General features: G+C 38.4%; 3 protein-coding genes across 3 annotated transcripts; 1 reads left to right on the forward strand and 2 right to left on the reverse strand.

The window, feature by feature from the left end:
* Positions 1 to 11,322: 11,322 nt before the first annotated feature.
* Positions 11,323 to 12,258, reverse strand: LOC128068543 (olfactory receptor 8B12-like). The gene has a single exon (XM_052661670.1). It carries the CDS (start codon positions 12,256 to 12,258, stop codon positions 11,323 to 11,325), a length of 936 nt encoding a protein of 311 aa, XP_052517630.1.
* A 22,312-nt stretch (positions 12,259 to 34,570) lies between these two features.
* LOC128068800 (olfactory receptor 145-like) lies at positions 34,571 to 35,506 on the reverse strand. The gene has a single exon (XM_052662014.1). The coding sequence runs from the start codon at positions 35,504 to 35,506 to the stop codon at positions 34,571 to 34,573; it is 936 nt and encodes a 311-aa protein (XP_052517974.1).
* Positions 35,507 to 56,135: 20,629 nt separating this feature from the next.
* On the forward strand, positions 56,136 to 57,098 carry LOC128069133 (olfactory receptor 151-like). The gene has a single exon (XM_052662407.1). It carries the CDS (start codon positions 56,139 to 56,141, stop codon positions 57,096 to 57,098), a length of 960 nt encoding a protein of 319 aa, XP_052518367.1. The 5' UTR covers positions 56,136 to 56,138.
* The last annotated feature ends 14,991 nt before the right edge of the window (positions 57,099 to 72,089 follow it).

A 72,089-nucleotide genomic window follows, 5' to 3' on the forward strand; every position in this document is an offset into this window, starting at 1 on the left:
GGTCAAACCTCTCTGCTGACAGACTAGCTTGTGTGACAGGATTATCCATACTCCTGCCACTACACACATGATTGTTTACTACCTCTCAACCATAAACAGCACAGAGAGTTTTGGAGTATTTTGAGAGTCTTAATTAGCATAGGGCTTTTCTCATTGTTGAGTCAATGATTGCCGCCAGGCCTCCATATCCTTAGGCACCTGGGAATATATTAATCAATGTATTTGGAATATAGAAAAGGAAATAAAGTAGTTTTTAAGATTAGCAATAGTAGACTTTTTGAGTTAATGAATTTTCTATTTTGTAATAGATCACTGTACTTTGTTATAAATCACTGTGTCCTTGCTACGTAAAAAATGTAACTTTATCACTATCTTAAGACTAAATAGATCTTAAGGGGAACATTGGTGAAAGGATTTGCATTTGTTGGGTTGGGGTTTGCTGCTAAATCTCTATGTTCCCTGCCCTTATAATGAATATAACTAGCATATAGGAGAAATAAGTATTAACCTTTAAGATTAATCATGTTAACCTTGGGTTAAATAAATTCCTTCCTTTATTGTAACTCACTACACCCTTACCCTATAGGAATGTAACTTTATTTGGAGGGTGGTGCCTGGTTTAAGAAAAAACACCCTTGGAAGAAATAAGTTTTGTTTATCAGAAAGAAAGGATCATAAAATGTCAGCAGATCTCACTCATGGCCAGATGATGTAAAATCCCTAAGACCTTTTTATGTAAAGCACCTGATTTTGATAAAGGTCAGGGCTGCTGACCCCTGCGTGACTCTGTATTCATCCCTATATGTAACAAAAGGTATATAAGCAAACCCCAAAATAAAGAAATCGGATCAGTTTCTGGAAAGACTGATACCCCCATGTCGCTTCTTTCTTGCTCCCCGTTTCTCTGGCTGAATTCCAAGTTATTCAGCCTCTTTTTCTCCACTAATTTTCCTACTACACTATCCGTTTCTAATCTTTCTATCTCTGTAATTAAATATGTATTTTTCCAAGGACGCCGACGCTGTCCCCACCCTTGAATTCCCTGGATCCACCGGGGCTGGACCCCGGCAGTCATGTATGGACATGAGAGTTGGACCATAAAGAAAGTCGAGCGCTGAAGAATTGATGCTTTCGAACTGTGGTGTTGGAGAAGACTTGAGAGTCCCTTGGACAGCAAGGAAATCCAGCCAGTCCATTCTAAAGGAAATCAGTCTTGAATATCCATTGGAAGGACTGATGCTGAAGCTGATACTCCAATATTTTGGCCACCTGATGCAAAGAACTTACTCATTTGAAAAAACCCTGATGCTGGGAAAGATTGAAGGCAGGAGGAGAAGGGGATGACAGAAGATGAGATAGTTGGATAGCATCACCAACTCAAAGGACATGAGTTTGAGTAAGCTCCAGGAGTTGGTGACAGACAGGGAAGCCTGATGTGCTGCAGTGCATGAGGCCACAAAGAGTCGGACACAACTGAGCAACTATACTGAACTGAACTGAACCTACAAGTTGAGAGTTATGTTTTATTCAGTAGACATACTGAGGACCTCAAACCTGGAAGGCAGCATCTCAAGTACCCCTGAGAGTACTGCTCCATGGAGGTGATGGGGGGAGCCAGGATATATAGGAATTTCACAACAAGGGGCGGGCAGTAGTACTAAAACTGTTAATAAAAGAAAACTAGATGGCTTCCTTGGTGGCTCAGATGGTAAAGAATCTGTCTGCAATGCTGGAGACCTGGGTTCGATCCCTGAGTTGGGGAGACCCCCTGGAGGAGCGTCTGACAATTCACTCCAATATTCTTGCCTGGAGAATCCCTATGGACAGAGGAGATTGGAAGGCTACAGTCCATGGAGCTGCAAAGAGTCGGAAACGACTGAGTGACTAACGATGTTAGGCAGATGTCTGCAAGTTGAGGAATTTAGTTCTTTTCTATGTGTGGGAAGATGCTAGAGTCTGGGCTCACTGAAATATTCCTATGATGTGCAATTCTGCCATCTGGGGCCAGTATCCTGTGTTTTCACACAGTCAGTTCCTTCAGGGTTCACCATAGGGAGTGGCTGCCATCTGATGGCTGCTAGATGGCAGATATGCTTTCCTTCCTGAGTTCTCTCAGGGCTCACCAGGTCACCCGTGATGGTGACTGCAATTGCTGATAACTGTGTCATCCTTTGTTTACTGATATGGCAGACAATACTCTACTTCTCAGCAGCAAGTTACTTAAAGGCTCTAAATTCCAGTTACCTTATCTAGTAAATGGGGTAAGAGAACCTACCTCTCACTGTTGCTCCGCTCAAAAAGTAGGTCCCTTATTTATCCTTGTGTGTGTGTGCTATGTGTGCTAAGTCACTTCAGTAGTGTCCGACTCGTTGCAACCCTATGGACTGTTGCCCGCCAGGATCCTCTGTCCATGGGGTTCTCCAGCCAAGAATACTGGAGTGGGTTGCCAAGCCCTCCTTCAGGGGAATCTTCCCAACCCAGGGATCAAATCTATGTCTCTTATGTCTCCTGCATTGGCAGGAGGGTTCTTTACCACCAGCGCCACCTGTTTATCCTTAATGCAGTGTATAGTTTTTCAGGAACAAATTTCATTGAATTGTATGTAGAATATGAAACTTCATGCTTCCTTTAGAAAGGAAGAAAACTGGTGGGGGCTGGGGGGAGGTTTCTAGCACTATGCAAAATACTTTCCATACATTATGTACACTAACATTAGTAGCAGACTTGTGAAACTAGAATTACTTCTATTTTACAGGTAACTAAACTGGGTTCAATGAAGGGAAATAATAGATTCAGATACACTTGGTTGGTAGAAGAGCAGAGCTGCAAACCCATGCCTGTCATGCTTCAGGTTATGCTGTCACCAGGGCACTGTGCTACAGTACCCCAAATGTTTCCATTATAGCTCTGATTAGAAATTCGTAGTTACAAATTAGGTGGGCTCCAGGTAAGAATCAGTTCTTTCATCCTCAGAAAAATTGAAACCATACACCAATATCATTCAATGCAAAGTAAGTATATAGGGTACATGGCTGTTAGCGCAAGGACCACAGAGGATGAGATGGTTGGATGGCATCACTGATTCAGTGGACATAAGTTTGAGCAAACTCCAGGAGATAGTGAAGGACAGGGAAGCCTGGCATGCTGCAGTCCATGGGGTCACAGAGCTGGACATGATTTAGCAACTGAACAACAACAAAGCACAAGTTCATATCTAAAAGTATCTTTTAAAAAGGGTGAAAACACAGTGAGTGAGGTTGGAATTTGGAGCAGGAAAAGGTTTATTGCAAGGCCATGCATGACTTCACCTTCTAATACAGGGGGTGTGGGCTCAATGCCTGGTCAGGAAGCCAAGATCCCACATGACACGTAGCCAAAACAACGAAAAAGAAAACAGAAACAATATTGTAGTGAATTCAATAAAGACTTTAAAAATAGTCCACATTAACAAAAAAAAAGAAGTTTCTGGGAGGGCAGAAAAGCTAAGAAGATAGGAACCAAATGAGGTAGGTGAGGGTTGGAGCTTGCATCTGCCCTGGGGAAGCTGGCCTTCCCTACAGGGGAGAAGGGGAGAAGCACATCATATGCTCAGCTTGGTGTCCAGAAGTCAGGACCATAACCCCCTCTTGAGGAAGAATGAGGAAGGAAATTCCTCCCGTCCTTCATCCTTCTGGGGCATGGAAAAAGGCAGGTGTCCAGTCAGGCCAGAAAAGATCAGCCCATTCACAGGAATTATTTGCATGAAGCCATATTTGCTTTCATGAGTAAGCATATACAATAAATCATGTACTACATATGTGCATGATCACTTGCTAAATATGGTGCTTCCAAAGTTCCATAAATATAAATCAAATATCTTTAATACAAAACTTTTTTAAAGTCAAATGAGTATCTTTTTAAAAAGGGTAAAAACACAGATTCTCATGCATTATTTCCCCCTCATATCTTCCATCTTCCTGTATTAATACTGTGCCATGATCTGGGAGCTCAGGATATTTAGATATAATTTCTTTATAAAGAAACAACATATTTATAAACAATTATAATAACTGTGCAAGAGTAATTCAGAGATACCTTAGTTCTGTCTGGGGGCTGTTATTCAAGGAGCCTGCTCCCACAGCATAAATAACTTCAGGAAGAGAAAGGGTAGACCCTGCTCTGAAGAGATTCACCAGCACTTCCTACTTAGAATGACATTCCTAATTGAGAGTGTGTACAAGACCCTCTGCTATTCTTTGTGTGGATAAGTAGGGGAAAGCAATATGCAACTGTCTTACAGTCCGGTGGAGTAGGTAAGTATACCAGCACTGGCCAGACGAGGGCTTAGAAAACTTTTAATCAATCAGTTTGCCAGCTACATGCTTAAGGCCCACATTGTTGTTTAGTTGCTGAGTTGTTTCTGACTCTTTGCGACCCCATGGACAGTAGCCCACCAGGCTCCTCTGTCCAAGAATACTAGAATGTGTTGCCATTTCCTTCTCCAGGTAATCTTCCTGACCCAGGGATCAAACCTGCGTCTCCCGCATTACAGGTGGGTTCTTTACCATGAGCCACCTGGGAAGCCCTGCTGAAGGCCCATCAGCCAGAGCAAAGTCATACAGTTTACAAGCCTTTAGGTAGAACACAGGAAAACCATAGGGATAGTGCAGAAACTCGTACCAGCTATAGGCCTAAAGTGACAAGGAGAGCAAGCTGTGGGGGGAGGGCAAGTGAGAACACCTGGGGCTGGTCATTTGCTGCTAGGGTGTTTCCCTGAAGTCTGAATGTGAAAATGGCTAATAGGCAGATGAAGTAGAGATGCTGAAATTGCTTTGGCAAAGTATTATGGAAGATATCAGGTGGCTCACAGAGATGAGAATGTTAGAGTAGTTTTGTTATGTGTTTGGAGAAGGCAATGGCACCCCACTCCAGTACTCTTGCCTGGAAAATCCCACAGATGGAGGAGCCTGGTAGGCTGCAGTCCATGGGGTTGCTAGGAGTCAGACATGACTGAGCGACTTCACTTTCACTTTTCACTTTCATGCATTGGAGAAGGAAATGGCAACCCACTCCAGTGTTCTTGCCTGGAGAATCCCAGGGGCGGGGGAGCCTGGTGGGCTGCCGTCTCTGGGGTCACACAGAGTCGGACACGACTGAAGTGACTTAGCAGCTTAGCAGCAGAGCCTAGCATCTGACTTTGCTCCATAGGAGGACTCATAGAACATTCCCTTCAGTAAGGCAAGAAGAAATTCATTGGTGTAAAAGGACTTGGTGATTTCTGTCCTCCACAGGTCAGATTTTTTAAACAGGAGATGCTTCTATGGAACTATTCTCCCCCGTATCAGTGGGGTTATGAGATTTCTCAGTGGCAGTAGCACAAAACTATCAAAGGCCTGCTCAGAAGAAACAGAAGTTCTTGAGAATGTATGTTCATTTGAAGGCAACTCTGAATGAATGATTGATTAATGTGAAAGCATAAATGCTGAAGCTCCCTGAGCATTACTGAACACAATTCCAAGATGTAAAATAAATCAGAAGATCATGATGGTGAGCACCAGCAAAAACTTTAAGTAGAATCTGTGATTCTTACAAAACACCATTCTAAATGAGGCTAATTTCAGAGTGTGCGTTGTACCTTATACATTATACTTAGACTTGAGTCACCTGAGCTAGGAAAAGACCCTTCTCATCCAAAGTTAAAGGAGGCTGAAGGACAGTCTATAACCCAGAGAAACCAGCAAGGAAGAGAGCAATGGCTGTGGGGAAAGTGCACCGTGCACCTCTGTTTTGAAATGCTGTTTGTTCTCTGCAAGTGTGTCTTAAAGCATAGGTCTAGAAATCAGATGTGGCCTTTTTAAAATAATCTTCTCAGTCTCCTGGAATCCTTTTCTCTCTCTGCTAGCTAGTTATTAAACATCTACGGTACACCAGTTACTCTCCTAGCAACATCGGCATAACCAGACAGACACCACAGGCACTGCCCTCAGTGAACTTATATTCTGTGTGAGGACCAGCCACGCATAAATAGGCAGCTGCATTATGTGCAGTAAATGTTCTAACAGGTTAAGTGAAGGATGCTGTGGGTGCACACACAGAGGATGAGGGGGTGAAGTTGCTCAGTCATGTGCATCCCATGCAAATGCACATGCATTTGCGATCCCATGGACTGTAGTCTACCAGGCTTCTCTGTCCATGGGGTTTTCCAGGCAAGAGTACTAGAGTGGGTTGCCATTTCCTCCTCCAGAGAATCTTCCTGACCCAAGGATCGAACCCAGGTCTCCTGTATTGCAGGCAGACGCCTTACCCTCTGAGCCACCAGGGAAGCCCACACACATAGAGGTACCTATCTAATCTTCATAGGAAAAAAAATTTTTTTAACTTTCTTTTTCTTTTTCTTTTTTTAATTTTTATTTTTACTTTATTTTACTTTACAATACTGTATTGGTTTTGCCATACATTTACATGAATCCACCACAGGTGTACATGAGTTCCCAATCCTGAACCCCCCTCCCACCTCCCACCCCATATCATCTCTCTGGAATCATCCTCACACACCAGCCCCAAGCATCCTGTATCCTGCATCGAACCTAGACTAACGATTCGTTTCTTACATGATAGTATACATGATAGAATGCCATTCTCCCAAATCATCCCACCCTCTCCCTCTCCCTCAGAGTCCAAAAGTCCATTCTATACATCTGTGTCTCTTTTGCTGTCTCACATACAGGGTTATCATTACCATCTTTCTAAATTCCATATATATGTGTTAGTATACTGTATTGGTGTTTTTCTTTCTGGCTTACTTCACTCTGCATAATCGTCTCCAGTTTCATCCATCTCATTAGAACTGATTCACATGTATTCTTTTTAATGGCTGGGTAATACTCCATTGTGTATATGTACCACAGCTTTCTTATCCATTCATATGTGGCCAGTCTCTGAAGAATCATTCTAAGTCACAACGCCTCTCATAAACTTTGCAAAACCCAGTATTTCCATACTCCAAGTTTAAAGATGTTGAAACTGTGGTACAATTAATGAGACCGAGTCTTAGTGGGCTTATGAATCCAGGGAGAAAAACAGGAAGAAAAGATAGATATACAATGGCTTTTCACTGTCAACTCTCTAAGGGAAGTGAGTGAAGAGAATAATTTAAGCTATGTTTAAATAATCAGGATGATTGCTTTTTTAATTAAACAATTATTTATTTATTTTTGGTACCACTGCAGGCTTTCTCTGGTTGTGGCCAGTGTGGGCTCCTCTCTACCTACAGTGCTTGGGATTCTTATTGCGGTGGCTCCTCTTGTTCCAGAACACGGACTACAGCATGCTCAGGCTTCATCTGCTGTGGGTCACAGGCTCTAGATCGCAGGCTCATGTACATGAACTTAGTTGCCCCACGGCATATGGAATCTTCCTGGACCAGGGCCTGAACCCATGCGCCCTGTGTTAGCATGCCGATTCTTAACCGCTGGAACACCAGGGAAGTCCAAGATGACTGCCTTTTATGAGTTATGTATAGCCTTACTAGTACAGTTGTCTGGCAGAGAGTAGACATTTCATAAAGGTATTAATCTTCTGTTGGGAGTTCAAATTGGAATGAATCCACGGGTAAAGAAATATCATTTTATTCTATAATCTTCTGTGGAGAATCTATCCTGAGGAAATTGCCATAAATCTAGTCAAAGGTTTTTACACAATGGAGTTAGTCACAGTATTAGCTATACTAATAAAACATTGGAGGATTTGAAACAAGACAAAAATGTTATAAACTATGATACAAAATTTCTATATACAGTCATAGGATGAAATAATTTGTAGCAAAGCTATAATTTAAAGAATAATAATAAAGAAAATTCATGTTACATTAATAAGTGGAAACATTTTGTAACATAAAATATAAAGTATAATTCTACTGAAAGAAAATGCTTCAGTAGAATTATGCTTTTCCTTATGGAGATCCTATATGTATTTTATTAGATTTATTCTTAGGCACTTTTTTGTTTTGATGCTAATGTAAATGATATTATGTTTTTAATTTTAATAGTTTTGAATTTGAAATTGTTCATTACTGACATATATGAAATCAATTTACATTTGTGTCTAACCTTGTATCTTGCAACCTTGTTATAATTGCTATCTAGCTCCAAGAGTTTTTACATCAGTACATTGGGATTTTCTACATAGACAATTTTGTCAGCTGTAAACAGAGAGTTTTATTTCTTCCTTACCAATCTGTGTACCTTTTTTCCCTCTCTTATTGCACTAGCTAGGACTTCCAGTATGATGTTAAATAGAATTGGTGAGAAGAGACAACTTTGCCTTGTTCAAATCTTAAGGGTTTTCTCTGTATCTGATTTTCTGGGAGAGAATATAGAAAATCAGTATTATTTCTTTCTTGAACATTTGATAGAATTCACTAGTGAAACCCTTTGGGCCTGATAATTATTTTTGTTTCTTAGCAAGATTCTCTCCATCTGGTCCCATAAGAGCATTGCCACATGATCATCAAATAGGTCCATATAAAGCCAATACAATTTAAAGAGGAGATATGACCTTTTCCATAAATGACCTAGAAGCAATTTAATGTCTTGAAAAGATACATGTATTCTTAATGTATGTGTGTGTGTCAGTTGCTCAGTTGTGTCTGACTCTGCGACCCCACGGACTATAGCTCGCCAGGCTCCTCTGTCCAAGGGATTCTCCAGGCAAGAGTACTGGAGTGGGTTGTCATTTCCTTCTCCATCTTAATGTATAATATCATGAAAAAATAAACTTACTCCCTCACATCATACATGATAAATAATATATAAATATTAAAGGGAAAACAATAAACCTTTCAAAGGAAAATAGAAGACTATATTTGTAATTTTGTAATAAGCAATGATTAAGCAGGGTACTCCACTAATAGTATGAGAAATGGAACTTTATTAAAATTAAAAGTTCTGTTACCATAAAACATCAGTAAGAATAGCCATTGAATGGCTAAGTCACAGGCTGAGCAAAAATAACAGCAATCTATATGTCTGAACAAGAACCCATATCTAGAATATGCTTTCTTGAAGTTCAAATTAGTAAGGAAATGACTAACAAACTTTTTTTATGTGGGCAAAAGACTTGAACAGGCACTTAACAAAGGTGATATCTAAATTCTAAAGAATGTATTAAGAAGTGCTCAACACAATTATCTGTTGGAGAAATGGCAAAAGAAGGCTCAAGCGACAGTGCACTACACACCCAAAAGAGTGGCGAAGAGGGAAAAAACTGAAAATAGCAAATGCTCAGAAGAAAGAGGAACATCCTTACCTGGAAACCATTGGTATGCAAATCAGTTTAAATATTTTGGAAGACAACTTATTAGTACTTAAGAAGCATAAAGTATGCCCATCCTGTGACCCAGTAACCTGCATCAAGCTATAGAACCAAGATAAATCAGAGTAAATTTCAAAGAAACTACGTGCTCAAGGATGTTCATAGCAGTTGTATTAATAATATGCAGAGACTGAAAATATGCTAAATGTCCATGAAGTGGATAATTGAAAAAGAAATTGCTCTATATCGATACAATGAAATACTAAACAGCAGTAACCAAGAACAAACAATACCTACACAGACATTATAGATGAATTTCACACTACACTTTGTATTGTGAGAAAACTAGAATTTTTTTTATAAAAGTAAATGCAGTATTGACATTTATATGATGCTCAAGAACAAGCAAAATGTAATGATAAAGGTAAGAATAGTAGATATTTCCAGAAAGAGAATGGATAGCAATATTCACTAGGAGGGGGCAGGCAAGAATATTCTTAAGCGATAGAAATCTTCTCTATTCTATCTTGGTATAGGTATTGGTTACATACCCTTATATATGTGAAAAAATTGAGCATGTAAAATTTGTGCACTTTGCAGTATATAACTTATACTTTAAAAGGAGGTGGTGTTATTTTTTTACTTAACAATATTGTACTGATCCTCTATCACCCCCACTGCACCATCAATCCATAAATATCCTGAATTCAGCTGGCAAAGGGCAAAACTAAAGGTGTGTTTATCCAAATTTTCACTTTTTTCTAATGGAAGAGAACTTTTACAAGAAAAGTTAAAATGTCAGAATATCTTGCAAACAGGTCACATACCTCGTAATGTGCTCTGGCCAAAGCAAATATTCTTCTGCGTCTTTGCTTAAAGCTGTACCTCCATTTGCCCAATGCTATGAATATATTAATATGACCTGTCTTAAGACCACCATCTGTTTCCCTTTTGTCCTACTATTAATAGATCATAGCTATATGCCTTGCCTCAAAATACAATGGCATCTACCTTCTTAATAACTGGTTGTTTAGTTTGTTGCATGAGCGCATGTACGCTTAGTCGTGTCAGACTCTTTATGACCCCGTCTACTGCAGCCAACCAGGCTCTTCTGCCTATCACATTTTCCAGGCAAGAATACTGGAGTGGGTTGCCATTTCCTCCTCCAGGTTTGTTGGTTGTTACTGCTCTAATGACTCACTTCCGCCCAAAGCTATTACTCATTTGCACCATTCAGACCCTTGAAGTGAGGCTCCAAGTTCTGTCATATTAGTCAGGAAATAATGAGTGAAGCTTGTAGCCAATATTTTTAACTCTCTTAAATCTGTATATCCCTCCATTAGAAGGTCTAATAAGTTGATATGTCTATAGAACTCTATATACCACCTCAGCAGTCACTATGCTTGATTCTATATGGAACTTTATTTCCTACCCCCAAAATATTAAAACTTTTTTTATTATTTTGTCAAGACAAAATCGCCACATTTTTCACTTCCAACATTCTTACAAAAATGATGTTCCAAAAATTAACCATTGAAAAGTTGCATGACATCACTGTAAATAGAATTAGGTTTCTTTAAATGCAAAAATAAAAATCTTTGAAATGCAAATCTGCCAGAGAAAAGGTGGATCAACAAAGCATGACTAAAGGAAAGCAGAGCATAGTACATTCAAACTGAACGACCTAGATTCCAATCCCAGCTCTATCACTAGGTACATAAATGTCCATGGGCCACCTCAAAATATTTACGTGAGTCTCAGGTGTGTAATGTGTCACATGAGAGGCTGGATTAAATCATTCTTTAGACCTGTTAAAGAGTAACCCTCTATGACTATGGAAACTGTTTTCATAAAACAAAGACTGATTGAATAGATAGGCTAGAGTAAGGAGTAGAGAAATACAATGCTTACAGGCAAGTTAAAATTTTTCTCTAAATATAGAAGAGAAAGCACCAGCTGACATTTGTTTTCTTCACTGAAAAACATTTTTTTTTAACTGATAAGCAAAGCTTTGGAGTTTCTTTGTCATTTTCAAGAGAAGGTTTTTATGCTCAAGGTTTTCTTCAGGGCAACTTTAACATCTTTATTCCTCAGACTATAGATTAATGGGTTAAGCATGGGCACCACAGCAGTATAGAATACAGAGGACACTTTCCCCTGATCAAGGGGTAAAATAGAAGGTGGTTTGAGGTACATAAAAGCTCCTGACCCAAAGAAAAGAGAAACCACAATTATATGGGAGCTGCATGTACTAAAGGCTTTGGATCGGCCCTCAGTGGAGCTGATGTGGAGAATGCTAGAAAGAATGAAACCATAAGAGATAAAAATGGTCACAATGGGCACACCAATGCCAATGGTCACAACAATAAAGACCACCAGCAAATTTATGTAAGAACTGTTACAGGAGAGCTCAAGGAGGGGAATGATGTCACACATATAGTGATTGACAAGGTTGTCACCACAGAAGGTCATAAACATTATGTTTCCCATATGAGCCACTGCTCCAAACACTCCCATCCCATAGACCCCCAACAAAAGGAGTAAACACACTTGAGGAGACATGGTGACCGTGTACACCAGTGGCTTACAGATGGCGACATAGCGGTCGTATGCCATCGCCGACAGGATGTAGGATTCAGAAAAGACAAAGAAACAGAAGAAAAAGAACTGAGTCATACACCCTGCATAGGAAATGATGTTCTTCTCTAAGACAAAACCCATCAGCATTTTAGGGGTGAGGGTAGTGGAATAACTAAAATCTATGAAGGACAGGTTGAAGAGGAAAAAGTACATGGGAATATGAAGGTGAGAATTCAGTCCAATCAGCGTTATCAAACCCAGGTTCCCCACTACGGTGACCACATAGAAACACAGAAACAGGAAGAAGAGGGGGAGCTGGAGTTCTGGCTGATCTGTTAAGCCTGTGAGGATGAACTCGATCACAGAGGAGGTGTTACCTGCAGCCATTCTCCTCTAGGAGAATCTGTGAGGGAAAAAAGAAAGAGTCACTAAACAAAACAGAGGCAACATATTTTGAAAGTTACTGGAAGTTATGGAGGTGAGATGAAGAAGAAAAGAAAAGGAACACTTACTGAGCTCTAACTGGAAGCTTTTGAACTCTGGCGCTGATGAAGACTCTTGAGAGTCCCTTGGACAGTAAGGAAATCAAGCCAGTCAATCCTAAAGGAAATCAACCTCGCATAGTCATTGGAAAGACTGATGTTGAAGCTGAAGCTCTAATAGTTGGGACACCTGGTGTGAAGAGCCGACTCATTGGAAAAAGACCAATGATGCTGGTAAAGATTGAAGGCAGGAGGAGAAAGGGACGACAGAAGATGAGATGTTTGGATGGCATCACTGATTCAATGGAAATGAGTTTGAGCAAACTCTGGGAGATAGTGAAGTACAGGGAAGCCTGGCATGCTGCAGTTCATGGGGTCGCAAAGAGCTGGACATGACAATGATTCAAAAACAACAACTGTGAGATAGGTATGGTTCTACATGCTGTGTGGCATTATCAGTTCAGTTCAGTTGCTCCGTCATGTCCAACTCTTTGCAACCCCATGGACTGCAGCATGCCACGCTTCCCTGTTCATCACCAACTCCCAGAGCTTGATCAAACTCATGCCCATCAAGTCAGTGATTCCATTCAACCATCTCAGCCTCTGTTATGTGTGGCATTATGGTTATCCCCATACGACAGTTGAAGACACTGGGCTTAAGTAATTTGCACAAGTCCCAGTATTCCTAAGTTGTGACAAAAGGTGAACTCAGGTGGTTTGGCTCAGAGTGTGAGCTTGAAACCTCTCTGCGACAGGACAGACCAGGTCGGGCAAGCACTCACCCTCCTTCTGCTTGAAGTCACAGAGCTGTGTTCTGGCTGGCTCTCATCCACCTCTTTCATGGAGACTCAAATGCCCTGTGAAAAGAAGGTGAAAACGGGGCTCAGATGCCTCTGCTTCTCCACTTTAATGATCGAAATCTCTAGTTTATCTTGCTTCTCTTGCTGAGTAGAAGGACAGGTCTCTGACTGTGGCTTTGCCCCAAGCCTCCTGTCCAGCCTCCAAAGATGAAGCAGCATCCTTTCCTTATATCCATGGATAACAGCAGACTGAATACTTTTATTCCGGATCAGGTATCTCAGTTGACTTCATTACAAGAGACTCCCTCGGGATCACAGTTCCAGAGACCACCTCCCCAGGGAAGAAGAAATGTTTACTTACATCTCTGACAGTGCTTGACAAGGCTTTTAATGACCTTTTATTCAAGTTACATCCTTTTAAACACAATCAAGAGCAAAGGCAGGTGGCACTGGTGATCAAGAATCCACCTGCCAATGTCGGAAACATAAGAAATTCAGGTTCAATCCCTGGGTCCGGAAGATCCCCTGGAGGAGGAAATAGCAACCCACTCCAGTATTCTTGCCTGGAGAATTCCATGGACAGAGGAGCCTGGCAGGCTACAGTCCATGGGCTTGCACAGAGTCAGAAACAACTGAAGCGACTTAGCATGCAAGAACAAAGCAGTGTGGAAAAATAATTCTTGCTACCTGGTATTGAACACTCACCATGTACCAGACACTATCTGACCCAGAACCCTGCTACAGATACCAAGTATCTAAAGCAATATACAAATAACTTTAACTTGTTTATTCCTCACAACTTTATATATTAGACCTATTAATCTCTACTTTAAACGTGAGGAGTGCACACTGCTAGAAGGTTCCAGAATCTTGAGTCAAAACCAACCCTGTCCAATTCCAGATTTCTTATTCTTAACCACTGGGCTACACTACCTCCCTGTAAGTGACAACAAAACCTCTGAAGCAGCATTTTTACTTTCTGGGTTCGCATAAGATTCTTTATAGATAAAACAAGTACTTAACATAATTTCAGTGGGGAATGTAGAAAGTGTTAGAGCCAAGAAGGGTAAAATTAGGTGTTTTGGACTTCAGAGAAGGATAGTCTTATTTCAGTCACCTCTAAAATGTAGGAAGAATTATTTGCACTATCTCCAAGCTGAAACCTAAAGACACTTTCTCTGATTTCTCTCCACTACTTGATCATGCAGTTTAAGCTTGATTATTAAAAGCAAATATTTGTGAAATAACTAATAGCAACTTTTGTCAAGACCTAAAATCAGAGAACAGCCTCTGCAGCCAATCTGTCAGATAAAGGGGAGTTGAAAGACTTTGAACAAAACCAGCATTCATTCAGCAAGTACTTACTGTGTGTGTGTATATATATATGTATACTGTCTCTGAAGCCCTCTAAGACCTGGTGATTCTTCAGTGAAAAGGCAAAAACAAAAAAGGATTCCTGCCCTCTTGGAGCTTTCATTCAAATTGCAGCAGATAAAAAATACAGGAAAGAAAGAGGTAAAAAGTAACATGAGAATTGTGATGAAGAAAAGGAAAGTAAGGGAATGGAAAAGAAAAGAAAAAAGCTACAGATTTCAACATTAAATAGATAAATCTGACATTTGAGTGATAACTTGAAAGACACTTAAAAAGCTTCTCTTGATGAGAACAGTTACTCTAATGAAACATGACGTGTTCATGGTTTAACGTAGCACCTTTCCAACCAAGGCATCATGCTTATGACCTGAACTTTAAATGCAATATTTTAACCCAGATTGCCGGCTGTGAGGGAAAAATCCTGATCATAGTAACAGGAGAGAGGGGCTAGAGACCTTGCTGCAGTTTCAGACAACGACAATCACACAATGTAGGTTTTTAACTGAAACTAATATAAAGCCTAATAACGTTTTGTGTACCAATTTGCATTCTATATGCTTTGCCAAGGACTTTTAAATATTAAAAATAGTAGATTTTCTATCCAAAAAAATAAATTTCTACTGAGGAAGTTTGCAGATGAGTTATATTTGGGGTCTAAGTTAAAGGCTAGAATCCTATTAGGGAAGTTATGAAATCAAAACATAAAAACAGAAGTCCACTTTTCTCCAAGCAAGTCCAGCTAAAACCACTGTGAGTATTGATATGTGCACATATATCAATGAAGACTTGTTGAGACAGCAGTGATGGGGTCTTGTCCATTTTATTTACACTGAGAATTGTCCACAGCCCAGAGTGACTCAAAAGAGCCCTACTCCTTATTCTCAATCCCACTTCACTTGTTTAAGAAATAGAGAAAATAATCGATTATCAAGAAGTAAAAATAAGCACCATAAATAAACTCTTCTTGACTCAAAGGCTAAAAAGAATACATTTGCATCAGTTCTAATGAGGTGGATGAAACTGGAACCTATTATACAGAGTGAAGTAAGCCAGAAAGAAAAACACCAATACAGTATACTAACGCATATATATGGAATTTAGAAAGATAGTAACGATAACCCTATATGCAAGACAGCAAAAGAGACACAGATGTATAGAACAGTCTTTTGGACTCTGGGGGAGAGGGAGGGTGGGATGATTTGGGAGAATGGCATTGAAACATGTGTAATATTATATGTGAAACGAGTTGCCAGCCCAGGTTCGATGCATGATGCTGGATGCTTGGGGCTGGTGCACTGAGACGACCCAGAGGGATGGTACAGGGAGGGAGGAGGGAGGGGGGTTCAGGATAGGGAACACGTGTGGCAGATACATGTTGATGTATGGCAAAACCAATAAAATATTGTAAAGTAATTAACCTCCAATTAAAATAAATAAATTTATATTTTAAAAAATAAACAAATAAACAAGAACCTTAAAATATGTATACATATATATATATCTTCCTGAGATTAACAACTGATTTAACTCCATCATTGTCAGAGAATATATAGTATTGAGATTAAATTTTCTAAAATATATTGAGATGTATTTTACGATCCAAAGTACAATTGAACTTAATAAATATTAAATGTGTGTTTGCCAAAAAAAAAAAAAAAGACTCAAAGGCAAAGATGACTTTAGGGGTTCATTAAATGTTCACTTTCCTCCAGGAATTTTAGAGAGTTCTTGCAGGCATGATGCAATACTGGGAAAATTTCTTCTGAGGTTTTTGTAACTTCAGAGACAGTTTCCATGGGAATTTTATTTTAAATGCATCAAGGTTTTATTTCAAGTGAATCAGGACTTCTCTAAAGTCATTTTCACCATTCACTTGCGCCAGTACAAGCAGAGAGAAACATAGAAATAAATATTCTTGATTAAGTTACTTTTGTCACAGTACTTCTTTCCACAACTTGAATCTCTGTATAATACATTCCTTGTCAATCTGCTGCTAATACTAAAATATTATATAAGACATGGATTATAACATACTCACTTGGAGAATATCTGTACAATACACACATTCATTAATCCTCAAATGTAAAGAAATATTGTGAAAGTTAGAGGAACTGGAATATTCTTTAAAAGATACAAACTAGTAAAACTTAGAAAAGAAGAAACAGAAGTCTGAATAGTATTAAATCTATTAAAGAATTTACTTTGTTATGAAAATCCTTCCTACAAAGGAAATTCCAGACTTTGATACTGGATTCTTCCAAACACTTAAGGACAATGTATAGATTAACAGTTATACAGAAAAGTAAATTGGAATTCAAGGGCTCAATATATTTAAATTCATTTTCATTTCTCCTTCTTCCCCTTGGATGCACAGAAACAGTCATTAATTCTCACATTAATTCTCACACATTCAGTTCAGTTCAGTTTAGTTGGTCAGTCATGTCTGACTCTTTGCAATCCCATGAACTGCAGCGCGCCAGGACTCCCTGCCCATCACCAACTCCCAGAGTCCCCCCAAACCCATGTCCATCGAGTCGGTGATGCCATCCAACCATCTCATCCCCTGTCGTTGCCTTCTCCTCCTGCCCTCAATCTTTCCCAGCATCAGGGCCTTTTCCAATGAGTCAGCTCTTCGCATCAGGTGGCCAAAGTATTGGAGTTCCAGCTTCAACACCAGTCCTTCCAATGAACGCCCAGGACTGATCTCCTTTAGAATGGACTGGTTGGATCTCCTTGCAGTCCAAGGGACTCTCAAAAGTCTTCTCCAACACCACGCTTCAAAAGCATTTGTTCTTCTGCACTTAGCTTTCTTTGTAGTCCAACTCTCACATCCATACATGACCACTGGAAAAACCATAGCTTTGACTAGACGGACCTTTGTTGGCAAAGTAATATCTCTGCTTTTGAATATGCTGTCTAGGTTGGTCATAACTTTTCTTCCAAGGAGTAAGCATCTTTTAATTTCATGGCTGCAATCACCATCTGCAGTGATTTTGGAGCCCAGAAAAATTAAGTCAGCCACTGTTTCCACTGTTTCCCCAACTATTCTCAACAAAGAGAGAGAAATTCCCTCTCTCTCTTTTTTTCTTTTATTTTTTGGCTTCTGTGAATTCATGAATTGAAGAAATATTTACTCAGCCTTTGACTATTCTGTCTTTAAATATTTCTGCTTGGAACAATTCACCATTCCTCTGTGATCAGAGTATCCTAATTTGTATTTTGACCCTTTTCTCACAAGCTGCTTTTCCATTGCCAATTTTTTTTCTTACTTACCATTTCCTTTTGAAGATTTTTGCCAACATTTTATCATCTAGTCTAAAATCTAGCTCCTTATCCTCTCCACTCCTTATTTCTCCATTTCTACTATCCTGCTCATAGTTCCCGGGTTCAAATTTTTAGTCAGTTTTAATCAGTGCTTCTTTCTTCTCTTTCCTTTTCTTCCAAACCAAAGAGATAGTAAATCCTATTCTTCCATGATCTTATCTCTTAACACAATTTTTGCAGTGATCTGTTCTTAGTTTCTAAAATTTAATTACACAGTAGTCAGAGAATATACTCTGTATACTTTCAGTTCTTCCAAACTTGTAAGCTAGTTTAATGTCCCAGGATATGGTTGATCTTAGTGAGTTGTCCATTGACACTTGAAAAAAATTCTGTATTCTGTTGTTGAGTAAAATGATGCATAAATGTCATTTTGTTCCTGTCATTTGGTAGTTCATATGTCCTCTTGTCTATAATGATTTTCTCTCTGCTTGGTTTATCAATTACTGAAAGGGGACTGTTGAACCTCCAACTTTAACTGTGACTTTTTCTCTATCTCCTTTCCATTCTGTCAGCATTTGCTTTATGTATTTGAAGGTCTGTTATTAGGTGGTGTTAAATGTGTTCTGTAAAATACATTTAGAATTATGTGCTTTTATTGCTTTATACTTGAAATACTGTGAAATATACTCATGATGTTTGTTGATATTTCAAGTCGAAAAGTATACTATGTCAGAAATGGATAGCTGTTTCAGACTTCTTATCATTAATTCTTACACAGCATATCTTTGTCCATCCTCTGCTTTAAGAAAATATCTCATTTTCATTTGAAATGTGATTTATTTAAACTGCATATAATGGAATTTTAAATTTTTCTTTATCCAGTGTAACTTTTCCAGTCTTCTAATTGGCAGGTTTAGATTATTTATATTCAGTGTATTTATTGAATTAAACCCACAGTCTTGCTGTTTGTTTTCTTCTCATCCCATCTGATCCTTTACTCTCATCTTTTCCTGCCTTCTTCAAATTATTTGACTGTGCAAAAATTATTTGTATTTGTGTACTCACTCAACCATGTCAAACTCTGCAGCACTTATGGACTGTAGCCTGCTAGGCTCCTCTATCCATAGGATTCTCCAGGTAAGAATACCAAAGTAGGTTGTCATTTCCTCCTCCAGGGGATCTTCCTGACCCATGGATTGAACCTGAGTCTCCTGCATTGGCAAGCGGGTTCTATACCACTGTGCTGCCTGGGAAGCCCTGAGAACTTTCTAGTATTCTCCTGTATCTCCTCTGTTGGCTTATTAACTGTATCACATTTTAATAGTGGTTTCTAATAATGATGACAATATGTAACTTTACCTTATTAAAATCTATCTAAAAATAAAAGCTTATAACTCTGTAAATATTAAAAACCTTATAGAGGACTTTTGGACTCAGAGGGAGAGGGAGAGGGTGGGATGATTTGGGAGAATGGCATTGAAACATGTATACTATCATGTAAGAATCGAATCACCAGTCTATGTCCGATGCAGGATACAGCATGCTTGGGGCTGGTGCACGGGGATGACCCAGAGGGATGTTGTGGGGAGGGAGGTGGGAGGGGGGTTCATGTTTGGGATCGCATGTACACCCGTGGTGGATTCATGTCAATGTATGCCAAAACCAATACAGTATTGTAAAGTAAAATAAAGTAAAAATAAAAATTCCCAAAAAAAGTATACTTTACTTTTCCTTTCCATCCTTTTGTGATCACTGTCATATTTTTTATTTCATCATATGTAATAAAGACCATAGCACATTTTTCTCATTTTTTTGCTCTAAATATTTTTGTTTTTAAAATAATTTTTAATGAAGTAAACATTTTTTAAACATTACGTATTTATTTGGCTTTGCCAGGTCTTAATTGCAGCACATGGGATCTTTATTTGCAGCGTAATAGACTTAATTCCTTGTCCAGAGATCAAACCCGGGCCCCCTGCTTTGGGAGCTTAGAGTCTTAGCTATTGGGACACCAGGGAAGTCCCAAAGCATCATATTTTATAGTTGAGTTCCTTGTGGTGATATGAACATGCACATCTCAGATCTACTACTTCAGGAAGTGTGAATGGCTGATCAGCCCTGTCTCTGCACTCTGAAATCGATCATCACTACACTAGTACCAAGGCCATGTTCCCACTGGCTGCTCCCAGCTAAAATGACTGAAAAGAACAGGGATTTTTTTTAAGCAGGCATGTTCTTGCTAGATATGGGACTCCTCCCATGGGATTTGGCTCAAGAATTCTCTGTGCCTTACCATCAGCCTCACCAGTCTAATATCTCCCCCAGCTTCCTCTAGCTCCTGCCTCATTTGCCCTGACAGATGTTACACGTTTAACCTTATCTTGGCATCTTGCTTCACAAAGGACCTGGACTAATGCAGGAGGTAACAAGTTTGGTCCAATCAAAAATACAGTGAGATAGGGGCTAGATACTGACTTAACTCACTGTCAGGTGGGTGAAGAGATCACTATCCTGGTTCATGGACAATGCCTAGCAGACAGTGACTGCTCAGTGACTAAAGATTTCACTGTGGCTGCTTAAGAATATGCCCCTGTACAGGGACATACTGTTATAGGAGAAAATGTATAAAATAATGCAGGCTATCAATTTATCTCCAAGTTCTTTTTAATGTGTATTAAAAATGATGACTTTACTCTTACTTGAATGCGTATTTAGCATGTAGCAAGCATAGCACTTATGTTTTAAGTGGTCAATATTAAGAATTGCATTTTATTTTTTATGAGAAGAAATTTTCTATTTTATTATCCATTAATCTCTTTCTAAAAATTTTATTGAACTGCAGTTGATTGACAATATTGTATTTCATTTCTGCTATACAGGGAAGTGACTTAGTTAAATATTTCAGTTCAGTTCAGTTCAGTCGCTGAGTTGTGTCTGACTCTTTGGAACCCTATGGATTGCAGCACACCAGGCATCCTGTCCATCACCAACTCCAGGAGTTTACTCAAACTCATGTCCATTGAGTTGGTGATGCCATCTAACCATTTCATCCTCTGTTGTCCCCTTATCCCCCTGCCTTCAATCTTTCCCAGCGTCAGGGTCTTTTCAAATGAGTCAGCTCTTTGCATCAGGGGGCCAAAGTGTTGGGAGTTTCAGCTTCAACATCAATCATTCCAATGAATATTCAGGACTGACTATTCCATCTCCTTTAGGATGGACTGGCTGGACCTCCTTGCAGGCCAAGGGACTCTCAAGAGTCTTCTCCAACACCACAGTTTATTTTTTTATAAATTTATTTATTTTAATTGGAGGCTAATTGCTTTACATTATTGTATTGGTTTTGTCATACATTAATATGAATCTGCTGCAGGTGTACATGTGTTCCCCATCCTGAACCCCCTTCCCACCTCCCTTCCCATTCCATCCCTCTGGGTCATCCCAATGCACCAGCCCTGAGCATTCTGTATCATGCATCAAACCTGGACTGGTGATACATTTCACATATGATAATATACATGCTTCAGTGCCATTCTCCCAAATCATCCCACCATCTCCCTCTCCCACAGAGTCCAAAAGACTGTTCTATACATCTGTGTCTCTTTTGCTGTCTCGCATACAGGGTTATCGTTACCATCATTCTAAATTCCATATATATGCGTTAGTATACTGTATTGGTGTTTTTCTTTCTGGCTTATTTCACTCTGTATAATAGGCTCCAGTTTCATCCACCTCATTAGAACTGATTCAAATGTAATCTTTTTAATTGCTGAGAAATATCAATAACCTCAGATATGCAGATGACACCACCCTTATGGGAAAGTGAAGAGGAGCTAAAAAGCTTCTTGATGAAAGTGAAAGAGGAGAGCGAAAAAGTTGGCTTAAAGCTCAACATTCAGAAAACAAAGATCATGGCATCCGGTCCCATCACTTCATGGGAAATAGATGGGGAAACAGTGGAAACAGTGTCAGACTTTATTTTGGGGGGGGGCTCCAAAATCACTGCAGATGGTGATTGCAGCCATGAAATTAAAAGACGCTTACTCCTTGGAAGAAAAGTTATGACCAACCTAGATAGCATGTTGAAAAGCAGAGACATTACTTTGCCAACTAAAGTCCGTCTAGTCAAGACTATGGTTTTTCCTGTGGTCATGTATGGATGTGGGAGTTGGACTGTGAAGAAGGCTGAGCACCGAAGAATTGATGCTTTTGAATTGTGGTGTTGGAGAAGACTCTTGAGAGTCCGTTGGACTTCAAGGAGATCCAACCAGTCCATTCTGAAGGAGATCAACCCTGGGATTTCTTTGGAAGGAATGATGCTAAAGCTGAAACTCCAGTATTTGGGCCACCTCATGCAAAGAGTTGACTCATTGGAAAAGACTCTGATGCTGGGAGGGATTGGGGGCAGGAGGAGAAAGGGACGACCGAGGATGAGATGGCTGGATGGCATCACTGACTCGATGGACGTGAGTCTGAGTGAACTCCGGGAGATGGTGATGGACAGGAAGGCCTGGCGTGCTGTGATTCATGGGGTCGCAATGAGTCGGACACGACTGAGCAACTGAACTGAACTAAACTGAATACTCCATTGTGTATATGTACCACAGCTTTCTTATCCATTCATCTGCTTATGGATATCTAGGTTGCTTCCATGTTCTGGCTATTATAAACAGTGCTGCGATGAACATTGGGATACACATGTCTCTTTCAATTCTGGTTTCCTTAGTGTGTATGCCCAGCAGTGGGATTGCTGGGTCATATGGCAGTTCTATTTCATTTTTTAAGGAATCTCCACACTGTTCTCCATAGTGGCTGTACTAGTTTGCATTCCCACCAACAGTGTAAGAGGGTTCCCTTTTCTCCACACCCTCTCCACAATTTATTGCTTGTAGACTTTTGGATCTCAGCCATTCTGACTGAACACCACAATTTAAAATCATCAATTCTTCAGGATTCACCTTTCTTTATAGTCCAGCTCTCACATCCATACATGACTACTGGAAAAACCATAGCTTTGAGTAGACAGACCTTTGTTGGCAAAGCAATGTCTCTGCTTTTGAATACACTGTCCAGGTTGGTCATAAGTTTTCTTCCAAGGAGTAAGCATCTTTTAATTTCATGTCTTCAGTCACCATTGGCAGTGATTTTGGAGCCTAAAAAAATGAAGTCAGCCACTGTTTCCACTGCTTCCCAGTCTATTTGCCATGAAGTGATGGGACCAGATGCCATGATCTTCATTTTCTGAATATTGAGTTTTAAGCCAACTTTTTCATTCTCCTCTTTCACTTTCATTAAGAGGCCTTTAGTTCTTCGCTTTCTGCTGTAAGGGTGGTGTCATCTGCAATCTGAGGTAATTGATATTTCTCCTAGCAATCTTGATTCCAGCTTGTGCTTCATTCAGCCCAGTGTTTCTCATGATGTACTCTGTATATAAGTTAAACAAGCCGGGTGACAATATACAGCCTTGATGTACTCCTTTTCCTATTTGGAACCAGTCCATTGTTCCATCTCCAGTTCTAATTGTTGCTTCCTGACCTACATACAAATTCTCAAGAGGCAGGTCAGGTAGTCTGGTATTCCCATCTCTTTCAGAATTTTCCACAACTTATTGTGTGATCCACACAGTCAAAAGCTTTGGCATAGTCAATAAAGCAAAAATAGATGTTTTTCAGGAATGCTCTTGCTTTTTCGATGATCCAGCAGATGTTGGCAATTTGATCTCTGGTTCCTCTGCCTTTACTAAATTCAGCAGTTAAATATTTAAATATATATATATATATGTCATGAAGTCACTCAGTCGTGTCTGACTCTTTGTGACCCCATGGACTGTAGCCCACCAGGCTCCTCCATCCATGGAATTTTCTAGGCAAGAGTACTGGAGTGGGTTGCCATTTCCTTCTCCAGATATATACATGTATGTGTATATATATATATATATATATATATATTCTTTTTCATATTCTTTTCCATTATGGTTTATCACAGGATGTAGAATACAGCTCTCATGCTATGCAGTAAAACCTGGTTGTTTAGCCATCCTATCTATAATAGTTTGCCTCTCCTAACCCCAGACTCCCAGTTCTTCCCTCCCCCACCACCCTATCATGGCAGTCACAAGTCTATGAACACCATTTTGAATATCTAGTCATAGAGGGCTATTTTTTATGGGCCACCTAATTGCACTTTATAACCTGTTGAGTCCCCTTAGGTAATCAACCCATTGCATAAAGTTAAGGTTTGGTCTAGGCTGACCCAGAGGGATGGTATGGGGAGGGATGAGGGAGGGGGGTTCAGGATGGGGAACATGTGTATATCTGTGGTGGATTCATGTAATGTATGGCAAAACCAATACAATAATGTAGATTAATTAACCTCCAATTAAAATAAATAAATTTATATTTAAAAATAAAAATTAAAAAAAAAAGAATTATATGCCTTAGTACATAGTATGCTTTTGCTTTAAAACAAATTAATGGCCACTTTTTTTTATTTTACTTTAAATCATCACCCAGAAACCATGTCTCATTATATGTAACTATTATATTGTTGCTAAGAAAATGTGTTATCAAGCTTATGATATACTAGAAATTTATTGCCAAGAGTCTTGAATAATAAGTGGGTTCACAGCAGAGGTTGGAGGAGGGCATCACAGGCAGACCAACTGAAGAAAACCAAAAACCGGAAGCCCAACAAAGACTTGCATATGAAAATACTCATACATCTGTGTGTGTGTTAGTCACTCAGTCGTGTCCGACTCTTTGCGATCCCACAGACTGTAGCCCACCAGGCTTCTCTGTCCATGGAATTCTCCAGGCAAGAATACTGGAGTGGATTGCCATTCCCTTCTCCAGAGGAGCTTCCCAACACAGGAATCGAACCCTGGTCTCCTGCATGGCAGACAGATTCTTTACCGATTGAGCTACAGCAGGAGCTAGACACATACATCTGGACAAAGGCAAAAGATAGTATGGGCTGAATCACTGAGTGTATGACAGGGAGATTGTTGGAATTGTAAAGAATGATAATCACTCTTCCCACTCTCTGCACGTTCAGTAGAGAACTGAGAAATGAGACACAAGAGCCTCACAAAAGGGAAATCAAAAGATCAGCTTCATACTAGTAAAGCTAACTGGAGTATACAGCTCAGTTCTGCAGCCAAGGAGAGTTTCTCTAATTCCCTCGTTGCCTTTCCCAGGTAAGCCTGATGAACCCAGGCACAGGAAAAATGGACAACATCAGGCCTTCCCTATAAAGGGATACATGATGCCTGCTGTGTCTCTAAGTTGTGTCCGACTCTTTGCGGATACAAAGAGTCCAATCTATGGACTGTAGTCATAGACTCATACAGCCTATGGATGGTAGTCATAGACTCATACCGCCTATGGACTGTAGCCCACCAGGCTCATCTGTCCATGGGATTCTCCAGACAAGAATACTGGAGTGGGTTGCCATGCCCTCCTGCAGGGGATCTTCTTGACTCAGGGATCAAACCCTTGTCTCTTACATCTGCCTGCACTGGTAGGCAGATTCTTTACCACTAGCAACACCTGGGAAGGGACACATGAAGGAAGAGACAAGTCTTGGTCCAGGGGACAGGCCAGTCTTGTAAAGAGGCCCAAAGGGGACTGGGCCATTCATTCCCAGTTCAGTTTCACAGCTTCACCAGTCACTCCTCTCCCTTAGGGAAGAGAAATACAGGATATGGATAAAGAGAAAAGTTCCTTCCCATTCTTTACTCTCCTAGGGCATGGAGGGACAGGTACCCATTTTAGAGGAATCATCTGCTTCGGGCCAGAGAGAATTTGGCCATTTGCAGAGAAGAGGAATAATTGCTCAAACCAGGTTGCCTCTTGTGAATAAATATATAATTACTTATTTCACATATGCGCACAGTTGTATGTTAAATTCTTGCTTCCAAAGTTCCATAAATATAGCTCAGAACCACTTCACTGTTGAAACACGTACTTTTCAAATTTTCTTGAAAAAGTAACTTGAAATGTAAAGACTACAGTGTCTCAGAGACTATTCTCCTTCAGCCCAGCTGTTTGCATGTATTGGTCAGTGACCAGCCCTGTTTATAGGAACCTAGGTCATTAGGCAAATACATTAAATCAGATTTATTTGAGAAGCCTGCTTTCCCAAACCATTATTTCACTACAAGAGAAAAGGTGGACACTGCTCTAGAACAATTCACCAGCACTTCCTACTTGCAATAACATTCCTGAATTCCAAGAAGGGACAGTGCACTCTACTCTGCCATTTTTCATGTGAGGAAAGAGAGGCACAGAGATGTGCGGTTGTCGACCATAGTCTTTGGCTTACACCTGTCACTCTGTCCTGTGGGTTGTTGGAGTAGGCAAGAACACTAGAGACATCTGGATGAGGTTTTAAAAGCATTTCCTTGATTCAGAGGAAACAAAAACAGCTTTTGTCTCTGCCTCAGGATACAGAAAATGGAGGCTGGTGGAAACCACAAGTACGTGAGAGATGAAGATGGTCAGTCTAATGCTCATGACTACAGAATCCACCAGCTTATGAAAGAAGTGCCAATAAAAGAGATGTTGATGAGAAGCAGCTTAACAGCACATGCAGTGGTTGACGGTGTTTGGTCCCATTGTCACTGAGTGGGGTATTATCCCACTAGGATCTAACCCAATACAAACCAAGTATCAGCCAAGAGCAGACTTGAGGGACACATATTCCATGGTGACCTCAGGCCGGAAATAATAAGACAGTGATCACTAATGACAGAGGAGCAGAAAAAAAAGAATAGAATCTTGCACTTCAAGTTAGTGAAAATGAACTCTCTGATGCAGAATTCATTATCATTTTAAGGGAAATGACAAAAAAGATAGGAGAGATAAGAAGACGAGCTCATGAGAATGTTGAGGAGAGTATCCAGCCCAGTAAAAGTGACCAAGCTCCAGGAATGAGAAGAGTGTGAGATGGAGTTGTTGTCCATTTGTGAAACATGTAAAGATAGCCACCGTAGATACATTTCCCAGAGCCTATCTCTTCAGGGAAGTCATATCTGCAGGTAGGAGGGAAAAACCTCTTTACGGGCCAACATTCCATGACTCAGAGATGAGAATTTCTATTGCCATAACAGGAGAATGACTAGTCTTTACATAGGAGGATGCCTTCCTGTGTCTTTCTATATTTGTGAATACAACTCCCTGTTTGAAAAATGTCCCAACAGTCAGTAGCTCAGGAAGGCCAGTGACTCAGGGTGAGCTACAACTGGAGTGTGCACTGGAAACCCCAGTCTCACAGCAAAGACAGAGGCACAGCATCTGAGAGATGTTCAATAATTTCCCAGGTTGCTTAGGAAACACATCTTGAAGAAGGGATGAGAACTGGAAAGAGACCTAGAGATATCATTATCTCTGACTCCATTGTCTCAGTCACCCCCTCACCCCAGAACAAAATTAGAGCAAGAAGTACTTCCCAAACTCTCAGATTTCAGGGCTTCATGTTAGAAACAAGGACAAAGAGAGACATGGGATGCTGCCATGCAACAACTCACCCTTGTTCAGCTTAGTATTGGCAGTACGGAGTCGTACAGTCTGCTCACCCTGAAAGGAAAAAGGCTTGCATGGTGTAGGAATAGGAGTGCCCTAAGCCTGTATACTTCTTTTTCCTGTGATGTCCAGAAAACTAATACCTGCATTATCCTGGAATCAATTCTGAGCCAAAAACCATGGTTTCACATCAAGGCCTTGCCCAGATAATTCCCTCCAATTGTAGAAAGGACACATCATCTGTCCATGACACTGAGATCATAGCATGATATTTAAGGGGGTCTTCTTTTACCTGTATATACATATTAAGATCTGGCTGGAACCCAAAAACACCTCCCTCAGGTGCTCTCCTAGGAGAAGTATCTGCAAAAGAAACCAAAAGAATGTAGTTTTCACCAACAGAGCTCATTTAGACTTCTGTCCAAATTTCTATACCTGCTATCCAAGAAGAGAAGCAGGAGCCCCTCTTCCAGAGCCATAGATGGGATGCAAAGTTGACTCTAATTGGGAATCCCTTTCCTGGTTCTCAGCAAAAATGGCAAATTTCAGTAACACAATATGTGGGTTGGTTAGGGTCCTAACACACTTAACCTACAAAGCCCCTCACCACATTACCTTATTACCTTTCTCAGTAAAATTGTTTAGACACTTCAAAGCTACCAAAGACTTTGCCTTATCAAATAACAATGAAATCTGCCTCAAAATGGTTTAAAATCTGTGAGAGAAGTAAATGCTGTATTACCACTGACTCCATGGAAGCAGTAATGTGCCGTGTAGAGACAGCAGGGAAGAATCACACATAGCCATGGTGACATTTTTCTAAAGATACCTCATTTTTGGAGGCCAAGAATCCAAATACATATCCTCTATTATTTTGGCTAAGGTAGAAGTTCACTGCATGAATGATTCATGCTTTTATTCAATAATTATTCCATAATCCAATCATTTCTGCATTTGAAAAAGTATTGGAAAATTATATCCTGTTGCTGTAAAAAGTTTCCTTTAAAACATGGTGTTAACTGAATGATGGTGCATTTTTTTTTCTAGAATTTACTTTCTTCAATAATGCTATGTATTTGTTCATAAAATGACATGGAATGTAGTAAGGTTTTTATGTTATGTTTCTTGTTTTTGCATCTTAGTTGTTTTGTTTTGATTGCAGTAAGATCACTTAACATGAGGTCTGCCCTGTTAGATTTTTAAGGGTGTGATACAGCATTGTTAATTATAGGTACAGTATTGTACAGCAGGTCTCTGGAATTTATTCATCATGCCAAACTGAAACTTCATACCTATTGAAAAATTGGAGTGGGCACAACAACTTCAAATTCAAGTGGAATAGTGAATCCTTACACCTGGTGGTCTCTTGCCTAAATTTCAGGACAGTAATCAAGCCACATAGATAGGAGCTAAACCTTAGGGTCTAAGAATGCCCTGAAAACCAGGTGTGAAGTTTTCACTGGCATGGACAAATTAGATTTTAAAATACAAGTGCATCTGAACAGAAGTGTTACATTCTGGCACTGGGATACAAAGGGAGACACTGGAGGACTATATAACATTTTTTAAAGTATATATTGTTGAGACTGAACGTGGACAGAAAAGGCAGAGGAGAGAATGAGTATCAAAGGAAGATTTTGGTTTTTTTAAAATTAAGAGAGTTTTTAAAGGTAAAGTAGGATTGCATATATCCAGCAATAGAAGTCTATAGAGATGGAGATATTAAAGATATAAAAAAAAAAGATGAGGAAATTTTGAGAGAATAAAATCCCAAAGAAGATGAAAAGCAATTGACAAAATACAACATCCACTCATGCTTTTAAAGTATTTTTAGAGAATGATAGATACTTTTTTAAGATGATAAAATATGTAAAACTCAGATCAAAAGCCAGCAACTTAGTTTGAAAACCCTTGAGACATCTCTAATTAGAACTAGTACAACCAAGATACCTACAGTCTCCACTATTGCTTAACATTGTATTAAAAGTATTAGAAATGCAATTATAAATGGGGAAGGAATTAGAGGCTAAGACTCAAAAGGAAACAGCCAAAATTATCTCTGTTTACAGAAATTTAATCAGCATAATAGGAAAACCTGAGAGGAATTCCTGGAAAAACTTCTACAAAAAACGATTACATTAAAGTATAAAGTTAACATATAATTCAGTAGAATTCACATATATAAACACTAATCAGAATATAATATGAAAGCTAGAACCCTTGTTATAATAACAAAATAAAATAGAATTCTTAAGCATAAATCTAATTAGAAATGTTCAAACATAAATGAGAAAAATTACAAAACATTCCTAAATGTTACTGAAGTAGACCTAAAGAAAATGGGAAGGCATACCACACATCATGGTGAAAAGTCTGAATATCCAAAAATGTCAACCCTCTCTAAATTTACTTATAAATTTAAGATGCAATAAATAAATATGCTATGAGTTTTTTCTAGAGTTAGACAGATTAATTATAAAAGTTATGGCTTAAAATGAATATCCAGGAAAACCCTAAAAAAACTAAGAACAATACGTGGAAGGTACCTTCAAGATAGGAAAATGCTGTGAAGCTTCTATAATTAAAGCAGTGTGGTATTGGCTTATGAATAGACTTACAGACCAATGAAGCAGAATGGAAAATACAGAAATAACTCAAGAGCCTATAAAACTTAGTATGTAATGAAGGCAATAGCTCAAGCCAGCAAGGAAACGAAGGACTTTTTTTTATAAATGTGTGACAGAACAACTGGATAGCCATATGGAAAAAGATAAAGTTAGATCCATTCCTCACACCATACACTGGTACAATTTCTAAAAAGATCAGACATTCGGGTTTTTTAAAAATCATGCAAACATTATGAAAAGATTAGTGAATTTCTTTATAACCTAAGAGGAAAGAAAATATTTATAACTATGATTAAAATATGAGAAATAATAAAAAATTAAAACCTTTAAAAATTTTATATCATAAGGAAAGTCAAAAGCCAAATCACAAAATAGGGAGGAAATATATGCAACTTATATCTCAGACAAAAAACTAATATAGTTTATATACAGTCTTCCTAAAAATTTGGAAAATCAAAATCCAGCAGAAAAATGGGAGAAAGTTGTAAAAAGATCATCCATATAAGAAGTAATACCAACAGCCATTAAATACCTGAAAACATCTCCAATGTTTCTATTTATTAGAGAAACCCAAATTATAACAATGCTTAAAAACTATTTTTCACATATCAGGTTGGAAAAGTTGAAAAATTTTGAGTATATACTATGTTACAGGGACTGTAGGAAAGTGAGTACTCCATTTATTGCCGAGGGGAAAGTAAATGTCCGTTCTCCCCCAAAAGATCCACAGATTGAATACAATCCCAATCAAAATTAATCTTCTGTAAGAATGAAAAGACAAACCATGGACCATTTAGAAATCTTATGTTTAGCAAAGGACTAGAATTCAAAATATATAAAGAACCTTGACATCTCAATGAGAAAAAATAAATAAGCTACTTTTATTTAAATGGGGCAAAATTTAGATAGACATTTCACCAAAGACATATGGATGACACACGACCACATGAAAAGATGCTCATCATCATTTAATCACTAGGGAAATGCAAACTAAAACCACATTGAGATACCATGACACACCTATTAAAAATCTTTTCAATTAAAAAGTGGGCCATACCAAGTATGGTGAGGAAGTGAAGGAATTGAAAATCTTAAACACTACTCCTGAGAGTGTAAAATGGCACAACCACTTTGGAAAACTGTTTGGCAGGTTTTTGAAAAATTAAACATATACCTATCATATGATCTCACTGTTCCACTCCTGTATATTACTCAAGAAAGATGAAAGACTATGTCCATACAAAGACATATACATGGATGGTTACAAGAGTTTTGTTTATAGTAGCCCCCAAACTGAAAACAACCCAAGTGGCTATCAACAGGGGAAAGATAAACAAATGGTAGTAGTGTTTCCATATACACTAGAAGTAGTAGCAGTGGTAGTTTGTAGTATAATCATTCACTCAATGACTCACTACTCAACGACAAAAAATAATGAATTATTAATAGATGTAACAACATGGAAGAATCTCAAAATACTTAAACTAAGTGGCATAAACCAGACAAAAATGAACACATACTGTACAATTAGACTTTTAGAAAACCTTGAGAATGAAGACGAAAAGAAAACAGATCAGTGGTTACCTAGAAAGAATGGGGGAATGAAAGAGTTCCCAAAGGGACAAGACTGTGGCGATGGTTTCATGAGTGTAGACATATGTCAAAATGTATCAAAATTACATGTTAAACATTTGTTTAAAGTGTGTGCTAATTTAATTTGTTTAAATTGTATGCTAATTATGGCTTCTTAAAATCCCTTTTAAAAACATAAAAAATAAATACATGTTTACTCAACTGAAAATACTTATAATACTGCACTTTCATGCCCCAAGTGCTCCATCCCTGCAAAGTTATCAATCAAATAGAAGTAGAGATAGTATAAGCATAGGGTAGAGCCAGAAGATCAAGGGACCCAAAATGGTGACAGAGACAAAGCCGCCAGGGCTTTGTTATGTCTTCTTTCTCACTCGTATCCCTTTGCATTCCTCTTCCTCTGGCCTCAGGAAGAACAGTAAAGTAACTCTAAATAAGACACCGCACTAACTATTAGATGCAAAGCTGATAAATCAAACAGTGAAAAATAAGACCATCTGCAATCAAAAGACGGAGAAGGCCATGACACCCCACTCCAGTACTCTTGCCTGGAAAATCCCATGGACGGAGGAGCCTGGTGGGCTTCAGTCCATGGGGTCGCTAAGAGTCAGACACGACTGAGCGACTTCACTTTCGCTTTTCACTTTCATGCATTGGAGAAGGAAATGGCAACCCACTCCAGTGTTCTTGCCTGGAGAATCCCAGGGACGGGGGAGCCTGGTGGGCTGCCATCTATGGAGTCAAGTAGCACACGACTGAAGCGAATTAGCAGCAGCAGCAGCAGCAGCAGCAGCAGAGAAACGGAAACTTTTGGACATTGTTGATAGCATAAACAGTTTTACTTGAAAGGAGAAAGAGGAGACTTTCTAATGTGGATGGAAATGTTTTAGATCTTGAATTAGGTTGTGGTTACATATACATATGCAAAAGTTCAATGAGTTATACACATAATTTGTGCACTTTACTATATGAAAGTTAATTACAAAAATTTCTGTAAAGGTTTCTGCTTTCTTTCATTAACTACTTTGTACTGCATACCCCAATATAACAACCCCATTCGTAAATTCTAGATCTCCTGAGTTCAAAGAACTATTCAGTCTCATCTAAAGTACAGCCCTCTTCTGTATGTTTATTCTTCTCATTGCAGCAATATTGGCCAGAACCAAAGGGCAAAACTAACTTTTATCCAAACTTCCCTTATTTCCTAATACAATAACTTTCATAAGGGAAAATTTATAAGTAAAAATATTTCCCTAGCACTTCATTTGTCATTATTCTCAAAGAAATTTTACCACTAATGAGTTTAATGAGTTTAAACCAAAATTTTTTTCTTTTTTGAATTTTTTATATAAAGCTATATTTTCTTTCCATTAATAACACTGTGTATTTATAAATTTATCCTGAGATCAATATCTCTTTCCCATATGCCAGGCTTCCCAGATGGCACTAGTGGTAAAGATCTTGCCTGCCAGTGCACGAGACTTTAAGACATTTGGGTTCGATCTCTGGATCCAGAAGATTCCCTGGAGGAGGAAATGGAAACCCATTCCAATATTCTTGCCTGGAGAATCCCATGGACAGAGGAGCCTGGCAGGCTACAGTCTATGAGATTGCAGAGTCAGACACGACTGAAGCGACATAGTGTGTGTGCGCGTGCACACACACACACACACACACACACATTTTCCATTCAATAATACTGTGTTTTTGTAAATTTATCCTGAAATCAACATTTCTTTTCCATTTGCCTCATCATTAGAATGTGATGTCAATCAGCAGTGCCTGAAAATTCAATAGCAATTGCCTCTCCTAAAAAGCAGTAGCTTGGTGCTGCCCTGATAACTAAATATGTACCCACAGCCATCTACTTCTCTGTCCCATCCTCCAGACAATAGAAATATTACAAGAAATAAAGAAATAAAATGCAAGCCACCTGTATAATTCTAAACTTTCTGGTAGATAGTTATGTTAAAAAAATAAACAGATAAATTCATTTTAATTGTATTTTTATTCAACATAGTAGATTGAAAGTGTCAGTTCAGCATGTAATTCATATAAAAGACAATCGATGAGCTATTTTACATTAGTTTTCACATTAATTATTCTAAGATCCAGTGTGTATTTTACACTTACACCATGTCTCAATTTGGATGATCACATTTCAATTACTGGATACTGTATATGGCTAGCGGCTATTCTATTGGATAGTACAGCTCCCAGTTAACTCAGAATACAACCAAGGTACCCCTTGAAATGAAGCTCCAAATTCTGGCCCATTAGTGTTGAAATACCTCCACCCTACGTCTTTATACCCCATCAAATTACATTTCTCTCACCTGGAAGTTCTAATTCACTGAACTTTGTCCCTAGAGCTCCACTTACCAAGTCAGAGGTGCCCATCTTGCATTTATCTGAAATCTAACATACTTCCCACTCACACACTACAAAATTCATCAGAACTGATCTTGTCGTTTTGCCAAGACCAACTCAACAAAATCTTTCACCTCCTACTCTCTTTCAAAATGTGATATATTAAAATTATCCTGTAAGAAGTAGCATGAAATTATTGTGAACATATTCATAAGTTAAATGTGCTAGGTCAACAAACATGTGAAGTAGAATATTCCAAAAAGACATGAGGCAAGAAAACATGGCATAAAGAAAACAAACTAGGTTGGGATTCAAGCTGAGATTTCAGCCCCAGCTGTAGCACCAGGTAGTTCTATATTCTTGGGTAACATACATTTCTGAGTCTCCAAAGTGTGATGTATTACACGCTGGCACTGGATTAAATGATTCCAAAGTCCCATTCAACATTGAATACTCTATAATATAGCAACTATTTTTGTAAAATAAAGAAGGAAGAGGGCAAATGAGGGTGAGGGAGGATAAATCCACTTGGGAAAAAGTTAAATCTCCTTTATATATTGGACAGAATGGAAGCCCTGGAACTTGAAGTCCACACCAAATAACAACAACAATAATAACAAACATTCCAATAAAAAAATATGGGATCCTTTTTCTCAATTTCTAATATTTCTTCAAGATAACATTATTCTGTCCAAGGTTTTCTTTAGGGCAAATTTGACATCCTTATTCCTCAAGCTATAGATTAATGGATTGAACATGGGCACCACAATGGTATAGAACAAGGAGGACACTTTGCCCTGATCAAGAGGTAAAATAGAAGGTGGTTTGAGGTACATAAAAGCTCCTGACCCAAAGAAAAGAGAGACTACAAGTATGTGGGAACTGCAAGTACTGAAAGCCTTGGACCTTCCCTCAGTGGAGCTTATGTGGAAAATGCTAGAAAGAATAAAACCATAAGAGATAAAAATGGTCACAATGGGCACACCAATGCCAATGGTCACAACAATAAAGACTACCAGCAAATTTACATCAGAGCTGTTACAGGAGAGCTCAAGGAGGGGAATGATGTCACACATATAGTGATTGACAAGGTTGTCACCACAGAAAGTCAAAAATACTATATTTCCTGTATGGGCCGTAGCCCCAAACACTCCCATCCCATAGACCCCCAACAAAAGGAGTAAACACACCTGAGGAGACATGGTGACCGTGTACATCAGTGGCATACAGATGGCGACATAGCGGTCGTATGCCATTGCCGACAGGATGAAGGATTCAGAAAAGACAAAGAAACAGAAGAAAAAGAGCTGAGTCATACACCCTGCATAGAAAATGAAGTTCTTCTCTGAGATGAAGCTTGTCAGCATTTTAGGGACAATGGCAGTAGAGAAACTAAAATCTATGAAGGACAAGTTGAAGAGGAAAAAGTACATGGGAATATGAAGGTGAGAATTCAGTCCAATCAAGGTTATCAAGCCCAGGTTCCCCGTTACAGTGACCATGTAGAAACACAGAAACAGGAAGAAGAGGGGCATCTGGAGTACTGGCTGATCTGTTAAGCCTGTGAGGATGAACTCTCTCACAGAAGAGGTGTTCTCTTCAGCCATTCTCCTCTAGAAGAATCTGTGAGGGAAAAAAAAGAGTTGTTCAGAGAAAGAGGAAAAAAATCCTTCTTGAGAATGGCACTTGAACTGAGGGATTTTTGAACTTCAGGAAGACGGCATTTCTTCATACCTACTCTCTCTTCATGGTCCCCAAGTGCCATGAACCACCCTAGTAACTCTCTGTGGGTGAAATTTGCTTTCAGAGTAAAGGCTGATACAACCAAGGAGAGTCCATGAACTCATCTGGCCACCTTTTCCTGTACCCTTTCTGTGCACTTCCTCCCCTCCACAGCCCTTGGTCAAGTATGTAAGGCTTGGGTCCCTTCTCTAGGGTTACTCTTGAGACATGGAAGCCATTCGACCCTGCCTAGACCTTCCACCTTGGGTCTCAAACTGAGCAGAGCAAGATGATGAGGTCATGTGCCCAGGGTCTTTGGATGGAATGGTTGTGAAATTATAATGTGATGATAATAATAATGATGGTTTCCCAGGTGGCTCAGTGGTAAAGAATCCACCTGTCAATGCAGGAGGCACAGAAGACATGGATTCCATCTCTGGGGCAGGAACATCCCCTGGAGGGGGAAATGGCAATCCATTCCAGTATTCTTGCCTGGAAAATTCCATGGACAGAGGAGCCTGGTGGACTGCAGTCCAGGGGTTGCAAAGAGTCAGACAGGACTGAGCATGAACACATGCACTAATAATAATGGAGTTGTAATGCAAAGTTATCTATAAACTTTAAGAAAAAGAAAAGAAACACTTACAGCTCTAACTGTGGGATAGGTATTGTTCTAAATGCTGTGTAGCATTATAGTTATCTCCATGTAACAGATGAGGACACTGGACTTAACGTGACTTGCACAAATCCCAGTAGTAACAGAAGGTGAACTTAGGTGGTCTGGATCAGAGCATGAACTTGTAACCTCTCTGCCACAGGACAGATCAGGTCAGGCAGACACCCACTCACCCTTCAGCTTGGAGTCATAGTTCTGTGCTTCTGCTGGCTCTCATCCATCTCTTTCATGCAACTCAAATGCCCTGGTGAAAAGAAGGTGAAAATTCAGAGTTCAGATGCTTCTGCTTCTGCTTCTCAACTTTAAGGATCAAAACCTCTAGTTTATCTTGCTTCTCTTGCTGAGCAGAAGGACATGGTCTCTGACTGTGGTTTTGCCCTGAGCCTCCTATCCAGCCTCCAGAGATGAAGTAGCATCCTTTCCTTATATCTAAAGATAACAGGAAACTGAAGACTTTTATTCTGGATCAGAGATCTCAGTTGACCTCATTACAAGAAACTCCCTTGGGATTACAGCTCCAAGAGACCACCTTCCCCAGGGAATAAGAAATGTTTATTTACATCTCTGATCATGCTTGACAAGGCTTTTAATGACCTATTCTTTTATTCAGGATACATCTTTTTAAGAACAAAGAAGAGCAAAGCAGTGTGGGAAAAATAATTCTTAAGACTTTGTATCGGGCACTGACTGGGTTCCAGAAATCTCATTGGAAGGACCCAAAGTAACACACAAATAATTTTGTCTCATTAATTCCTCATGACAACTTTTTAATGTTAGACCTATTTATCTTCACTTTAAAAGTGAAATGGGCACACAGCTTGTAGAATCTTAGTCTTAACTCAAATCCCAGAATCTTAACTCAAACTCTGGTCTCTCCAACTCCAGACTTCACAGGGGCCAAGGACATCGTGCTTATTGTATGTTACTGACAGCAACCAATTTGTCTCTAGACATCAGGCCTGGCTACTGTAAATTGTGCACATTCTCAAACAGTTTTCAGGAAGGAATTTCATTCAAATAGAGACTAAAGAGGCAAGTTGTGCTCTGCATCTCTTACCGGGAGCTTCTATATACTAAGGATAACAGGTTTTATAGCCAAGAAATAAATCTTGATATGGGGAAACTTGAGGTTTGATGTGCAGTGGCTTAGAGAAGTTTTGGTTCTGGGATAATGACAGAAGTCCTCTTACAAAAGTTATGAAAACAAAGCACAGAGGCAGAAGTCTTCCTCCAGGCAAGTCTAACTAAAAGCACTGCACCCAGGCCGTGTGTGGTTATGGGTTTGTGCACATACATCAGTGAGGACCTACTCACCCTTAGCTAAGATTTAGCGATGATGGTGCTTTATCTTTCTGATATGCATTTAGAATTTTCCGCGTCCCAGACTAACCCTAATGAATCTCAATCCCACTACACAAAAGTTGAAAATGAAGAAAGATAATTCATTAAAATGAAATTAAAATAGGCTCTCCTTGAGATCCAAGTGCAAAGAAGATATGGGGTGGGGAGAGTTTCTCAGAACACTCTAGGGGGATTTGTTATTTCAGAGAGAGTTGCCGTGGCAACCTGATTCCCAAATGTATCTTAAGCAGCGCTCCTCTGAAGCTGTGTTACCTGATGCTTCAGTACAAGCAGAAAGTAAAATCAAAAAGAAAAGATAAAAAGCCATTTTGTTTTTCTATTTGTATGCACAATTGCACTCATCTCACATGCTAATAAAGTAATGCTTAAAATTCTCCTAGCCAGGCCTTGGCAGTACGTGAACCGTGAACTTCCAGATGTTCAAGCTGATTTTAGAAAGGCAGGGGAGCCAGAGATCAAATTGCCAACATCCACTGGATCATCGAAAAAGCAAGAGAGTTCCAGAAAAACATCTATTTCTGCTTTATTGACTATGCCAAAGCCTTTGACTGTATGGATCACAATAAACTGTGGAAAATTCTGAAAGAGATGGGCATACCAGACCACCTGACCTGCCTCTTGAGAAATCTGTATGCAGGTCAAGAAGCAACAGTTAGAACTGGACATGGAACAACAGACTGGTTCCAAATAGGAAAAGGAGTACATCAAGGCTGTATATCATCACCCTGCTTATTTAACTTATATGCAGAGTACATCATGAGAAATGCTGAGCTGGAAGAAGCACAACCTGGAATCAAGATTGCTGGGAGAAATATCAATCACCTCAGATATTCAGATGACATCACCCTTATGGCAGAAAGTGAAGAAGAACTAAAGAGCCTCTTGATGAAAGCGAAAGAGGAGAGTGAAAAAGTTGGCTTAAAGCTCAACATTCAGAAAACGAAGATCATGGCATCCAGTCCCATCACTTCATGGGAAATAGATGGGGAAACAGTGGAAACAGTATCAGACTATTTTTCTGGGCTCCAAAATCACTGCAGATGGTGATTGCAGCCATGAAATTAAAAGACGCTTACTCCTGGGAAGAAAAGTTATGACCAACCTAGACAGCATATTCAAAAGCAGAGACATTACTTTGCCAGCAAAGGTCCATCTAGTCAAGGCTGTGGTTTTTCCAGTGGTCATGTATGGATGTGAGAGTTGGACTATAAAGAAAGCTGAGAGCTGAAGAATTGATGCTTTTGGACTGTGGTGTTGGAGAAGACTCTTGAGAGTCCCTTGGACTGCAAGGAGATCCAACCCAGTCCATCCTGAAGGAGATCAGTCCTGGGTGTTCATTGGAAGGACTGATGCTGAAGCTGAAACTCCAATACTTTGGCCACCTCATGTGAAGAGCTGACTCATTTGAGAAGACCCTGATGATGGGAAAGATTGAGGCTAGGAGGAGAAGGGGACGACAGAGGATGAGACTGTTGGATGGCATCACCGACTCAATGGACATGGGTTTGGGTGGACTCCGGGAGTTGGTGATGGACAGGGAGGCCTGGCGTGCTGATCATGGGGTCACAAAGAGTGGGACAGGACAGAGCGACTGAACTGAACTGAGTAGTACTGTCACCTGTCCAAAACCTGAATCTCTGAAAAATGTCTTCCTCTTCTATTTATTTCTAACTTACAAATTATATATTATACATGAAATATCACAGGGCAAGTGAAGATTTACACATGATAAAATGTCTGCAAATATGTCTCATTCGTGCGCATTAGCTCTCAGACTTCTGGTTGTTCATCGGAGTTGTACAAGCATGGGCCCAAACCAATCCCTACCTGTCATAGAATTGTTTCCTTTGTTATGCAGAAGCTTTTAAGTCTAATGTAGTCCCATTTTATTATTTTTGATTTTGTTGTTTATACTTCTAGTGTCATAGCCAAAAAAAAAAAAATCATTGCAAGAGCAATGTCAAGGAGTTTCTTCGCTTTATTTTCTTCTAGAAGTTTTATGTTATCAGGTCTTATCTTTAAGGTTTTAAAGTTAAAATTAATTTTTGTGCAAGGTGTAAGAGAGTGGTCCAATGTCATTGTTTTGCAGTATTTATTCAGTTTTACCAGTAACACTACTTGAAGAGACCATCCTGTCCCCATTGGCTCCTGACTCACTTACCAATTTTAGTTGACTTTGTATGCAAGGGGTTAATCCTGGGCTCCCTTGCATTGGTCAATATGTCTATTTTTATGCCAAAACCATACTGTACATACTATCAATTTGTAGTATATTTTGAAATCAGGAAACAATCAGGAAATTCTTCTTTCTCAAGATTGCTTTGGCTACTTGAGGTCTTTTGGTGTTTCCATACAAATTTTAGAATTTTTTTCTATCTATGTGAAGAATGCCATTATACTTTTGACAGGGTTCTGTTGAATCTGTAGATGACTATTGCTGCTACTGCTACTGCTAAGTCACTTCAGTCGTGTCCGACTCTGTGCGACCCCATAGACGGCAGCCCACCAGGCTCCCCTGTCCCTGGGATTCTCCAGGCAAGAATACTGGAGTGGGTTGCCATTTCCTTCTCCAATGCATGAAAGTGAAAAGTGAAACTGAAGTCGCTCAGTCATGTCCGACTCTTCGCGATCCCATGGACTGCAGCCTACCAGGCTCCTCCGTCCATGGGATTTTCCAGGCAAGAGTACTAGAGTGGGGTGCCATTGCCTTCTCCAATAGAGGACTATAGGTGGTATGAATGTCTTAACACTATTAATTCTTCCAACCCATGAATGCAATGGTATACCTTTTCTTTTGTTTCTTTGATTCCTTTCAACAGAGTCTTGTAGTTTTCATTATACAGATCTTTCACTTCCTAGGTTAAGCTTATTCCTATATATTTTATTGTTTTGATGCTATTGTAAATGGGATAGTTTTATTCTTTTTCAAGTATGTATCAAAATTCACTTGTTTCTGTATATTAATTTAATATCCTAATATCCTGAAACTTTACTGAAATTGTCAATTAGTTTCAAAAACTTGTTGGTTGACTTTGGGATTTTCTATACACAAAATCATATCATCTGCAAATAACAACACTTTTACTTCTTTTCTGATTTTAATGTCTTTTATTTATTTGTCTTACCCAATTGCTCTAGCTAGGATTTAAGTTCTGTATTGAATAAGAGAGGTGAGAGTAGGCATCCTTTTCTTGTTCCTGAAATTAGAAAGAAATCTTTCAATTATTCTTCTCTGAGTGTGTTAACTGTGATTTTGTTATATACTGTCTTTACTATGTCATTCTATACATAATTTATTGTGTCATCATGAAAGGATGTTCTATTTTGTCAAGTGCTTTTTCTGCATCTACATTGATGTGCATGTGATTTTTATCTTTCATTCTATTAATGTGATATATTTCATTTCCTGATTTGCATATGCTATGATGTTGTGTGTTTCTAGGAATTTGTCCACGGCGTCTGTGTCGCCTAGTTTATTAGCGTAAGTGTGCCGTTTCTCAGTCATGTCTGACTTTCTGTTACCCCATGGACTGCAGCCTGCCAGGCGCCCCTGTCCATGGGATCTTCTAGGCAAGAATACTGTAGTGGGTTACCATTTCCTCCTCCAGGGGACCTTCCCAACCAAGAGTCTGAACCCTTGTCTCCTGTGTCTCCTGCACTGGCAGGTGGATTCTTTACCGCTTAGCCACCTGGGAGCAGACACTAATAATATGCTCTTAGGGTCCTATGTATTTCCACAGTATCATTTGTAATGTCTTTGCTTTCATTTCTAATTTATTTGTTTGATCTCTTTTTTCTAAATTAACCTAGCTAAAGATTTATCAGTTTTCCTTATTTTTTCAAAGAACCAGCTCTTAGCTTCACTGAACCTTTCAATTATTTTCACTGGTCTCTATTTCATTAATTTCCACATGGATCTTTATCATTACAGGCCCTCTGCTAATTTGGGATTTAATTTGTTCTTCTAGTCTTTTGAGTGGCAATTAGGCTGTTTATTTGAGATCTTTTTAATTCCTTTTTATTGAAATATGGTTTATTTACATTATTATATTAGTTTCAGATATGTAACATAGTGATTCAATATTTTATAGATTATATTTCATTCAAAGTTATCACAAAATAATGGCCATATTTTCCTGTGCTGTAAAATATATCTATATGACGTATTTTATATGTGGCAGTTTGTGTCTCAATCTCCTACTCCTATATTGCCCCTCCCCCTTTCCTCTTCCCATGGGTAACCACTAGTTTGTTCTCTGAATGTGAGTCTGTTTCAGTTTCAGAGAAATGTTTTGAATCTATTTCTGTGTTGTTATATACATTCAGTTGTTTTGTTTTCTTAGATTACACATATAAGGGATAGCATAGAGTACTTGTCTTTGTCTGACTTATTTCAATAAACATAATACACTCCAGGTCCATCCATGTTGTTGCAAATGGTAGCATTTCATTCTGTTTATGAGTAATATTCCACTGTGCATATATAAACAAGCAAATATATATATTATATATATCACATCTACTTTATCCATTCATCTTCTTATGTATCTAATTTCTTAATATATGTATTTATTGCTATAAACTTTCCTCTCACAGTTGTTTTTGCAGGGTCCCACAGGCTTCCCCCAGTGGCTCAGTCAGTAAAGAATCTGCCTGCAATGCAGGTGCCCCAGGTTTGATCCCTGAGTGGGGAAGATCCCCTGAAGAAGGAAATGGCAACCCACTCTAGTATTCTTGTCTGGAGAACCCCATGGACAGAGTAGCCTGGCAGGCTACAGTACAGGGGGTCACAAGGAGTCAGACACAACTGAACAACTAAGCAGCAGCATGAAATTTGATATGTTGCTTCCATTTTCATTTGTTTCAAGATAATTTTTCTCTTTTGACTTTTTTCTTTGACCCATAGTTGCTCAGAAGTATGTTGTTTAGTTTCCACATATTTTAGATTTTCTAACTTTCCTCTTGTTATCAATTTCTAGTTTTATACCACTGTATTCATAAAAGATAGTTTGTATAATTTCAGTGTTAATTTTGCTAAGATTTGTTTGGTGTCATATCATATGATATATTCTGGAGAATGTTCCAGGTGTACTTGAGAAGAATGTGTATTATGCTGCTGTTGGATTGAATGTTCTGTATACATCAAGATCATTTGGTTCAAAGAACAGTTCCATTCCAATCAACATGTTTTCATGTTGATTTTATGTCGGGAAAACCTATTCATTGCTCCCAAGGAAGCGTTGAAACCCCTTACTATTATTGTATCGTCTGTTCAGTTCAGTTCAGTTCAGTCGCTCAGTCACGTCCGACTCTTTGCGACCCCATGTATTGCAGCATGCCAGGCCTCCCTGTCCATCACCAACTCCCGGAGTTTACTCAGACTCATGTCCATCGAGTTGGTGATGCCATCCAGCCATCTCATCCTCTGTCTTCCCCTTCTCCTCCTGCCCCCAATCCCTCCCAGCATCAGAGTCTTTTCCAATGAGTCAGCTCTTCTCATGAGGTGGCCAAAGTATTGAAGTTTCAGCTTCAGCATCAGTCCTTCCAAAGAACACCCAGGACTGATCTCCTTTAGAATGAGTATTTGCCTAAAAATTGTAGGTGCTTTGATGCTGAGTGAATATATATTAATGGTTATTATATCTTCTTGATGTAATAACCCCTCTATCATTATGTAATGACCTTTCTGTCTCTTGTTATCATTTTTGGTTGAACTCCATTTTGTCTGATATATGTGTGACTATTCCTGCTTTCTTTTGGCTTCCACTTGCTTGAGCATCTACTTCCACCCTTTCACTTTGAGCCTATGTGTGTCTTTAGAGCAGAAATGAGTGTTCTGTAAGTAGCATATAGTAAGGTTTTAGTTTTTATCCCTGGTTACCCAAAAAAACTACATAAAATGCCTCATAGATAAAACAATCTATTTTATGCTGATAGAAACTTATCTTCATTCTCCAAAGACATCACCCTTTTACCTCTCCTCTGCTGACAAGGAAGCTGGTATTTCTACTGCCAAAAGTTTGGTCCCTTGCAGAGTTGCTCTAGGGAATATGCCCGCCTTGATGAGTTCCTTCCTTGCCTCTGCATCAAAAATCATCTTTATCTCATATCAGTGGCTTTCAGCATCTCCTGTCCAGCAGGCTATAGTGTCATCAAACATTTTCACAATATGCTTTACAGAAAAAGAAAATGAAGTAATACATTTTAGATACTAAAAAAATTAAACATGAATGAAGGATGATTAATTTTGATATAGCCAATCTGATTTAAAATATAAAGGCTGCAGACAAACTACTATTAACTGATAAAAACTCAGGGGATCTTGTTACAATGGACAAATTTTACTAAACAGACATGCGTAGCATTAAGTACTGTTTTTTACCTTTAAATCTAAGAAGGGTCATTGCCAGGGGTTGGGCTTGAGGAAAATGAAGGTACAAATTTTCAATTATAAGATGAATAAGTTCTGCAGATCATATGTAGACCTTAGTGCCTATAGTTAATAATATTGAATTGCACACTTAAAATTTGCTAATAAAATAGATTTTAAGTGCCCTCAGCACAAAAAAAGGTAACCATGTGAGATAATGGACATGTTCATTGACTTGATTGTGGCAATCATTTCACAATATATATGTATGTCAAATCATCACACTGTACACCTAAAAACTCACATGTACTTAAATGTATATAATCTTTGTCATTTATATCTCAATAAAACTGGAAAAAATTAAAAAACAGAAAAACTTAGCAAGGTTAATTACCAAAACATAAAAACGTATTTTCTAGTTCAATGAAAAAAAGCAATTAACTACAATTTTTGAAGTTTCATTTACCACTAAAATATTGTAAAGTAATTAGCCTCCAATTAAAATAAATAAATTTGTATTTTAAAAATTTTAATAAAGTTTCATTTTTACTAAATTCAGTGAATTTGTTTATAGAGAAATGTCCCCAAAAAGATATAAAATAAAATCTTTGCATAATAAAGACTATAAATATAGTTCATTATGTAAAGATGAAAACTAATTATGAATATTAACCAGGATGGTAGGGACTGATGGCAGAGGCAATGAGGTTGGTGAAGGTGATGAAGATGGTAATGACTGAAGTGGTGATGGTAATGATGATGATGCTAAAAGTGTCTTAGTGTTGACATTAAGCACCAAACTTACCAGGCTACAGATAACTCTCCCATTAGAAGAAAAATTAACACACCTGGGAGGTAAAACATCTTTCATAGTGCAAATGGAAACCCAGACTAATTGCTCATTCAACAAGGACCCAGTCTCTGGAGCAACTGCATTCCAGGAGAGTCTACCTGTATAAGCATACTCAGTGCTCCCAATTTCAGTGACCCGTCTCTGTGACTTTGTTGATCCCTTTGACTGGAAATAGATGTAAAAATTTTAGTTTTCTATTTTGTGATTTTTATTTCTTGATTGCTGAAAACAAAGTACCTCCTAAGAATTTCAGGTAACAGTGTTCCAGTTTTCCTCAACACATGTATTCAATTATAGTTTTAAGGCAATTGTGTATACGATAAGGACAAGATATCATCCATGAATTCCCATTTCTACTACCGACCTTTTTATATACTATTTCTCAATCATATATCCCCCTTGTCTCAGTGCTTTTTCCCCAATTGCAAAGGAAATATATTTCTCTTCATAATTCTATTTGTTGTCATTAGCAGCAATTTTGAGCTTCTCCTGGGGTGATAAAACTAGTGGTAAGATTTTTAGCTACTAACTAGAAATTCTGCAATCATTTATAAATTAGCTAGAAGATTACAGGAATAAAATTTAAATTCTTATTTTTTATTCATTAGAAAAGACGTTCATGTCAAGAGGCAGGAAACAAAATCTCTGCTTTGTAACAATATTCTGTTTTATAAGGAACTCTGATTGCTGACAGTGATACATTTTTGTGGATTTTCTGTTACTTACCATTTTAGAAGACTTCCGATTTGAGGGGATATGTAAGATATCTTTTAAATCTACTGTCACTCTCTAGATAAAATTTGTTTATCTCTTTTCTTTTAAAAATTGAAATACAATTCAAAATTGTAACTCTTACTAGTTACTAAGAAGTTTACTACCTCACTGTCAGTAATTTAAGTTATAAAGTTTAAGATAATGCAGGTTATCTTATCTTCAATACCAAAATGAACACAAGTAATATTATTGCTGTTGCTGAGCAAGTGAGTCAGTGTCTTTTAACGCTGCAAAACAAACCAGGTTACAAACCAACATGTGTAGTAGGCTCATTTTTACTAAAAAAAGAAACATATATATTAATGCACATATATGTTAATGCATATATGCATAGAAAAATATCTAGTGGAACATACATAGCAATTTTAGATTTTCAGTCATTAGAATAAATGAGTTGATTTTTCTTATCTGTATGCTTACTTTTCTATAGTACAGATATATTGCTTTTCTAATTAAAAAAAAAATTCTGGAAATACAGCAATAAGATCCCTCCTTGGCCTTAATGTACTAAATTAAGTTTACTTAAAATATGAAGTGCCACAAGGACATAAGTTAGAGCAAGACAGCTGGAAATCAAAACAAACAGATGGTCACAACTCCTGGGTTCTGGGTTCTTGGGTGAATTGTGCAACTTGAGTTATGTTTCCTAGAGCAGAGGTTTGCAAGTGTTTCCAGGAAGGATGAGACAGTAAATATTTCAGGCTCTGCAGTCCTTAGGATCTCTGTGGCCACTACTCAGCTCTGTCATTCTACCACGAAAGCAGCATCAACGAAGCGTAAAGGAATGAACATGGCTTCGCTCCAGTGAAACTTTATCACAAAAACAGGCAGTGAGCTGGATTTGACTAAGTTTTCTGAAGCCTGTCCTGGAGAGTATTTAATATTATGTAGCATCTGTCTCCCTTGTTTTTTCTACGCTCTCCTCATACTTAGAAACGAAGAGTAAACCTCAATATTGTGCAGCTGCAACATTGCCACAGACGTGTAATTGTGTGGATTTATAAGCCTACAGACCAAGGGAGAGGAAAGAGCATACAGATTTAAAAACAGCAGAATTAGGTTCAAGTTTCAAGTCACCACTGGTAAGTTTTGGGACCCTGGGGGAAGCCTTAAAACTTCTGCACATCAACCTGGCACTAATACAGTGTGTGTTAGTCACTCAGTTGTTTCCAACTCTTTGCAACCCCATGGACTGTAGCCCACCAGGCTCCTCTGGCCATGGAATTCTCCAGGCAAGAATACTGGAATAAGAAGCTTTTCCCTTCTCACTTAATGAGAACCTACTGTTTAGCCCAGGGAACTCTACTCAACAGTCTGTGGTGACATAAATGGGAAGGAAATCTTAAAAAGAGTGAATATATGTATACAAATAACTGATTCACTTTGTTCTACAGCAGAAACTAACAACACTGTAAAGCAGCTATACTCCAATAAAAATGTATTTCAAAAAAATGAATGGTACCTCAGTTCCACTGAAGTCCAGCAGGACCCGATTCTAGAAGTTCATTAACTGACTAAGTTCAGTGCTCATGAAAGTTGATGCTTCCTTGTAAGATAAGTGCATTATCTCTGTCCTTCCATGAGTTTTACTTTCAAATGCTCCAGAAAGTTTCTTCCTTTCCTTCCCTATTCTGTAATTGGCCCTCACAATTTGTTGTAAGAATTCAAATTGTACCTAACACAGTCTGTATTATTGTTTTATTGTTCAGAGAGAAATAAATGACCCTTTTGAGTATTCAAAAAAAGAATATTTGAAAGTAAAATGTTTACATAATTTGCTTCAGATCACATAGTGAAAGTCAAGGTTGGAATTTAACCTCGCTGTGTATGACTTATGAGTCTACAGCTACTACCACACTAAATGTCAAATATAATATTTTAACACAATTATGTCTTTTATATAAAAATACAATCCATAATATATTAATTCCTCCAGTAAAAACCATAAGGAAAGACAGTATTTCAATCAAGTTTTAAAAAGTAATGCATCACATAGTTTAAAATTCAAATGCTACTAAAAGAGTAGTCAAGAAAACTAATGGTTACCTTTCCCAAGCAGCCCCACGTCCACTCTGCTATCCAGAGGAAACCACTTTCAAGTATGTTTCCTCTGGTATTCACTTCTGTGTTTCCCCATTATATGCTTACCGTACACTTTGAGGATTTTATTATTTTAGAACATTATTCATGGCCTGAAATAGGGTCTAAGTCATAATGCATGCTAAGTCACTTTAGTTGTATCCAATTCTTTGCTACCCTATGGACTGTAGCTTGCCAGGCTCCCCTGTCATGGGATCTCCAGGTAAGAATACTGGAATGGGTTGCCACGTCCTCCTCCAGGGGATCTTTCCAACTCAGAGATCAAACCCACATCTCTTACTACATCTCCTGCATTGGCAAACAAGTTAGTTATCGCTAGCACCACCTGGGAAGCCCCTAAGTCATAATGGTTATTAAAAAATATTTCTTGAATGCATTACCTCCACTTAATGTAGATGTAGAATTATCTAACACTCCTCCACCTCAGTACCCCTCCCTATTCTCCCAAAACACTTATAATATAATTTTTGGTTCTCAGTACTTCACCAGATTAGAACTATGATAATGCAGACTTCCTTATCATACTTAATTCTGCAGAGAATCATCACTGCAGAGACAAATATTTACTTTGGATTGTGTTTCCTTATTTGTACTACTTGTAAGTTTTCTGGAATCGTAATAATTGCCCAATAATAAGTACCTCTCTTTTATATTTTCACATGCTCCATAGAATCTAAGTACTCATTACTATTATTTTCCAAACTTCCAAATAGTTGAGACAATCCACCAACTTCATTTCTCTACTGAAGGCCTCCACGCTCTGTTCTTTCTGGACTTACTCTCCTAGAGCTCCCTTTGCAGCTCTCTTGTGTTGAGTCCTCTCTATCCCAAGTCCCTGTCTTCAGATGCCTCATCTGAAGATGAGGTGAGATGCCTCATCTCAGACCTGCTTTTTGTATTTTGTTTATGACTCTCCCCTCTCTCGTCTCTCTCTTGCTCTCCCTTTGGCTAGACATTTTTCCTTTACTGATATTTTCAGACTGTTTTCATTTCATTGATTTCTTTCTACTGTTTACCTATTTCCTTGATTTGTATGTTTATCTGTATTTTTTCCTTAATTCTGATTATTTTGTAGTTTATTAGGGTGGAAACCTAGATTAATGATTTTAGAATTTTCTTCTGTTCTAAAGTGTCACTTAATGACAAGTTCCACTATTAGAATTGTTTTAGCAGCATTCCAAAATTTTTTATTGATTTATCTTCTTGTTCATTCAGTTCAAAATGTTATTTTCTAATTTAATTTGTGATTTCTTCTTAGACCCATGTTTAATTTTCAAGTATATGATAATTTTCTAGATATCTCACCATAAATTATTTGTAGTTTGTTTTGATAAACGTTCATACCATATATGATTTCAACTTTTATAGGGTACTGTGGTTTGTCTTAAGGCTTCCCAGGCAGCTCAGAAGTAAAGAATCTAAATGCCAAAGCAAGAGACTAGGATTTGATCCATGGGTCGGGAACATCCCCTCAAGAAGGAAATGGCAACTCACTCCAGTATTCTTGCCTGGAGAATCCCATAGACAGAGAAGCCTGATGGGCTACAGTCCATGGGTTCACAAAGAGTCAGACATGACTGAGCGCACACATGCATGTGGTTTGATTATTCAGAATAGGCGCTATCCTGAAAAGTGCTCCATGTATACCTGAAAGATTGTGTATTCTGGGTGCAGTGTTCCAAAAATGTCAATTTGTGAGTTTCTGTGTTGTTACTTACTTTTCTACTAGATCTATCAACCAATTAAAAAAAAAAAAAAAGACTATTGCAATCTTGAACCAATGGTGGACTTTTATGCTCTCCTTTCAGTTCTGTCATTTGGGTTCACGTGTTTTGAAACACTGTTAATAGGTAAAATTCTTTGTGAGTTTCATGTCACCTTAATGAATTGACTTATCATTATGAAATGCCCCTTGTTATTGCTAGTAATATTTCTTGCTTTGAGGTCTGCTTTTATTAATGCTGATATAGTCAGTCTGGCTTTCTTTTGATTGATATTTGCATTGTATATTTCTTCCATACTTAAAGTTTTAAGGCATGGCTTAAAACATGGCATGGCTTCCCTAGTAGCTCAATTAGGAAAGAATCTTCCTGCAATACAGGAGACCCAGGTTCAATCCCTGGGTCAGAAAGATCCCCTGGAGAAGGAAATGGCAACCCACTCCAGTACTCTTGCCTGGAGAATTCCTTGGACAGAGGAGGCTGGCAGGCTATAGTCCATGGGATCACAAAAAGTCAGACATGACTGTGCAACTATGTTCATCTATATTTAAACTGGATTTATTGGTAAAGAGTTTAATTGGGTAATACTTTTTATCTAGTCTAACAAAAATTTGCATTTTAATTAGAACATTGAAGATCTTTCCATTTAATTCAGTCATCAGTGTGGTTGAAATTAGGTCTACCATCTTGCTACTGGTTTTCTACTTCTACCAATTGCCCTTTATGACATTTTTTCTTTGACTCTTCTGTACTAGTTGAGTGCTTTGATGGTTATATTTTATCTCCACTATTGGATTATTAGCTGTAGCTCTTCCTTTTACTATTACTTAGACGTTGTTTTAGATGTTACAATATTTATTCTTTCTCAGTTTGTCCAACTGGAGGGTAGCATGGAAAATTCCTACAGGCACTTTCTACAGGTAAGCTGATGTAGTCACTGGGCTCATGATGTATTTTTCCCTCCTCTAAGGAATCATTTTGGTGCTGCCTGTGTTCAAGTGTTTGAAAATAGCTGTTTCGTATATGTTATCTGATCTTCTAGTTGTTTATGGTGTAAATACCGTTCTTGTATGAGTTCACCTTTTGTGGGGGGAAGTGGAAGTCCATACATTAACTTTTTTTTTCCACAACAAAGCCAGCTCTAGATCCAGATTACCTGGTTTCTATTTCAACTGTCTTCTCATGATAGATACCTTGTCCGAGCTTTAAATTCATTCATTAGAAATGAATGAATTTCCCTGGTCATTCATTATAATGAATAATACAATGACAATATCTTTATTTTCACAAAGTTTATACTCCAGTGAACATCAACCCAATATGTTCCCTACCCATGTATAAATTATATTCTCTCTTGTTACACATGGACTTTCCTAGTTGCTCAGATGGTAAAAGCATCTGCCTACAATGAGGGAGACCCAGGTTTGATCCCTGGGTTGGAAAGATCTCCTGGAGAAGGAAATGGCAGCCCATTCCAGTATTCTTGCCTGGAAAATCCCATGGACAGAGGAGCCTGGCGGGCTGCAGTCCATGGGGTCTCAAAGAGTCAGACATGACTGAGCAACTTCACTTTCACTTTCATGTCTTGGCCATTATAAATACTGCTGCTATAAATATTGGGTTGCATGTATTTTTTAAATTATATTTTCCTCCACATATATGCCTAGGAGTGGAATTGCAGGCCATATGGTGGCTTTGTTTTTAGTTTTTACGGAACCTCCATACTGTTCTCCATAGTAGCTGTACCAATCTACACTCCACCAACAGTGTAGCATGGTTCCCATTTCTCCAGTGTGTATTATTTACAGACTTTTCGATGACGGCCATTCTGATGGGTATGAGGTGATACCTCTTTGTAGTTTTGACTTGCAATTCTCTAATGATTAGCAATGTTGGGCATCTTTTATGTGCTAGCTGGCCATCTGTATGTCTTCTCTAGAAAATTGATTATTTAGATCTTCTGCCCATTTTTTTTATTGGTTGGTTTGTTTGTTTCAATATTGAGGTATATAATTTTATATACAGTCATATATTTTGGAAATTAAGCCTTTGTTGGTTGCTTCATTTGCATACCTTTTTCTCTTGTTCTGTAGTTTATCTTTTCGTTTTATTTATTTCCTTTCTTGTACCAAAATGTTTGAATTTAATTAGGTCCCATTTATTCATTTTCCCTTTTGTTTTCATTACTCTGCGGGAAAGACCTAAAAATATATCGCTGTGACTTAGGCCAAAGGGTGTTGTGCCTTCCTCTAGGGGCTTTATAGTATTCAGTCTTACGTCTAGATCTTTAACCCATTTTGAGTTTATTTTGAGTATGGAGATAGTGTTCCAATTTCATTTTTCACATTTAGCTGTCCAGGTTTCCCAGCACCAATTGTTGGAGAATCTATCTTTTAAAACTCCATTGTATAGTTTTGCATCCTTTGACATGATTTAACTGACCATTAGTGCACTGGTGTATTTCTGAGCTTTCTATTTTGTTTCGTTTTTTCCACTGACCTCTGTCTCTTTTTGTGCCAGTACCATGCTGTTTTGATTACTTTGTAGTACAGTCTGAAGTCAGGGAGTGTGACTTCTCCAGCTCCATTCTTCTTTCTCAGGATTGTTTTGGATAGTTGGGGCCTTTGGGTTTCCATAAAAATTTTTAAATTCCTGTTCTAGTTTTACGAGAAGCGCCACTGGCAGTTTGATAGAGTTTGCCTTGAGTCTGTAGATAGCTTTGAGTAGTATGGTCATTTTGACATTACTGAATCTTCCAACACAAGAATATGGTATATCTTTCCATTTTTGTCTTAAGCTTCTTTCATCAATGTCTTACAGGTCTTTTGCCTCCTTAGGCAGACTTATTCCTAGGTATTTTACTCTTTTTGATGTGATGGTAAATGGGATTGTTTCCTTACTTTCTCTTTCTGATCTTTTGTTGGTGGTGCATAGAAATGCAACAAATTTCTGTATATCAATTTTGCATCCTGCAACTTTAATGAATTAATTCAAGAGCTCCAATAGATTTTTTTGGTAGCATCTTCAGGATTTTCTAAGTATAGTATAATGTTATCTGCAAACTGAGCATAAATCAATTGAGACTAAAAACAATAGAAAAGATTAGTGAAATGAAAAACTGGTTCTTTGAAAAGGTAATCAAAATTGATAAAACATTAGCCAGATTCATCAAGAGAAAAAACGGACTCATTCTATGTGTTCACCTTCACCCTGATACCAAAAGCAAACAAAGATACCACAAAAAAGAAAATTACAAGTCAATATCACTGATGAACATAGATACAAAACTCAACAAAATACCAGCAAACTAAATCCAACAATGCATTAAAAGGATCATACAACATGATCAAGTAAGATTTACCCCAGGGAATCAAGGATGGTTCAGTACTCACAAAGAAATCAATGTGATACACCATGTTAACAAATTGAAATAAAAATCTCCTTGTCACATCAACAGAATAAAATGTAGCTGTTGACGAAGTTCATCATCCATTCTTTATGTTGAGAATGTATTTCAACATAATAAAGGCCATATATGACAAACCCACAGATCACGTCATACTTAATGGTGAAAAGCTGAAAGCTTTACCTCTAATATCAGGAACAAGACAAAGATGTCCACTCTTTTATTCAAAATAGTTTTTAGTCAAAATAGTGACTTTTATTCAACACAGTTTTGAAAGTCCTAACTGCAGTAGTCAGCAAAGAAAAAAATTAAAAGAATTCAAATTGGAAAAGAAGAAATAAAATTATCACGTTGGCAGGACTTGCTTAAGACAAACTTTAAACTGCCATTTTGACTTAGATATACCAAGATTCCTTCCAGGAAGTCTTAGGCATCTACATATTATTAACATCAGCTAAGAATCTTCTCCGTACTAATTAGATTGACTCTCAAGGTGGACAAACAGTAGGTAGTAATCTAGAAATCAACAACATAGAAACAAAAAGATGATGAAGCAACAGGAGAGACAGAGAATATTCTAGAGGATATACTTGATGTGAGGAGAAAAGGGGACCAAGATCATCTAACAAATAGGGACCCCAAGATTTAAGGATAAGTAAAGAAAAGGATAAGAGAAGATGTACACACCCCCATTCAAATAAGGTTGCTCTTGATGTGTAAGTTGTACTGTATTCTGTTTCTACTTCCACCTACTTCTAAGCCCGGTCCAACCTGAATTTTTCCTGAGTCCTTTCAACACAGTGGAGAGCAGTCTCAAACTCTTCCTCAGGAGCTTTATTTATTGCAGTATAAACTGCTTTCCATGCCAAAATTTCAAGCTACAAAGGCATTCTGGTTACAATAAGCACAAAACTTAAAAATACAATACTTTACTGACTGTAGTTGAATTTCGCCACCTGTCCTGGAACATCAGTTCAGTTCAGTCCCTCAGTTGCGTCTGACTCTTTGTGATCCCATGGACCACAGCACATCAGGCTTTCCTGTTCATCACCAACTCCCAGGGCTTGCTCAAACTCATGTCCATTGAGTTGGTGATGCCATCCAACTGTCTCATCCTCTGTTGTCCCTTTCTCCTCCTGACCCCAATCCCTCTCAGCATCAGGATCTTTTCAAATGAGTCAGTTCTTCTCAGGTGGCCAAAGTATTGGAGTTTCAGCTTCAGCATCTGTCCTTCCAATGAATATTAAGGACTGATTTCTTTTAGGATGGACTGGTTGGATCTCCTTGCCATCCAAGGGACTCTCAAGAGTCTTCTCCAACACTACAGTTCAAAAGCATCAATTCTTTGGCACTCAGATTTCTCTCTAGTCCAACTCTCAGGTCCATACATGACTGCTAGAAAAACTGTAGCTTTGACTAGATGGACCTTTGTTGGTAAATAATGTCTCTGCTTTTTAGTATGCTGTCTGGATTGGTCATAGCTTTTCTTCCAAGGAATGTATTTTAAATTCATGGCTGCAGTCACCATCTACAGTCATTCTGGAGCCCAAAAATCTAAAGTCTGTCCTGTTACCATTGTTTCCACATATATTTGCCATGAAGTGATGGGACCGGATTCCATGATCTTAGTTTTCTGAATGTTGAGTTTTAAGCCAGCTTTTCACTCTCTTCTTTCACTTTCATCAAGAGGCTCTTTAGTTCTTTGCTTTCTGCCATAAGGGTGGTGTCATCTGCATATCTGAGGTGATTGATATTTCTCCCAGCAATCTTGATTCCAGCTTGTGCTTCATCCAACCTGGCATTTCTCATGTTGTACTCTGCATATAAGTTAAATAAGCAGGGTTTCAATACCCAGCCTTGACGTACTCCTCTCCTGATTTGGAACCAGTCTGTTTTTCCACATCCGTTTCTAACTGTTTCTTCTTGACCTGCACACAGATTTCCTGGGAGGCAGGTCAGGGGGTCTGGTATTCCCATCTCTTGAAGAATTTTCCATAGTTTGTTGTGATAGATTCAGTCAACAGCTTTGGTATAGTCAATAAAGCAAAAGTAGATGTTTTTCTGGAAGTCTCTTGATTTTTCAATGATCCAATGGATGTTGCTAATTTGATCTCTGGTTCCTCTGCCTTTTTGAAATCCAGCTTGGACATCTGGAGTTTCATGGTTCACATACTGTTGAAGCTTGGCTTGGAGAATTTGGAGCATTACTTTGCTAGTGTGTGAGATGAGTGCAATTGTGCAGTAGTTTGAACATACTTTGCCATTGCCTTTCAGAAACATAACACTCAATAACCAGAAAATCCCAGTAAATTAGAATTAATGTAAGTAGAAACCTGACATCATTATTTTTTAAATCTCATCAGGTGATATTTATGTGTAACTAGAACTATGAATAACTGCCCTAAGACCTCAAGTTCAGTGAAAAATTATGACAAATTCCATATGCCTAATGAAAATATACATTTGTATAGCAACAGAATATTTGGAAAATATTGAGTTGGCAAATAGTTTGTTTGGGTTTTCCACAACATCTTACAGAATACCCTGACAAACTTTTTAGCCAATCTAATATTTCATGTATATTGTTTCATTATATTTTTAACTTTGAAAAGTGATATTGTAACTCCATATAATTCTCAAATGTGGAACCTGATTTGTCGTTCAGTAATTGGAAGGGCTCTATCATCCCACACTATCTGGATTTGAGATAAGGTGACCTCATGCTTTCATTTCATGGGGAGTATTTTGGGATTGCAGAGATGATAAAGGACTTTTTCTTCCTGGAGCAAAATTCAACTCTGGACTCATAAATAAAACACACTTGTAGTTACCTCCAGGGTACTTGGACAACATGAGAGTGGAAAGGCTCTATAGGGACCCTATTTTCTCCAACTTCATATTCTTCAAACCATGCCATAATTGTAGGAATCCTAGAAAACATTAGAAATGAAGAGACAAAAAATTAGAAAGAAAATGAGTTCAAGATCTCTCACTCAGGATCAAAAACTGACGCCTACCCACACCAGAAAGGCTCATATATGGTTATTTCTAAGTATCTTCAGGGGCTGCTGCACCAATGCTCAGCATCCTTAAATAAAATGACTTGGTACAATGAAGTCTGTCAGCCCTCTATGTCCTGTATCCACAGCTGTTGGAATCCTGGGATGTGTAACTGGTTGATACCGAGGGCTGACTGTATATACGTTTTCATAAGCTCTTATTTCTTTTTTCCACAGAGCTGCCAACCAGAGGAGAATGGCTGCACAAAACCACTCCACAGTGACAGAGTTCATTCTTGGAGGTTTAATAAATCAGCCAGAGCTCCAACTACCCTTCTTCTTCCTCTTTCTTGGGATCTACTCAGTTACCATGATAGGGAACCTGGGTGTGATAACACTGATTTGTCTGAATGCTCAGCTTCATACACCCATGTACTATTTTCTCAGCAGTCTGTCACTATTAGATCTCTGTTACTCCTCTGTCATCACCCCTAAGATGTTGGTGAACTTTGTGTCGGAGAAGAACACCATCTCCTATGCAGGGTGCATGTCCCAGTTCTACTTCTTCATTGTGTTTGTCATTGCTGAGTGTTACATGCTGACAGTGATGGCCTATGACCGCTATGTTGCCATCTGTAGACCTCTGCTTTACAACATCATCATGTCTCATGGAGTCTGCTCCCTCCTGGTGGCTGCAGTCTATACCATGGGGCTCATTGGCTCAACCATAGAAATTGGCCTCATGTTAAAATTATCCTACTGTGAGCACCTCATCAGTTACTACTTCTGTGATGTTGTCCCACTCATGAAGCTCTCCTGCTCCAGCACCTATCATATTGAAATAACAACTTTCTTTTTGGCTGGATTTAACATCATAGTCACCAGCTTAACAATCTTTGTTTCCTATGCTTTTATTCTCTCCAGCATCCTCCGTATCCACTCCACAGGGGGAAGGTCCAAAGCCTTCAGTACATGCAGCTCCCATCTTGCAGCTGTCGGATTATTTTATGGATCTACCACATTCTTGTATTTAAAATCCCCCACAGGCAGTTCCCTGGCCCAGGAGAATGTGGTTTCCCTGTTCTATACCACAGGGATACCCATGCTGAACCCCTTAATTTACAGCTTGAGAAATAAGGAAGTGAAGGCTGCCATGCAGAAAACACTAAGGAGAAAACTCTTTGGGTGCAAATGTCATTATTCTTTTTCAGATTGAAAATTGGTAGAGAAATATAGAGGAGAAGCCTTGTAAAGATTTACATACATATAATGGAAGAACAACCACTCATCAATATGATTTATTGAATGTATTTGCTAATTTTTTCCAATTCCCTTTCTCCCTCTCACATCTCTCATGTCTTACTCTGCTTGAATTTTTCTGGTTTCAAGTAGTGTTTGTTTTGTTTGAGATCAGTTATTTGGTTCGTTGGTTTATTTATGCTTTGCCCTCTGGTAAACATGGAAAAGGGGACGACAGAGGATGAGATGGCTGGATGGCATCACTGATTCGATGGATGTGAGTTTCAGTGAACTCCAGGAGTTGGTGATGGACAGGGAGGCCTGGCGTGCTGCGATTCATGGGATGGCAAAGAGTCGAACACAACTGAGCAACTGAACTGAACTGAACTGAAAACATGTATCTTGATTACAGCATAAGTTTAGAACACCTAGCAATGAGTTCCATACTGTTTATGGGGTTCTCATGACAAGAATACTGGAGTGGTTTGCCATTCCCTTCTCCAGTGGACCACATTTTGTCAGAGAGCTATCCATTGATTTTTCCCTTACTAGCCCTTTAGAGTACACAGACAAATAGAGATGAATTCGGAAGTCATAAGAAATAGCAAATAGTCTCTTTCTCACCCAGATTTATCCCACTTTTCCCTTTTATTATACTTTTACTGTGTCCTTATACCTGCCACAATTATTATTTTCCTGTAATGTCCTTCAGCTGAAAATTTATTTCCCCTCCTTTTCCTCTGTAGAGGCAAAACTTTAATGGACAGTCTTTTAAGCTTAATATGACAGTTAATACACAGACAAAGTAACCAAGTACCCTTGACCCATGTGTCTGATCTCCATTTCTGCCATGATTATTTAAATGGTCCCTTCACTCAGTTATTACTGTCACCATCAGGATGATCACTGAATTATCACCATCACATCTCACATTCATGGATGCTGAGCCAACATCTAAGTGTTTGATGGAATTAGTTCATTTCTCAGATGAGGAAACTTTAAGTTAAGTAAACTCAGATAACATAGCTGCTAAACAATTAGCACTGAGATTCACACTGATAGATCATCATCCTCCCTCTCTTGGCCAACAGTATCTCTGTGTATCCTGCTATTCTTAGCATAATTATAAACTTCCAATGTCTAACTTTTCTTTCCATTATCTTCCCACAGCATCCAGACATCCAAGGAATGTTAGACATCCTTGTAGTCTTTTCTCCACACTAAATAACATTCTGCAATCTCTGCCTATATGATTCAGTAAACCAGTTGACCTGGTCAAAATGTCTTTCACCATTTGACTGAAAACTATGAGTTAGAGAATTAGTTGCCTTGCACTGCAAATATTTGAGGGCATTCTTTTCATTATCATTTATAATTTTTTAATAATACTAAGCTAATCATCAGTCCTCTGTCATTTTAATTATTTTAGATACAGTATTTCATAATGATGCAGAAAAATGAACCATTCTAAATTTCTTAAGCAGAAAGAATTTAATACAGGAAACTAAATTTTCAGATATTTTTCTTGCTATTTTTAACAGGTTTTTTTTAGAAAAGTCTTAAGCTCACAGCAAAAGTAAGCAGATGGCATGTATTTCCCATATATTCTCTGCCCACCACTCATGCACACTCTCCTGCATTGACAGCAGCCGCCATGCAAGCAGTACAGTTGTCACAACTGATGAATCTACATTGACACTTCATCATCACCCAATGCCCATAATACATGTATAGTCAGTATTGTCATTTTATAGGTTTGGACAAATGTATAATAACATATATCGATTACTTCCATGACCATTATAGTATCATACAGAGTACTTTCACTATCCTAACACTCCTCTCTGCTCTACCTACCCAATCTTTTCTCCCCCAGAACTCTGGCCATCACTGACCTCCTTACTGATCCATAGTTTAGCACTTTCAAAACTGTTACAGAGTTGGTTTCTTTCACTTAGTAATATGGATTTAAGTTTTCTCTATGTCTTTTCATGTCTTAATAGTTCTTTTTTTAGCACTACAGTGGAAGTGAGAAATAGATTTAAGGACTAGATCTGATAGATACAGTGCCTGGTGAACTATGGACTGAGGTTCGTGACATTGTACAGGAGACAGAGATGAAGACCATCCCCATGGAAAAGAAATGCAAAACAGCAAAATGGCTGTCTGGGGAGGCCTTACAAATAGCTGTGAAAAGAAAAGAGGAGAAAAGCAAAGGAGAAAAGGGAAGATATAAGCATCTGAATGCAGAGTTCCAAAGACTAGCAAGAAGAGATAAGAAAGCCTTCTTCAGCAATCAATGCAAAGAAATAGAGGAAAACAGCAGAATGGGAAAGACTAGAGATCTCTTCAAGAAAATTAGAGAAACGAAGGGAATATTTCATGCAAAGATGGGCTCAATAAAGGACAGAAATGGTCTGGACCTAACAGAAGCAGAAGATATTAAGAAGAGATGGCAAGAATACATGGAAGAACTGTACAAAAAAGATCTTCACGACCCATATAATCATGATGATGTGATCACTAATCTAGAGCCAGACATCTTGGAATGAGAAGTCAAGTGGGCCTTAGAAAGCATCACTACGAACAAAGCTAGTGGAGGTGATGGGATTCCAGTTGAGCTGTTTCAAATCTTGAAAGATGATGCTGTGAAAGTGCTGCACTCAATATGTCAACAAGTTTGGAAAACTCAGGAGTGGCCACAGGACTGGAAAAGGTCAGTTTTCATTCCAATTCCAAAGAAAGGCAATGACAAAGAATGCTCAAACTACCGCACAATTGCACACATCTCACATGCTAGTAAAGTAATGCTCAAAATTCTCCAAGCCAGACTTCAGCAATACATGAACCATGAACTCCTTGATGTTCAAGCTGGTTTAAGAAAAGGCAGAGGAACCAGAGATCAAATTGCCAACATCTGCTGGATCATGGAAAAAGCAAGAGAGTTCCAGAAAAACATCTATTTCTGCTTCATTGACTATGCAAAAGCCTTTGACTGTGTGGATCACAAGAAAGTGTGGAAAATTCTAAAAGAGATGGGAATACCAGACCACCTGACCTGCCTCTTGAGAAATGGAATGAACCATGCAACCCCATGAACCACAGCACACCAGGCCTCGCTTTTCATCACCAACTCCTGGAGTCCACCCAAACCCATGACCATCGAGTCAGTGATGCCATTCAACCATCTCAACCTCTGTCATCCCCTTCTCCTCCTGCCCCCAATCCCTCCCAGCATCAGGGTCTTTTCCAATGAGTCAGCTCTTAGCATCAGGTGGCCAAAATATTGGAGTTTCAGCTTCAACACCAGTCCTTCCAATGAACACTCAGGACTGACCTCCTTTAGGATGGACTGGTTGGATCTCCTTACAATCCAAGGGACTCTCAAGAGTCTTCTCCAACACCACAGTTCAAAAGCATCAATTCTTCAGTGCTCAGCTTTCTTTGTAGTCCAACTCTCACATTCATACATGACCACTGGAAACCCATAGCCTTGACTAGATGGATCTTTGTTGGCAAAGAAATATCTCTGCTTTTGAATATACTATCTAGGTTGGTCATAACTGTCCTTCCAAGGAGTAAGCATCTTTTAATTTCATGGCTGCAGTCACCATCTGCAGTGATTTTGGAGCCCAGAAAAATAAAGTCTGACACTGTTTCCACTGTTTCCCCATCTATTTGCCATGAAGTGATGGGACTGGATGCCATGATCTTCCTTTTCTGAATGTTGAGCTTTAAGCCAACTTTTTCACTCTTCTCTTTCACTTTCATCAAGAGGCTGTTTAGCTCCTCTTCACTTTCTGCCATAAGGGTGGTGTCATCTGCATATCTGAGGTGATTGATATTTCTCCCAGCAATCTTGATTCCAGCTTGTGCTTCCTCCAGCCCAGTGTTTCTCATGATGTACTCTGCATAGAAGTTAAATAAGCAGGGTGACAATATACAGCCTTGATGTATTCCCTTTCCTATTTGGAACCAGTCTGTTGTTCCATGTCCAGTTCTAACAATTGCTTCCTGACCTGCATACAGGTTTCTCAAGAAGCAGGTCAGGTGGTCTGGTATGCCCATCTCTTTCAAAATTTTCCACAATTTGTTCTGATTCACACAGTCAAAGGTTTTGGTATAGTCAATAAAGCAGAAATAGATATTTTTCTGGAACTCTCTTGCTTTTTCCATGATCCAGTGGATGTTGGCAATTTGATCTCTGGTTCCTCTGCCTTTTCTAAAACCAGCTTGAACATCTGGAAGTTCACAATTCATGAATTGCTGAAGCCTGGCTTGGAGAATTTTAAGCATTACTTTACTAGCATGTGAGATGCATGCAATTGTGCGGTAGTTTGAGCATTCGATGACATTCCTTTTCTTTGGGATTGGAATGAAAACTGACCTTTTCCAGTCCTGTGGACACTGCTTAGTTTTCCAAATTTGCTTGCATATTGAGTGCAGCACTTTCACAGCATCATCTTTCAAGATTTGAAACAGCTCAACTGGAATTCCATCACCTCCACTAGCTTTGTTCATAGTGATGTTTCCTAAGGCCCACTTGACTTCACATTCCAGGATGTCTGGCTCTAGGTGAGTGATCACACCATTGTGATTATCTGGGCCGTGAAGCTCTTTTTTGCATAGTTCTTCTGCGTATTCTTGCTGCCTATTAATGTCTTCTGCTTCTGTTCAGTTCAGTTCGGTTCAGTCGCTCAGTCGTGTCCGACTCTTTGCGACCCCATGAATTGCAGCACGCCAGGCCTCCCTGTCCATCAGCAACTCCCGGAGTTCACTCAAACTCACGTCCATCGAGTCAGTGATGCCATTCAGCCATCTCATCCTCTGTCATCCCCTTCTCCTCCTGCCCTCAATCCCTCCCAGCATCAGAGTCTTTTCCAATGAGTCAACTCTTTGCATGAGGTGGCCAAAGTGCTGGAGTTTCAGCTTTAGCATCATTCCTTCCAAGGAAATCTCAGGGCTGATCTCCTTCAGAATGGACTGGTTGGATCTCTTCTGTTAGATCCCTACTATTTCTGCTCTTTATTGAGCCCATCTTTGCATGAAATGTTCCCTTGGTATCTCTAATTTTCTTGAAGAGATCTCTAGTCTTTCCCATTCTAATGTTTTCCCCTATTTCTTTGCAGTGACCACTGAAAAAGGCTTTCTTATCTCTCCTTGCTATTCTTTGGAACTTGGCATTCAAATGGATATATCTTTCCTTTTCTCCTTTGCTTTTCATTTCGCTTCTTTTCACAGCTATTTTTAAGGCCTCCTGAGACAGCTATTTTGCTTTTTTGTGTTTCTGTTTCTTGGGGATGATCTCGGTTCCTGTCTCCTGTACAATGTCACGAACCTCCGTCCATAGTTCATCAGACACTCTATCAGATCTAGTCCCTTAAATCTATTTCTCACTTCCTCTGTATAGTCATAAGGGATTTGATTTAGGTCATACCTGAGTGGTCTAGTGGTTTTCCCTGCTTTCCTCAATTTAAGTCTGAAATTTCCAATAAGGAGTTCATGATCTGAGCCACAGTCAGCTTCCAGTCTTGTTTTTACTGACTGTATAGAGCTTCTCCATCTTTGGCTGCAAAGAATATAATCAACCTGATTTTGGTATCGACCATCTGGTGATGTCCATGTGTAGAGTTTTCTCTTGTGTTGTTGGAAGAGTGTGTTTGCCATGACCAATGTGCTATCTTGGCAGAACTCTATTAGCCTTTGCCTTGCTTCATTCCGTACTCGAAAGCCAAATTTGCCTGTTACTCTAGATTATACTATTTTCCATTCCCACCAGCAACGAGTAAGTGTTCCTGTTACTCTGCATTCTTGCCAGCCACATGGTGTTTTCAGTGTTCTTGATTTTGGTCATTCTAATAGTTATATAATGATATCTCATTATTGTTTTAATTTGCAGTTTATATGCAGATGACACCACCCTTATGGCAGAAAATGAAGAGGAACTAAAAAGCCTCTTGATGAAAGTGAAAGAGGAGAGTGAAAAAGTTGGCTTAAAGCTCAACATTCAGAAAAGGAAGATCATGGCAGCCGGTCCCATCACTTCATGGCAAACAGATAGGGAAACAGTGGAAACAGTGTCAGACTTTATTTTTGGGGGCTCCAAAATCACTGCAGATGGTGACTGCAGCCATGAAATTAAAAGATGCTTACTCCTTGGAAGGAAAGTTATGACCAACCTAGATAGCATATTCAAAAGCAGAGACATTACTTTGCCAACAAAGGTCCATCTAGTCAAGGCTCTGGTTTTTCCTGTGGTCATGTATGGATGTGAGTGTTGGACTGTGAAGAAGGCTGAGCGCCGAAGAATTGATGCTTTTGAACTGTGGTGTTGGAGAAGACTCTTGAGAGTCCCTTGGACTGCAAGGAGATCCAACCAGTCCATTCTGAAGGAGATCAGCCCTGGGATTTCTTTGGAAAGAATGATGCTAAAGCTGAAACTCCAGTACTTTGGCCACCTCATGTGAAGACTTGACTCAGTGGGAAAGACTTTGATGCTGGGAGGGATTGGGGGCAGGAGAAGAAGGGGATGACCAAGGATGAGATGGCTAGATGGCATCACTGACTCGATGGATGTGAATCTGAGTGAACTCCGGGAGTTGGTGATGGACAGGGAGGCCTGGCGTGCTGTGATTCATGGGGTTGTAAAGAGTCGGACACGACTGAGCGACTGAACTGAACTGATGATGAGTGATATGGGGTATCATTTCATATGCTTATTGGCAACCTGTATATCTTCTTTTTTTAATTTATATCCTTTTTATTGAAGGATAATTCCTTTACAGAATTTTGTTGTTTTCTGTCAAACCTCAACATGAATCAGCCATAGGTATACACATATCCCCTCCCTTTTGAGCTTCCCTCCCATCTCCCTCCCCATCGCACCCGTCTAGGTTTTTACAGAGCCCCTGTTTGAGTTTCCTGAACCATACAGCAAATTCCCATTGGCTATCTATTTTACGTATGGTAATGTAACTTTCCATGTTACTCTTTCCATCCATCTCACCTTCTCCTCCCCTCTCCCCATGTCCATAAGTCTATTCTCTATTCTGTTTCTCTATCGTACCCTGTAAATAAATTCTTCATACCATTTCCTAAATTCCGTATATATGTATTAGAATACGATATTTAGCTTTCTCTTTCTGACTTACTTCGCTCTGTATAATAGGTTCTAGGTTCATCCACTTCACTAGAACTGACTCAAAAATGTTCCTTTTTTGACTGAGTAATATTCCATTGTGTATATGTACAACTTCTTTATCCATTCATCTGTCGATGGACATCTATATTACTTCCATGTTCTAGCTATTGTAAATAGTGCTGCAATGAACAATGGGATACATGTGTCTTTTTCAATTTTGGTTTCCTCAGGGTATATGCCTAGAAGTGTTATTGCTTGGTCATATGGTGGTTTTATTCCTAGTTTTTTAAAGAATCTCAATATCATCTTCCATAGTGGCTGTATCAGTTTACATTCCCAGCAAGAGTGCAAGAGCATTCCCTTTTCTCCACCCCCTCTCCAGCATCTGTTGTTTGTAGATGGCCATTCTGACTGGTGTGAGATGATATCTCATTGTAGTTTTAATTTGCATTTCTCTAATAATGAGCAATGTTGACTATCTTTTCATGTGCTTGGTAGCCATCTGTATGTCTTCTTCAGAGAAATATCTGTTTAGGTCTTTTACCCACTTTTTGATTGGGTTGTTTGTTTTTCTGGCATTGAGTTGTATGAGCTGCTTGTATATTTTGGAAATTAATACTTTGTCAGTTGTTTCATTTGCTAATATTTTCTCCCATTCTAAGGGTTCTCTCTTCACCTTGCTTATAATTTCCTTTGCTGTGCAAAAGCTTTTAAGTTTAATCAGGTCCCACATGTTTACTTTGGTTTTTATTTCCATTACTCTAGGAGGTGGGTCATAGAGGACCTTGCTTTGATTTATGCCACCGAGTGTTCTGCCTATGTTTTCCTCTAAGAGCTTTATACTGTCTGGTCTTACATTTAGGTCTTCAATCCATTTTGAGTTTATCATTGTGTATGGTATTAGGAAGTGTTCTAATTTCATTCTTTTATATGTAGCTTTCCAGTTTTCCCAGCACCATTTATTGAAGAGGCTCTCTTTGCCCCATCATATATTTTTGCCTCCTTTGTCAAAAATAAGTTACCCATAGGTGCATGGGTTTATTTCTGGGCTTTCTATCTTTTTCCATTGGTCTATATTTCTGTTTTTGTGCCAGTACCATACTGTCTTGATGACTGTAGCTTTGTAGTATAATTTGAAGTCAGGAAGGTTGATTCCTCCAGCTTCATTCTTCTTTCTCAAGACTGCTTTGGCTATTCGGGATCTTTTGTGTTTCCATATGAATTGTGATTTTTTTTGTTCTAGTTCTGTGAAAAATGCCATTGGTAATTTGATAGGGATCACAATGAATCTGTAGATTGCATTTGGTAGTATAGTCATTTTTACAATATTGGTTCTTCCTACCCAGGAACATGGAATGTCTATCCATCTGTTTATGTGATTTTTGACTTCTTACATTAGTGTCTTATAATTTTCTGTGTACAGTTCTTTATCTCCTTAGGTAGGTTTATTCCTAGATATTTAATTTTTTTGTTGAAGTGGTGAATGGGATAGATTCCTTAATTTCTCTTTCTGACTTTTCGTTGTTAGTATATAGAAATGCAAGTGATTTCTGTGTATTAATTTTGTATCCTGCAACTTTACTAAATTCACTGAGTAGCTCTAGTAATTTTCTGATACTATATTTAGGGTTTTCTATGTATGGTATCATATCATCTGGAAACAGTGAGAGCTTTATATCTTCTTTTCCAACCTGGATTCCTTTTATTTATTTTTCTTCTCTGATTGCTGTAGCTGGAACTTCCAGAACTACGTTGAATAATAGTGGCAAAAGTGGACACCCTTGTCTTGTTCCTGATCTTAAGGGGAATGCTTTCAGTTTTTCACCATTGAGAATAATGTTTGCTGTAGGCTTATCATATATGGCCTTTCCCATGTTGAGGTAGGTTCCTTCTATGCCCATTTTTTGAAGAGTTTTAAGCATAAATGGGTGCTGAATTTTGTCAAAGGCTTTTTCTGCATTGATTGAGATTATCATATGGTTTTTATCTTTCAATATGTTAATATGCCCTTTTACAGAGGCACAGGGGAATCCCACAGCTTATCCAGTTGATTCTCAGCTGTAGTAACTTCAATAGAACCATTCTGAGAAGGTAACAGGCAGGAAGATTTTACAAAAAATTACACTTTTTTTCTTGTAATTGATATCTACTCTCATAGTATTGTGGTCAGAGAAGATGCTTGATATGATTGCAATTTTCTTAAATTTACCGAGTTTTGATTTGTGACTCAGGATGTGGTCTATCCTGGAGAATGTTCCATGTGCACTTGAGAAGAAGGTGTATTCTGCATTTGAATGGAATGTCCAAAGATATCAATGAGATACATCTCATCTAATGTATCATTTAAGACTTGTGTTTCCTTATTAATTTTCTATTTTGATGATCTGTCCATTGGTTTGAGTGGGATGTTAAAATCTCCTACTATTATTGTGTTGTTTTCAATTTCTCCTTTTATGTCTGTTACTGTTTGTCTTATGTATTGAGGTGCTCCTACATAGATAATTACAATTTTTTTAATTCATTTATTTTAATTGGAGGTTAATCACTTTTCAATATTGTATAGGTTTTTGCCATACATTGATATTTAAAATTATTATGTCTTCCTCTTGGATTGATCCCTTGATCATTATGTACTGTCCTTCCTTATCTCTGTAATCTTATTTTAAGGTTTATCCTATCTGATATGAGGATTGCTCCTCCAGGTTTCTTTTGATTCCCATTTGCATGGAATATATTTTTCCATCCTCTCACTTTCAGTCTATATGTGTCTTTAGGTCTGAAGTGGGTTTCTGTAGACAACATATATATGGGTCTTGTTTTTGTATCCATTCATCCAGTCTATGTCTTTTGGTTGGAAGACTTAATCCATTTACATTTAAAGTAATTATTGATATGTATGTTCCTATTGCCATTTTCTTAATTATCTGGGGTTGATTTTGAGGTCTTTTTTCTTCTCTTGTATTTCTGGACTATATAAGTCCCTTTAACATTTGTTGTAAAGCTGGTTTGGTAGTACTGAATTCTCAACTTTTGCTTGTCTGAAAATCTTTTTATTTCTCCATCAATTTTGAATGAGATCCTTGCAGTAATCTTGTTTGTACATTATTCCCTTTCAATACTTTAAACATTAGTTTGTCAACAAAGGTCCGTCTAGTCAAAGCTATGGTTTTTCCACTGGTCATGTATGGATGTGAGAGTTGGACTATAAAGAAAGCTGAGCACCGAAGAATTGATACTTTTGAACTGTGGTGTTGGAGAAGACTCTTGAGAGTCCCTTGGACTTCAGGGAGATCCAACCAGTCCATCCTAAAAGAGATCAGTCCTGGGTGTTCATTGGAAGGACTGATGTTGAAGCTGAAACTCCAATACTTTGACCACCTGGTGTGAAGAGCTGACTCATTGGAAAAGACCCTGATGCTGGGAACGATTGAGGGCAGGAGGAGAAGGAGACAACAGAGGATGAGATGGTTGGATGGCATCACCGACTCGATGGACATGGGTTTGGGTGGACTCTGGGAGCTGGTGATGGACAGAGAGTCCTGGCGTGCTGTGTTTCATGGGATCACAAAGAGTCAGACGCTACTGAGCAACTGAACTGAACTGAACTGAACCTCAAATATATTCTGCCATTCCCTTCTGGCCTGCAGAGTTTCTGCTGAAAGATCAGCTATTAAGCATATAGGGTTTCCTTTGTATGTTACTTGTTTCTTCTCCCAGGCTGCTTTTTATATTCTTTCTTTGTGTTTAGTCTTTGTTAGTTTGATTAGTATGTATCTTGGCATGTTTCTCCTTGGGTTTATCCTGTATGGGACTCTTTGTGCCTCTTGGACTTGATTGACTATTTCCTTTTCCATGTTGGGGAAATTTTCAACTATAATCTCTTCAAAAATTTTCTCATACCCTCTTTTTCTCTTCTTTTTCTGGGACCCCTATAATTCGAAGATTGGTGCATTTGATATTGCCTCAGAGGCCTCTGAAACTATCCTCAGTTCCTTTCATTCTTTTTACTTTATTCTGCTCTTCATAAGTTACTTCTACAATTTTATCTTCCGGCTCACTGACTTGTTGTTCTGCTTCAGATATTCTGCTACTGATTCTTTCTAGGGTATTTTTAATTTCAGTAATTGTGCTATTTGTCTCTGTATGTTTATTTTTTAATTCTTCTCTGCTTTTTAATATGTTGTCTAGGTTTGTCATAGCTTTCCTTCCAAGAAGAAAGCATCTTTTAACTTCATGTTACTGATACACAATATAATAATGGATATACAATATGAAAACAACTAAGCTATGTCAGCAGGGGAGAGAGTAAAAGGGTAAAGTTTTTGTACACAATTGAACTTAAGTTGCTGTCAGCATAAAATAGATTGTTATATCTATAAAATGTTTTACGTATGCCTCATGTAACCACAAAGCAAAAAACCTAAGAGATACACAAAAGATGAAGAGAAGGAAGTCAAAGTACACCAATATGGAAAATTATTCAAAAAGGAAAGTAGCCAGAGAGGAGAAAAGGTACAAAAGAGCTACAAAATAGCCAGAAAACAATAAGATATCATTAGTAAGTTGTTAACTATCAACTATTACTCTTAATGTAAATGAATTAAATTCCCCTATCAAAAGGCATAAAGTAACTGGATGGATTAAAAAACTCAACTATATGATTCTTGTAAGAGACTCACTTCAGGTTTACTGACACACATGGAGTCAAAGTGAAAGGAAGGGAAAAGATACTTTATGCAAGTGAAAAACAAAGAACAATGGTAGCTATACTTATTCTGACAAAGTAGACATCAAATTTAAAATGATCACAAGGGACAAAAAACTGTCATTATATAATGACAAGGGGATAAATCATCAAGGGAATATAAAGCCATAAATTATATGCACTAAATATCCAAGCATCTAAATATATTAATCAGATACTAACAGATCTGAAGGGAGACATTGACAACAATACAAAAAGAACACATGGCTATGACACCTCACTGCCAATAATGGATAGATCACCCAGACAAAAAAAATAAAAAGGAAATGTCAAAGTTGAACTATGCTTTAGACTAAATTGTCCTAACAGACATCTACAGAATACACCATCCCACAGCAGTGGAATACTTGTCAAATGCACACAGAACATTTTCTAGGATATATCACATGATCGTTCATAAAGAAGCCCTAGGAAATTTTAAAAGACTGAAATCATACAAAGCATCTCTTTTATCCACATTTGTATGAAACTAGAAATCAGTAACATGAGGAAAGCCAGAAAATTCACAAATATGTGGAAATTAAACAACATACTCCTGAAAGTCTCCAGGTAAGAACATTGGAGTGGGTATCTATTCCCTTCTCCAGGGGATCTTCCCGACCCAGGGATTAAACCCGAATCTCCTGTGTCTCCTGCATTGCAGGTGGGTTCTTTATCGCTGAGTCACTGGGAAAGCCGTAAATATTGAATGTAGTTCCCTGTGCTATATAGTAGGACCTTCTGATTTATCTATTTAAATATAGGAGTTTATGTGTGCTAATCCCAAACTCTTAATTTATCCCTCCCCTCTTACCCCTTGGTAGCCATAAGTTTGTTTCTATGTCCATGAGTCTGTACCTTTCTGTAAGTGAATTTATTTGTATTATATCTAAGATTCCACATATAATTGATATCATATAATATTTATCTTTCAATTTGACTTGCTTCACTTGTAAGATAATCTCTAGGTCCATCAATGTTGCTGCAAATGGCATTATTGCATTCTTTATAATGGCTGAGAAATATTCCATTGTCTCTCCTGAGGAAATAATCAGAAATCTAGACAAAATTTTAATGCAAACTAATAATTATAGCATTATTTATAATAATAAAACATTGGAGAGCCTGACACAATTTTAATTCTTAAAAATAAAAGAAAGATTTTTAAAGACATATTTACATGATGAAACCCGTGAAAAAGCATGATTCAAAAATATTTACTGATAAATAAATGCTCCCATTATAATAAGAATTCCAACAATATTTATAACATGACATACAGAGCATGATCACACTGGAAGAAAATGTTGTACTCCAGATAAGGTCCTCATTTCCTGATCTCTGAATGGTGAAGTGTATCAGTTAGCTGTTGCTATATGAGTCTCACAAAATCTCATTGGTGTACAGCAATGATTATTTGTTGCTCACATGTCTACAAGATCATCGTGGTGCATCTTGTCTGGTGGATATGCCTATATGTATATATGTATATTATATATAAATATACAAAGATATATGTTTGAATATAGACATATTCATAAAGAATAACAACAACTGTTGCTTCTAAGGAGAATTGAGGGATGGAATAACTAGAGGGAAAGCAGACATATCGTCACTGCAAAACCTCCACTTGTGTTGTTTAATTGTTTACCATGTGCAAGAATTACTTGGTCAAAATGTTTTTACTGTATTTTAATAATATTTAATATAGGAAATAGCAATCCACTTCAGTATTCTTGCCTGGAAAACTTCATGGACAGAGGAGCCTGGCAGGCTACAGTCCAGGGAGTTGCAAAGAGTTGGACACAACTGAACAACTAAGCATGCACACAAAATATAATTTTAAAATGAAAATTAGAAAAGAGTCCATTTTTCTCTTGAATAAGGAAGTTCTTGAAAGGTTAAGTCATATGCTACAGGTCATGCAAAAAGCAAAGGAAGTGTTGATAACTAGGTGAAAGAGTTCCAGCAGGAAAGGAACTAAGATTTATTAAGTGCCTGGCATTTAATTCTCTCAAAATCTCATGAAGTCAAGACCATTATCTCACTTTTAAAAACAGAGAAATTAATATTTAAAGACATTGAGTAATTTCTTAAAGTCACACAACTATCAACTGAGCTTACCAGATTACTACAAAACCAGCTCCATTACAAGGCTCACAAATTGATGCTTCCTCTGGTATCTTTTGAAAGGGTCTTAGTCACCTCATTCACCAGGCACACAAACCACACATTCAGAAGCTCTCCTGAATTCAATTCTCATTCCCTGTTGCATATTGAATAAAGCAAAACTTCTCCCAGCACTCAGTTTTATAACTTTGATCTAAATGGCAAACAAGCCACACATTCAAAGTTCCCTTTTTCCCAAAGGAAGAGAACCTTCCCAAAGAAAAGCTCATATGACAAAATGTCTCTTCAGCATTTAACATGTTAATACTTTTCCAAAGAATTTTCCGTTATTACTAATTAATCATTGAGACCCAAGGTGTTCTGATGTATTCTACACCACTTTACCCAGTGTTTTAGGTGTATAAAACAGTCAAGGTGAATTATCTCTTTCCCATACATGACTGCATGAGAATATCTGTGCAATCGGTAGTGCCTTAAAATCCTGTGGAAATGACCTCTTCTAATAATCAGCTACTTAGTACTTCCATGATAACTAACTAAACCCCCAAATTATTTACTCCTTTTTAACAACTTACAGACTCTAAGTACTCTATCCCGAGCCACAGACTTTTCCATCAGAGCTCAAACTAACCCTTAAATAACTCTAAATTCTGACTCTGTTAGTCTTGAAATAATGTAGGAAATATTCCAATAAAGCGTCTTTATAACCCTTAAACTAACAGAATTTATAATTCACTACCCTGTGTCCCTCAGCTTCTACACGTAACCATAGGCGTTACCATGCTTCACCTGCTATATTGGACCTACACATTTGATACCCACACACCACATTTTTAACACAATTCTGTTGTCATTTGGCACCAGGATCAAGTTTAGCAAATATTTGTCTCCTACTGTTGTGAAGAAATGTGATATTCAAAACTTATATACTGAGTTCAGTTCAATTCAGTTCA

The sequence above is a fragment of the Budorcas taxicolor genome, chromosome 25 (assembly GCF_023091745.1).
Source record: "Budorcas taxicolor isolate Tak-1 chromosome 25, Takin1.1, whole genome shotgun sequence".
In the NCBI taxonomy this organism is placed as follows: domain Eukaryota; kingdom Metazoa; phylum Chordata; class Mammalia; order Artiodactyla; family Bovidae; genus Budorcas; species Budorcas taxicolor.

Bases quoted from the DNA above. Each gene is read 5' to 3' on its own strand.
- LOC128068543 (XM_052661670.1), bottom strand. From the start codon at position 12,258: ATGGCTGCAGGTAACACCTCCTCTGTGATCGAGTTCATCCTCACAGGC.
- LOC128068800 (XM_052662014.1), bottom strand. From the start codon at position 35,506: ATGGCTGAAGAGAACACCTCTTCTGTGAGAGAGTTCATCCTCACAGGC.
- LOC128069133 (XM_052662407.1), top strand. From the start codon at position 56,139: ATGGCTGCACAAAACCACTCCACAGTGACAGAGTTCATTCTTGGAGGT.